At 50.7% G+C, this 60,948-nt stretch overlaps 2 protein-coding genes and 2 long non-coding RNA genes across 4 annotated transcripts in view; 1 reads left to right on the top strand and 3 right to left on the bottom strand.

The window, feature by feature from the left end:
• Positions 1–13,883: 13,883 nt before the first annotated feature.
• LOC138915740 (uncharacterized) lies at positions 13,884–15,994 on the bottom strand. The gene is made up of 2 exons (XR_011421921.1): positions 15,572–15,994; positions 13,884–14,396 (listed from the first exon to the last, which is right to left on the bottom strand). It is a non-coding gene; the product is annotated as an uncharacterized lncRNA (long non-coding RNA).
• Positions 15,995–19,114: 3,120 nt separating this feature from the next.
• PNMA8B (PNMA family member 8B) lies at positions 19,115–22,606 on the bottom strand. Its single transcript, XM_023651265.1, is given in 9 exon segments — positions 19,115–19,296; positions 20,931–20,999; positions 21,105–21,434; positions 21,437–21,469; positions 21,472–21,611; positions 21,613–21,779; positions 21,781–22,007; positions 22,010–22,165; positions 22,168–22,606. Coding segments are annotated over 9 exon segments (1,743 nt in total).
• A 13,038-nt stretch (positions 22,607–35,644) lies between these two features.
• Positions 35,645–40,266, bottom strand: LOC138916040 (uncharacterized). Its single transcript, XR_011422673.1, has 3 exons — positions 39,643–40,266; positions 36,998–38,876; positions 35,645–35,927 (listed from the first exon to the last, which is right to left on the bottom strand). It is a non-coding gene; the product is annotated as an uncharacterized lncRNA (long non-coding RNA).
• A 19,972-nt stretch (positions 40,267–60,238) lies between these two features.
• Positions 60,239–60,948, top strand: part of PNMA8A (PNMA family member 8A) — an 8,574-nt gene continuing 7,864 nt past the window's right edge. Inside the window, exon 1 of the mRNA XM_070223072.1 lies at positions 60,239–60,802. The gene's annotated coding sequence lies outside the window, so the exon portion shown is untranslated. The remainder of the gene's footprint in view (positions 60,803–60,948) is intronic.

Raw genomic sequence — 60,948 nt, 5'->3', positions numbered from 1 at the left:
GTCTTCCACTCAGTATAAAGGGGTGCTGGTCTGAGGCTACCTCGGCCAGACTCCCAGGACGTCCAGGCCCTGCACAGTCCCTGCCTCCAGCTCCATGGCCAGCGTCCTGCTCCTCCTTGGTATGGCGGTCCCAGCTCCAGCCTCCCCTGCCCACGGCTGGGCCCCAACTCTGAGCCTAAACCCATCTCTACCTCCAGCTCATCTCCAACTCCAATTCTACTCTAACTCGCCCAACTCGGCTCCATCCATCCTCCCAACTCCACCGCCCACCCCAAACCTAACCCCATTGCCAACCCAACCGCATCTCCAGCCCCTCCCCCATCTGAGCATCCTGTCCGTCTCTTTCTCCTCCATCCTCAGCCCGTCACCACCACTAACCCTGTTCTCAGATCCCCTCTGTCCTCAACATGCCCTTCCTCCATCCTCACCCTGCCCCAGACTTCAGGTCTCACTCCTTTCTCTTCTCTAGTAGGCTTCTGCCTCCTGTTTCCCCCATTCTCCGAGAGAATTCAGGTCTACTGCAAGAGCCAGGAGGAGCCGGGTAAGGAGCTGGTGGTTTTCAAGGGGTGACGGATGGACGGCAATGAGCTGAGCGGAGATCCTGGGGCAGCGGGCACTGAGTGAGGGATTTTCATAATCCGTTTACTGTGACTTGATGGGGGAAGAGATTTTGCTCTTTTCCCACTGTTTCTAGGCACTTGATACATGTCTGCTGGATTGTTTAGTGTATAAAACCCCTCCTTCTCCACGGCCACCTTCCTTGTAGCCTCTAGTTTCTCTCCCTGCGCTTCTCCATCAGAGCTGCCGCTGGTCCTCCTGATGGTCCCTTTCTCTCACCTTCTCACCTTCTCAAGCTCCGTCTTCCACTTTCCTCATCGGATGGAGCCACGTTTGGTCCTTGACCCCCTGATATTATTTTCTACCTCTTCCCTAGAGGAACTCATCTTCCTCCATGGCTTTGTAAAGCATAATCCTCAAATTGTTAAAAAGCATAGTTCTCATGCAAGTGGGGCATGAGCACATTTCAATTTTTTTTAAAGATTGGCACCTGCGCTAACATCTGTTGCCAATCTTTTTCTTTCTTTCTTCTCGCCAAAGCCCTGGGGTACGTAGTTGCATATCCTAGTTGTGGGTGCCTCTGGTTGTGGCATGTGGGATGCCGCCTCAACGTGACGTGATGAGCGGTGCCATGTCCGCGTCCAGGATCCCAACTAGTGAAACCCCGGGCTGCCAAAGCGGAGCGCGCGAACTTAACTGCTCGGCCCCGGGCCTGGCCCCCCACATTTCAAATTTTATTGAATTTGTTCATGAAGGACCGAGAAGGATGACAAGCTGATTCAGAGGGGATCTGAGAGAGTGAGACTATATGGCCTGTGGGAAATGATGGTGACATAAGATCGCTGAGTAAGATAGAGAAGTAGTTAATGTCCTACAGGGCAATTCATCTCTAACCTCTGGGGTTATCTTCTCTATTATACAAGGACAATTTGTAAATCTTATTAGTGTTCTACAGTTTAACCTTCCTTTACAGAGTTATAAAACACCTGGACCTGTATCAATTGTGAAGAGTAAGTTAAAAAAAGCTACATTTCCAGATGAAAAAAATCTACTTACTAGATAATTCTCTAGCATGACATTGAAAATCATCTTTTAATCTTATTTTCCAAGTTTTTGGTAATTTCTCTGCCTAGAGGTCCTGAGGTCATAAGTTATCTCTAAAGGTAATTACCAATAAAATAAAGGGCTAGTCTAAATCAGTTTTATATTCACATTGTTAATGGAAATATTGGAGGGACTGTTGTTACAGGAAATGGAAAACAAATTGGAGGTTAATTTATGCCATGCACTCCCAATTCCCATGGTCAATGGTGTTTGTATACTATTTACATTATTACACAGATTCAGTGGTGGCTGTTTCATGTGGTCTCTGAACTGTCAGCATATGATCTGTCCTGCTGGGCTGATCATTTACATGGATAAAAATAAGAAGTGTTACTTAGCACACATAAGCCTCGGTGTTGTATGGCTGACAAATCTAGAATCGTACGGGCTTCAACGCCGCCGAGACCAGCGAATTAGCTTTCTGTCTGGAGATCATGTAAAGAATTAGGGTTGTATGTCTGGACTGGACGCTCCTGGTCTGGAACTCTTTCTTTCACTGCCTACAATGGTGGGTGAATTCCTCCTTCCTCATATAAGATCCTTGAGATCTGCTGAAATTCCTGGCTCCACGTATTTCCTGCAAGGCTCGGGTCCTGTAAGCCACCAAATAGGGACTGGTCTGGTTTCCTGAGAGGGCTTTGTACGGTCCAGATGAATTTCTACATATCAGCCCTTGTGGATAAGGACAGGTTTGTCATAGCAAATTAAATGGGCTTAATTCTCAGACGTGACACTCCCGGTGTGGCCTTGGTTTGTGCAATTGATCTGTCCAATTATATCTTTGCAAAAAGAAGGGCTAATTCTTATTGCCCCTGTGTGACTAACATTGCCACGAAAGATGAAGCTATTTGTAATAATATCTGCCCCCAATACTAAGCAGGGGTGCACACAGGCCCAACTGACATCTCTCATATTTCCAGCAGAATAATTATAGACCTTACCAGAGGGAATATCTATAAATACGACTTGGTTATTTATTGGTGTATTATAACCAGAATTAGTCAAGTTCAAGATCCGTCCAATGTTTTCTGACAAGGAGCAGTTATGATTTTCCTAAGCTTTGTCCATCATAAAAGCATTCATTTGTATCCCAATTATTAGAATCATTATAATATTTAGAAATAAAAAGTTCCTCTGATGGTTTATTTACATGAAGGTTTGACAAGGTACTTTTCCAGAATTCTGAGGGGTCAGTTGGAAAAAGACTGTTGAAAGACTTTCATTCCAATTTTTACAAGTAAACTTGTTGAACTGAGAGCAGTGGGTCAAGAAGAAGAGAAAGGAACTTCCTCCTTTCATAAGATAGACATTTGAAAGAAAAATTCCCGATAATATTAAAAATAAACAACCACAAGTAGATTTCTTTCATCATGTCCTTTGTCACAGTTTCATCTCATCTTTTGTAAAAAAAAAAAAAAATCTGTTCTGTCAGAGGTCGGGTTAGCTGTCTTGAGAGAATTCTAGAAATCTTGGCTCCGCTCCTGGTTCAGTCTGACAGGTGTGTACTTGTGGCGACGAGGCCAGTTTACGTGGGAAACCAGTACCCAGGAGTCTGCTCCTTGAAGTGTCAAGAGTTCAGAGTACCAGGTAAAGTCTATTCATTGAGGCTCTGAGACTCTCCTCTGGAGAGACCCAATTTCTGGCCTGCGATTTCCAGCAGAACCTTCAGAAGGCAGAAGTCACCTATTGACGACAGGACTGAATAGGAATTTACCCTGGCGATTAATACTACCTGACTAGAATAAAGTAGAATGCTCTATTGGGACATACTATTAATTATTCCGAGAGGATGCAATCAAAGTTTCCCTGAGGGCGGCAACAGATTATGAATGCAGAGGACGTTAACAGACCTCCACCCTGTCAAAGTGGATGACCTCGGAGACATATGTATAAGAATAGCATTTAATCCACAAAATTAATCTAAGGAAGGCTGAACCCCTCTTCTTAATTTGATTGTGTTTTCTGCATCGTGGAGTCAAAAACCAACCAACTTCTTACATTAGTATTGCATCATTAAAAAATTTGAAGCGTGTCCAATATGTTTATGATTTCTAACATCTCTCCTGCTTGTACATTTCTTATGGTCAATTACAAGGTGAGAGAGCAAGGTTTTGGTGCTTTGGCCCCCTGGGAGGTGCCAAAAAATGATTTTGAATGTATAACCATCTTGACAGTTTTTTTATTTTTTCTGAATTTAGGATCTGATCTTGGGAAAGGAAATAGCAAAAAGAATTGTCAGAGATGCTGGTCACCTGATTCAGACGGGGACCTAATTGCCTAAGATACAGAAGTCCTAGTCATGTAGCTTTGCTACGCTATTAACCATAGAGACAATCAAGATATTTAAAACTAAATATGATAGAAGAGAACAATAAGGAAATTTAGCTCTTTGTAAGTGAGGACTGTCCATGGTTTAAAAAAAATAATTTAAGAACATGACAAAAGTCAGCTCAAAGGCACGAGAAGTTAAATTTTCTCAAACAAGAGAATTTTGGTAAGGCAAGGAACCTCTGCTAGCTGGACAAATATCTCAGAAGGTAAAGAACAACTTTTTACTACTTCCTGCTAAGAGCAGACAATACATCAGGATCATTCTGTCATTTTAAAAGAGAGAAAATCAATTTCTAGTTTTACTGTTTTTACCCATCATCCGTGTTGCGTGATGCAGTAAGGGGTTCACAAGACTGTTTTTCTTTTTTCTTTTTATCTTATGTATAGACCCACACTAAGAAACTGGCCAGCTGTTCAAAGAGTGTTCATTCTGTAACTCAATATTAGTTTGAGGTCCCAGGGTTAAATAAGGATCTTAGGTAGTATGTTTAAGCTGCCACTAGAGAACATTATAATCTTATTTTTGCTGAGTATATATTTTAAAATTGGCAGTTACTTTTCAGCATTTTAAAGTTGTGATTCATTGTCTTCTGGTTGGGAAATTAGCTGTGTTTGTTGTTGTTTTTTTAAAGATTGGCACCTGAGCTAACAACTGTTGCCAATCTTTTTTCTCTTTTTTTCCCTGCTTCTTCTCCCCAAATCCTCCCAGTACATGGTTGTATATTTTAGTTGTGGGTCCTTCTAGTTGTGGCATGTGGGATGCTGCCTCATTGTGGCCTGATGAATGGTGCCATGTCCGCGCCCAGGATCCAAACCGGTGAAACCCTGGGCCGTCGAAGCAGAGCATGCTAACTTAACCACCCAGCCACGGGGCTGGCCCCAGCTGTCAGTTTAACATTGTTCTTTTGAAGGTAATGTGCCTTTTTTATTTGTCTGCTTTTAAGATTTTTCTTTCTTTCTTTCTTTTTTTTGGTGAAGAAGATTGGCCGTGAGCTAACATCTGTGCCAATCTTCTTCTATTTTCTGTGTAAGACTCCTCTATATTATGGCTTATTCTGATTTTGTCTGTGTATTTGTCTCCTTCTTCAAAGCTTTGTAGACCTTTGGCTTTTTGTTGCTGGTGTGAGGGCATCTTTAATTATTTCTTGTAGGGGAGGTTTAGTGGTGATGAACTCCCTCTGCATTTGTTTATCTGGGAAAGCTTTTCTTTCTCCATCATATCTGAAGGATGTTTTTGCTGGATAGAGTATTCTTGTCTGAAAGTTTTTATCTTTCAGTATTTTGAATACCTCATTCCACTCTCTCCTAGCCTGTAGGGTTTCTGCTGAGAAATCCACTGAAAGCCTGATAGGGGTTCCTTTGTAGATTATTTTCTTCTGCCTTGCTGCCCTTCATACTTTTTCTTTGTCATCAACTTTTGCCAGTTTTACTATCATATACCTTGGGGAAGGTCTTTTTACATTGATGTAACTAGGAGTTCTATTAACTTCACATATTTGTAAATCTGGTTCCTTTCTCGTGTTTGGGAAGTTCACAGCTATTATTTCTTTGAACCAGCTCTCTGCTCCTTTCCTCCTCTCTTCTCCCTCTAGAATACCTATAATCCTTATGTTGCTTTTCCTAATGGAGTTGGATAGTTTTTGAAGACTTCCTTTGAAAAAAATCTCAGTTTTCCCTTCTCTGCCACCTGAAGCATTTCCATATTTCTATCCTCTAAATCATTAATTCTTTTCCCCATAACACCAGCTCTATTGTTAAAGATTCTAGATTATTTCTTATCTCATTGTGTTATCTCCTGTCCAGAATTTCTGTTTTTTTTTAACAGTTTCAATCTCTTTGGTGAAGTATTCCTTCTTCTACTTAATTTTATTCCTGAGCTCATTGAACTGTCTTTCTGAGTTTTTCTGTAAGTTGTTGAGTTTCTTTATGACAGCTGTTTCGAATTCTCTGTCATTTAGATCGTATATCTCTGTGACTTCAGGGTTGGTTTCTGGAGACTTGTCATTTTCCTTCTGCTCTGAATTGTTCCTGTGGTTTTTTCATGGTGTTCAATGAACTAATCCTTTGCCGGCGCATTTGTGGTTGTATCAGGTTGCAGATTCCACCTGCAACCACTGGGGCGGGGGAAGCAGGAGCTGTGTTTCTGATCCACTCCATCTGCTGGAAGTTGTGCAGGTGCCGTGGGTGCTCCTGCATCCGGGAGAGCATTCGTGCATGTGCCAGGCTGCCACCACCTCTGCCTATAGTCATGTCAGCTGCTATGCTTGGTGGTTGGGGCTTCTTCACGGGGTCTGAGCCAGGCCCACTTTGTGAGGCCACAGTGGCATGAGAGGCATGCCTGCAGGCCAGGAAAGCATTTGCACGCATGCTCAGGGCTGCCACCACCTCCTCTTACGGTCGAGCTGGGGTGTGTTCCCCCTGGTGAGGCCGCCGAGCACAATGTGAGCTCCTGTAGTCTGGGATAGTGTTCACCCGCAGTCTGGGCGGTCCCTGCCTCCTCTCGGAGTAGTGCTGGCTGACACATGGATCACAGGACCCTTGACCTGGCTCACTGCTTCTGGGGAGGGGTAGGGGAGTAATATTCCATTGTGTGGACCTGCCACATTTACTCAGCCATAAAAAGGAAGGATGTACTGATCCATGCCATAACACGGATGAACCTTGAAAACATTATGCAAAGTGAAAGAAGAAGCCGGACACAAAAGACCACATACTGTATGATTTATATGAAATATCCAGAAGCCAAATCCACAAAGAGGGGCCAGCCCAGTGGCACAGCGGTTAAGTTCGCACGTTCTGCTTCTCAGCGGCCCGGGGTTCACCGGTTCGGATCCCAGTTGTGGACATGGCACTGCTTGGCAAAAGCCATGCTGTGGTAGGCCTCCCATGTATAAAGTAGAGGAAGATGAGCACAGATGTTAGCTCAGGGCCAGCCTTCCTCAGCAAAAAAACAAAAAAAAAAAAAAAAAGAGGAGGATTGGTAGTAGTTAGCTCAGGGCTAATCTTCCTCAAAAAAAAAAAAAAAATCCACAGAGAGAGAAAGCAGATGAGTAGTTGCCAGGGGCTAGGGAGAGAGGGAGGAATAGAGAGTGACTGTTAATGGGTATGGAGTTTCTTTTTGGGGGGGATGAGAATGTTTTAGAACTGGATAGTGGTGCTGATTAAATAACATTGTAAATGCACTTAATGCTACTGAATTATACACTTAAAAATGGTTAAGATGGCAAGTTTTATATTATCTATACTTTACCACCATAAAAAACTCCTTTTAAAAAGTCCCCTAAACCACAAACTTCATAAGCACAGAGGCTGTCTTCCACGTCATTGAGGATGGCTGTGCTACCAAATGGTTTTACACAGCCTCAAAGGGGTCATCAGCCTTGCAGTCTGCAATATCTGTTTTTTTTTTTTTTTATTGCCTGCTGTCTGATTGTTAGGCCAATGTCAAATATTTTAGGTTTTTGTTACAGCAGTGCCTCACTTCCAGGTTGCCAATTTCTGTACCAGTTAGGGTAGCGGCTAAGTTATTAATATTAAAAGACCCCAGAATACAACGACTTGTGCTTCTGGATACGACAGAGTAGGTTATGGAAAGCCAACAGTGCTGCCAAGAATAATATGAAAAGCCAATTAAAAATGCTAAAAGCAACCATGTTTATCTCAAAGCGTTGGGGAGCTAGTGAGGCAACCAGGAGTCGAGAGAACAAAATCCCAGATAAGGAGAAACAGTACAGAGAGGGGAACTGAGCCAACATCCTGCAGTCCCCCTGCCTTCAGGGTATCTGATGCTCTTAGGTGTGAGGCGGGAGACTGAGGATCTGGGCTAAAGTGTTGGGCAGAGGAATCCTTCTAAGAGGCAGAGAAATCAGCAGAACTTGAGATACCTTAGGGCTGGAGAGACAAAATTAGAGACTCGAAGGACTAGGATCCTGGTGTGAAACAGCCTGATGGTTTTGCTTTTCAGACATTGCACAACTCTGAAGCTCCGTGTGGCAGAGTCTAAGAAGTTACCGAGAAGGCCTCTGAAAAGCAGAGTGGAGTTTTCAGCAGACTCATGATGCTAAGGAGACAAGGAGTAGGGTTCAAGAGCTGCCAGCGCTGGGGAGCCCCGGTTAATATCCCAAGTTCTAAGTTGGAAATCAATGAGCAGGCATGAACTAGACATACATGGAGCCTTCCAAAATGCAACCCAACCTAGATTGAGCCCAGTTTTTGACTGCATTAAGGTGATTTTCCCCATTCTATCTACAATAGAAGAGAAAGGGAAAACCCTCTCAGGAGGAAGGTTTTCCAGATCCTGTACAATTTTTCATACACAAGGTCTGGCATTTAACGACCAAGCACGCTAGAGGCAAGGCCAAATGACTGAAAAATCAAGAGAAAATACAGACAGTATAAACAGACCATGGATAATTCTGATATTGGAGTCAGTGGACAAGGATCTTAAATCACCATAATTAATAAGTTCAAGATAAAAGAGGCAAGATGCAGAAATTAGATGAAGGGATGGGTCATTTCACCAGAGAGAAGGCGGTTATAGAAGGGAAAAGTACCATAACTGAAATGAAGAACTTGGTAGATGCATTTAACGATAGACTAGACAGAGTAGAAGATAGGATCAGTAAACTGAAATTCAGACCACTAGAAAATTCCCAGACTGAAACTCACAGAAAACAAAGGATGGAAAATACAAAAGAGAGTTTAAGACAGTAAGAAAGTCTAACAGAACATTGCAGCTTAACTAAGATAACCATTTTTTCCCCTCACTCTCTGTCCAAAAGTATGTGGCCAGTTTGGGGTGGGTAGACACCTTTGCTTTATGAGGTCATTCAGGCTAGTAAATTGTCTTTGATATCTTCAACAGATGGCGTCTATATTTAGATATGCGCCTGTTGTAATAGTTCATCAGCCAGGAGAAGGAAAAAATGAGAAATCAGGGGTCAGCATCTTTATTTAAAAGGAGCTGAACAGAAGTTGTACATATCACCTGAGTTGATGAGCACATAGCCACACCGAATGAGGGACACTGGCAGGTGTTGTTCCTAACTGGGCCAACATGAGCATCTTATTACTCAGAGAGGAAGAGGAGAATGGATTTTAATGAATGGAAAGCAGTTTCTGCCACCAGTTTGGATAGCTACACAGAAGCTGGACTCACAGGGCTTTGGGGACCAAAGAAATAAGTGTGGATTTGAGCTGAGGAAGGAGGAACTGGGCGGGCCAGCAAAAGGGACTCACGATTGTCCAGACTAGGATCTTACCTCTTGGGTCTCACACTGACCGAGGCTTCTCACTTCCAGGCTTGGTGCTGGTGGTCAGATTCCAGCGATGGCGGGTCTGTGGGCTGGTGGCCCTTGACACCAGTGACTCTGACTTGAGCTGCTGTGGGTCGCACCTGGTCTTTCACAGACCCACCCAGCGGTGCTGCTCTGTGGCAAAAAGCTTCTTTGTCATCCACAAGGACCCAGAGAAGACTGAGGCCGAGGACTGCCAGAGCTACATCGGGCAGGACCACAGGTAACACCCATCATCCTCTTAAAGGTTGCCCCTCCTAACACCATCTCCCTTCTGGGTTCTGTGTTTCCTGCTTGATGCCAGCTTGGGCCTCTTGTCACCAAATGGCTAAAGAGGTGTTGGATAACAAGGCTTCGAAAGATTCTTTGGGCAGGGCACTGGGAAGATGTCAAAAAGACTATTGATGTCTGGAAATCTTTTATTTCTGCTTTCAGGTCACCCTGAAGAGCTTAGACCCAGAGGAGTAGGGCTGCTGCTCTCTCAGGCTTTGGTCCACCAAAAGCCCATCTCTGCTTCTCCTTGGGCATGTGACCGTCTGGCTGAAGACTACATTTCCCAGCCTCCTTTGAAGCTGGCTATGGACATGCGACTGGCTCTTCCCCAATGTCAAGCAAGCAGAAACTCTCTCTCATACTGTTTCAGCTGGTTTGATTTGGATTTCTGTTGCTTGCAACTGAGAATACCCTGATCAATGTAGGTTACACTTACTGATTGCATATGATTCATTTATTGAAAATTCCCTGCCGGGTGCTTTCATAGACTCTGAGGATACAGCAGCGAATGAAACAGGTGAAGGTCCCTGTCTTTTTGGAGTTTCTGATCTTTGTGCAAGATGGTGAACTATTAGGTGCTTTAAGGGTGAAATATCAAATTCTCATAGCAACTCTGAGAAGTGGGCATTATTTTGAAGCCCCGCTTTAAAGATGAGGACACTGAGGCTGCAATAACAAAGCTGGGGTTTGAACACAGGTCTGTGTGAGCCCAAAGGTGGAACTCTTGACCACCAGGCCATGCAGAATCAAGGAGCCCCAATGCAGAAGACACGTTCTTTTCAAATGCACATGGAACATTCTCCCGGATTGATCACATATTAAGCAAAACAAGTCTCAATAAACGTAAGAAGATCGAAATCATATCAAGCATCTTTTCTGACCACAATGGTATGAAACTAGAAATCCACTACAAGAAGAAAACTGGAGGGTCCCCCCCGTGGCGTACCAGTTAAGTTTATGCACTCCGCTTCGGCAGCCCGGGGTTCACCGGTTTGGATCTTGGGCGCAGACCTATGCATGACATATCGAGCCATGCTGTGGCAGGCGTCCCACGTATAACATGGAAGAAGATGGGCACAGATGTTAGCTCAGTGACAATCTTCCTCAGCAAAAAGAGGAGGATTGGCAGCAGATGTTGGCTCAGGGCTAATCTTCCTCAAAAAAAAAAAAAAAAAGAGAAAGAAAAAAAAAAGAAGAAAACTGGAAAAATCACAAATATGTGGAGATTAAACAAAATGCTACCGAATAACTTTGGGGTCAATGAAGAAATCAAAGGAGAAATAAACACCTGGAGACAAATGAAGATGAAAATACGATATACCAAAATCTATAGGATATGGCAAAACTGGTACTAAGAGGGAAGTTCAATTCTTGTTCAAATTCTCTTTCCAAGGACAGGCTTAAATGAACAGAGAACAGATGAGGTTGGTAATAGGAAAATTCGCTCGAGCCTCCTGGCTGCACCAGAAGACAAGATAGTGTTTTGAGAATGTTCTTAATCTGTCACTTTATTGAAGCCTATTCTTTTTTTCTGAGGAGGATTAGCCCTGAGCTAACATCCACCACCAATCCTCCTCTTTTTGCTGAGGAAGACTGGCCCTGAGCTAACATCCGTGCCCATCGTCCTCTACTTTATATGTGGGACGCCTGCCACAGCATGGCTTGATGAGTGGTGCATAGGTGCACACCTGGGACGTGAACTGGCGAACCCTGGGCCACCAAAGCAGAGCATGCAGACGTAACTGCCATGCCACAGGGCCCCCTTGAAGCTGATTCTTTAGACAGATTTTATGGTGCAAACTAGTAGCCCTCCCGCTGAAGCTTCAGGAGAGACGGGACATTCCTTTATCTCTCTTTCTTTAATGTTTAAAAAATTAGTTTTGCAGGGGCTGGCCCCGTGGCCGAGTGGTTAAGTTCGCGCGCTCCGCTGCAAGCGGCCCAGTGTTTCGTTGGTTCGAATCCTGGGCGCGGACATGGCACTGCTCATCAAACCACGCTGAGGCAGCGTCCCACATGCCACAACTAGAAGGACCCACAACGAAGAATATACAACTATGTACTGGGGGGCTTTGGGGAGAAAAAGGAAAAAAATAAAATCTTTAAAAAAAAAAATTAGTTTTGCAGTGGGAGTGAGTTCACCTCAGTCACTGATAATGTTGATTGACTGATCTAATAGCCACTACCAACCCCTTTCCCACTTACTACCTGATAGTCTTGAGGCTGAGAAAGCCAGCTCCTCTCTTTCCCAGACTCCCTTGCAGCTACAGGTAGGCTGTGACCCAGTTCCGGCCAATGAGTGTCTTGGGGGCTTTTGGGAAATATTTTTGCTACTGGGTAAAAGGGGAGAGGCCTGAGAGGAAAGGACTCTGTCACCACCCCCATTTCCCTGCTCTTTGCCTGTTGTGTGATGTCTGTTTGTGATGTCTGGAGCTTGACAGCCATCTCGTGAGCATGAGGCAACAAGCTAAAAGGCAAAAGCCAACAAGTGGAGGAATAGAAAGATTCTGGGTTCTTCATAAGATACTTGACCTCCTAATTAAACCCAGAAGCCTCTTTCCTCCAAAATTTTAATTAAGAAGCTAAGAAATATCCGTATTGTTTATGTCTGCTGTCAGTTTGGTTTTCTGTAACTTGTAGCCAAAACATCCATGCTCCTTCCCAGATTACACAGGAGCAGGGCTCCCAAGTGTTCACAGAAGGCAGGGAGCTGATGTGAAGGAGAGAAGTGGGCTGGACAGAGATTCTGGCAATTGGGGGATTTGTGCCCCATAGAAGGGGGAGCCAGGACTCATCTCATCAAAAATGCAGGCTTGGCACTGGGCATCTCTTGATTTTCAAGTGCTATCAGTGAATTCAAAACTTAAGAACACTCTACCGCAAAGAAAACTCATCTGTGGGCCCTTTCTGGCCCACGTAGCTGCAGTGTGCAGCTCCTCACTGGGGTTTCCTCTGTGTCCCCAGCAACCAGAAAACCTCATGACTCGAGCCTCTCTGGACCCGACTCGATTTGAGAAAGAAACTCTCACACTGAGAAGTCTTTCTCCCTACTGCCCTGGAGGGACACATTGAGTCCTAGTGCAAAGAACAAGCATATGAACTCAGCAGCTGCCACTTCTACAGAACTCACTAACGCCAGGCTCTGCTCTCTGCTTCAAGACAAAGCTGCCATAACCGTATTTTAATTTTACTTCCAAAAACTTCCAATTTTCTCCATAAAAAAGGAGAAAAGGCACACAGATTCATTTCTTGTTTTTCTCTTTTGCTGAGGAAGATTCATCCTGAGCTAACATCTGCTGCTGATCTTCCTCTTTTTGTATGTGAGTCACCACCACAGCATGGCCACTGACAGATGAGTGGTGTAGGTCCATGCTCAGGAGCTGAACCTGGGCCACTGAAGCAGAGCATGCTGAAGTTAACCACTAGGCCACCAGTGCTGGCCTGAATTCATTGCTTAAACTCCAGGAGATTCTTCCTGCTTCTTGGACAAGGTGAGTTAATTAGAACAGGATTAGTGATGCTGTAGTTAGGGAGTTAAATATTTCCAGCATGAGCAATGAATCCTATTTCCTATTTAAAAAAAATGCAATGATTAAATACAATTTCCTACCGCAGATATTCGAAACAAGCTTTGCAAGAACCATGGCCTCAGGCTGAAGAGGTACATTCCAGAAGGGATCAAGACAGAACCAGTGGGGTTAAAGTGGCCTCTTATAGGCAAGCTTCTCATTCATTCATTCATTCATTCATTTAAGTAAAATTTATTTTCTCCTCTGTGCCAGACACAGTTCTAGGCACTGGAGATACAGGGATGAACACATCAGAACACTGTTTGTCCCTGTTTCTATGGGCCTTACTTTCTGGAAACCTAACCAGAACCTTCCTCCACCTGCCATGTGTCCATAGTCTCTCCAGTCCAGAGTTTCCCATTGTTATGGGCTGATTCACATCCCCTCCAAATTCACATACCAGAGTCCTCACCCCTAGTACCTCAGAACGTCACTGTATTTGGAGATAGAGTGTTTTAGAGAGGCAGTTAAGATAACATGAGGTCATTAGGGTTAGGGCCCTAATCCAGTATGACGGGTATCCTTGTAAAAAGAGGAAATTAGGACACAGACACGCACAGAGGGAAGACCTTGTGAAGATGCAGGGAGAAGACGGCCATCTGTAAGGCAAGGAGAGAGGCCTCAGAAGAAACCATTCTGCCGACACCTTGATCTCAGACTCCCAGCCTTTGGAATTATGAGAAAACAAATCTCTGTCATTTCAGCCAACCAGTTGGTGGTACTCTGAACCAACTTAAAAAAGCAAATTTGCTTGTTATTTTATCTCAAAATGAGTTTATTTGTGATATAGCCAAACGAACTGTAATTCAGGAGCCGCATGCTATGACAAACCACAGGCAAATCCAGAAAACAAAGCAGGGGGGCTGCTTTTATAGAGAAAAAGGGGGAGTAGGGAGGGGACGGGGCTGTTCTAAAGGAAAGTCCACTGGGGGAAAGTAACAGTTCAGGGCGGAAAAATCTTCTCATTGGCTGAGCTGTGGCATTTCTCACTGGCTGAGCTCTGGCATTTCTCATTGGCTGAGCTGCGGCATTTCTCATTGGCTGAGCTGTGGCGTTTCTCATTGGCTGAGCTGTGGCGTTTCTCATTGGCTGAGCTGCGGCATTTCTCATTGGCTGAGCTGTGGCATTTCTCATTGGCTGAGCTGCAGCATTTCTCATTGGCTGAGCTGTGGTGTTTCTCATTGGCTGGGCAGTTGCTGGGTGAGGAGAGAAATCTTCCTTCAGTAGTAAAGCAGTTTCACTTCCTGTCTGAGATGCAAGCGCCCTCTTCCTGTTTGGTGTAATTGATCGGTGTGAGATAGCTCTAACCAACGCAGAACCTAAGTCCTTGAGACTTATTTAAAAAGAATTTCCACAAGCAGATGAGGGATTCATCACCATGCACGTGCACCCAAGTTTTCTGTTGCCTGTTCTGCGAATGGGAAGGACGTGCATCCTATACTCTTGGGAATTCCTCCTTTGGACAGTTCCCAAAGGGCTTCTAGATATCCAGCTTTCTTGGAGGCATAGCAAGCCCAAATCACAAATACGTATCTGATTCCCTCAGCCATTAGATCTAAATCTTCTGACACAAGAGATCCGTTTTGGGTGGGGTTCTTTACCCTCTATCAAATATTCCAGTGTGTTTCAGGGTGCAAACTCTTAGTGCCTCCCTTTCCCATCTCTAAAACAGGGGTAATATTGATGTCTACTTCACAGTTGACGTAATAATAGCACCTCATGGTTACTATGTTCTAGGTGCCATTTGTTTCAGTTTTCTCTCGCTGCATAACAAACGACCCCAGAATGTGATGGTTTAAGCAATCACTATTTTATTATCGGTTAGATTCTAGGGGCTGACTGGCCTCAGCAGGAACGTTTTTCTCCTTCATGGGATGTTGGCTGGGGCTGTCATCTTTAATTCGTCACACTACCCTAGTAATTTTACACGCGTGAACTCCATCAATCCTCAAACGATCTCACCATGTCGCCATCATTATTACATCATTTTAAAGACCAGGTTGGGAGACACAGGGTGGTCTCCTGTCACAGCAGCCCTGCTGTTCTGTCATCGTCCAGCAGAGGGCACCACACACCCAGTCGTCGCCCCAGGGGACGTCGCCCACCTCCGGTTCCTAACATCCTCCCAGCCAGGGCTTAAGCTTACCACGTGCCCCGGGCTGTGCTGAACGCTCTGATGAACGATCACACCTGAACTTCACAATAACGTCCCAAAGTTGAGTTTTACAGAGGAGGACCATTGAGGCTCAGGGAGGTCAGGGCCAAGGTGGCACCCACAGCCAGTGGTGGCGTGGCACTCGGTTGAGGACAGTCTGATCCCAAACGTTGACCAGTGCACGGTCTTTGGGGGAGACAAGACCTCATAAGCCACATGGGAAGAGGTTTTGCCTTTGCTGTGTGGGTGGTCTGCCTTCCCATTCACCCCTCATATAAGGAGGTACTGACCTGACTGTCGCCGTGTAGCAGGAGGTGCCTCCCGCAGGGGACGTGCCCCCATCCCAGAGACATCAAGGCGGCCTGTGACTTGCCTTGGTCCACGTTGTGTGAAGGGACACGCTGAGTGCCCTGTGCGAGCAGAAACTGTGACAGCTGCTTGGAGGTTTGGCCACCGTCCTGCCACCACCAGAAGAACACACCCAAACGGGGGCTGCCCCTTTGGCTTCTAGACTGAGGAAGAGCCGCACCCACTGCACTGACGTGTCATAACACGCGTGAGAAATAAACCTTTGTTGTGGCTCCCAGTGACACCGACAGTCACAGCTCTCCAGGTGGGCAGCGAGTGGGGATCCGGAAGCTGCCCCACACCCCACCGTGTCTCAGCAGGTGGCAAGCCACTCGTCGCTCACCCAGTCTGCAAGTCAGCGAGGGAGGCGCTCGAGTTGATAAACCAGAGCGGACTCAGAGCTGTTTCTATAGCAACCGCATTCACCCACTTTCGCGGCAGCGGGCTTTCCGGAAGGGCGGGGAGAGGAGGCTGCACCCAGAGGGATGGGAATTGCTGGGCTTAAGGGGTAAGGCTTTGAAACCCAGTAGATTCGGGTTCAAATCCCACACTCAGCTATTCTGTGATGTTGGGGAAGCCTTTAAACTTCCCTGAACCTCAATAAAACGGGGATCGCAGTCGCTCTGTTGTAGGGGTGCTGCACGGGTTCCAGGAGATCAGGCGTGGGACGCGCTGGTGTGGCCCATTCTGCAGCCTATGCGTCGTTAGGAACGGTTCCCCTGGTGACAGCCGGTGCCAACCTGCCAGCCGTGGGAGGAGGCATCTTAGAAAAGCATTCCCAGCTCTCTGTAGGGTCACGCCCAGCCGATGCCCCATGGAGAAGAGATGAGCCATCTTGTCGAGCGCTGCCCCAATTACATTTGTGTACAAAATAAATGTTGATTTAAGGCACTCAGTTTTGGGGTGTTTTGTTATACAGCAATGGATGGCCAGAATGTGTATGAAATACTGTTTACTGCTGACCCACAAAGTTACCCCCTGCCCCTCTTTCTTCCTAACAGAACCTGGATTTTGTTCAGGTATCAGACAGAGCTTCCTTGATCTTAAGCAGCCCCACCCTTGGTTCAGAGGGTATCCGTGTGACCCAGTACTGGCCAAAGAGACATAAAAGGAGATCTGCTGGGGGCTTCTGGGAAAAACGTTCCCACCCTTCAGGAGGAGAAATTTCCTGTTTTCTCCTTTCCCCTGCTTCCCTGTCTTTGAACGTGGTGTGTGAACGTGATGTCTGGAGCTGCTGCAGCCAGCTTGTGACTATGAGGAGAGGCCAGGAAAAAGGCAGACTCTGAAATGGACATTGTTGTGCTGCTAAATCAACCCCAGAAACTCCCACTGCTTGACTTCTTCCTGTGTTTAGGCCACTATTAGCTGGATCTTCTGTGACTTGTTTCTGAAAATCTTCCCAATGATGCACTGGGTTTCTTTTTTGCCCTGTAATGAATGTCTGCTGTAATTTCACTGTCTCACTGTCCCCTGGATCTAGACAGGATAGAAACTATAGACTCCTGTGCAGCCAGAAGGTGCTGTTCAGAAAAGAAGGAATTTGCCCTTGGGTCCATTACATACATTTTACCTCTTAGCCTCCAGCCAAATCCTTACACGTGTGAGCGTGTAATTCTCCACACGGGGGTGGAGAATGGAGAAAATCCACTATCATGTTGCCTACGCATGGGTGGTTTTAATTTTTATGAGTTTGGCAGACACTGAGCCAGGAGGTGATAAAGATCTCTGCGGTGGTTTTACAACGTGTCTACAAATTGTCTGATGCTCTCCCTTCAAGAGGTGGAGCTTCCCTCTATTTCCCTTGAGTGAGGTCTGGACTTAGACGCACTTCTTTTTTTTTTTTTTTTTTTTTTTTGAGGAAGATTAGCCCTGAGCTAACTTCTGCCAATCCTCCTCTTCTTGCTGAGGAAGACTGGCCCTGAGCTAACATAAGTGCCCATCTTCTTCTACTTTATATGTGGGACGCCTACCACAGCGTGGCTTGATGAGCGGTGCCATGTCTACACCCGGGATGCGAACCGGCGACCCCGGGGCCGCTGAAGCAGAACGTGTGAACTTAACTGCTGTGCCACCAGGCCAGCCCCAGACTCACTTCTAACAAATGGAATATGGCAGAAGGGGCAGTGTGTGATTTCTGAGACTAGGTCATATAAGGCATCGTGGCCCCCTTGCTCGCTCGCTCTCTCTGCGATCACTCACTCTTGGGGGAAGCCGGCTGCCGTGTTGTGAGGACACTCAAGCAGCCATGTGGGGAGGCCCACGTGGTGACCACCTGAGGCCTCCAGCCAACAGCCATTGGAATCAGCCATCTCGGAAACATGCCCTCCGCCCCTGACAAGTCTTCAGATGACAGCAGCCCCAGCTGACATCAGGCTGTGACCTTAAGAGAGACCTGGAGCCAGAACCACTCAGCTAAGCTGCTCCCCAATTCCTGACCCTCAGAAACTGTGAGATAATAACTGTTTGTTGGTGTTTTGTTTTGTTTTGCTTTGTTTTGAGGAATATTAGCCCTGAGCTAACATCCGCCACCAATCCTCCTCTTTTTGCTGAGGAAGCCTGGCCCTGAGCTAACATCTGTGCCCATCTTCCTCTACTTTATATGTGGGACGCCTACCACAGCATGGCTTGACAAGCGGTGCCATGTCTGCACCCGGGATCCGAACCGGCGAACCCCAGGCCCCCGAGAAGCGGAACGTGCGCACTTAACCACTGCGCCACTGGGCTGGTCCCTGTTTCCTGTTTTAAGCTGCTGGGTTTCAGGGCAGTTTCCAACCTAGCCATGCGTGATGCATTCACACTCATTAGGGTGTCCCGCCCCAGTTCCTGGGCAATATGCTCTGTTACTTTTGTGTCTCGGGAGCAAAAGTTAAGTCGATTATCCTCCTTGGGGATAGACAATCTGCCATCCTCAGTCCTTTAGCTCGTGTCATTATTTTCCCCTTGATCTCTAATCACCCCCAAAGATTTCCCACCTGCCCTTCATGAGACCGTCAGCAACTGGACGCCCAGCTGGAGTCAGTGGTGGCTGGAGAAGCTGCAAATCCAACCCACGACCATGACGTTGACCAGACCCCTCAGAGAAACGTGATTCCGAGTCCCAGGGCCAGAGCTGGGGACGATGGAGTTTTACACAATGTTGGACGGACTTTCTTTTGCTCCTCAAACATGATTGGGCTGAGCCTGGGATGTCGCTGAGGGATGGGAAAGGAAGAGGTGCATGACTGGAGTAAACAGAAATGTTTCCTGTCCCGCCACCCCCCTCACCTGCCCCAGTTCAGGCGACTCGATTAGTTACTTACATACCCGAGTGTCAGCGTGCACACCTCCGAGCCGAGGAGGCCCATGTCCACCGGGATCTCTCGTGGCTCCTTCTGCTAACTCTGCTTCTTCTGGGGAAGATGGCTGGAGGCAGAAGCGACATTAAAATATTGAAAACCAGTATGCCCGGGACCCGACCGTGGGAGGAGTGCGGGCTGAAATGCCCGTTAGAGCAGGGAACAGGGATCCAGGCGGTCCATCCGTCTTGACTGCGGGGTATTCCTGGTCCCAAATTGCAAAGACACTGCTGCTCTGGGCCTGAGAGGGCTCGGCTGGGCCGAGGCTTGCGCTGGGGAGATGATGCTGGGGTGGGGGCTGAGGGCCCGGGTGGGGGGCACGGACACTGAAGCTGTAAAGGACACCAGGTGTGACTCAGTGACAGGGCCGTCCCACGGTGTCCCGGATGAACGTCAGCCATGACAGGTGGGGCATCTGTGGCCCACTCTCGGACACTCCCCTCCCCCACTGCCCAGAGAGACCAGGCTGGATGCTTAATTTGCTTTACTGAAGGCCCCAGGTGACACTTGTGCACAGGCCAGGAGCCTACATCACGGGGGGAAGTCACACGCTGGTCCTCCCCACCCTGGGGCAGCTCCGGAGGCCCGTCGGCCCCAGGGAGGAGGCGGCATCCTCCTCAGCCCAGGTCCACCCTGGCCTGCTCCCAGGAGCTCGTCCCTGTCCCAGGGAGGTCCCCGAAGCCGGGAAGGGGCCCCTCCGAGCACGGCCTGCAGCAGCTCCCATGTCTGCTCTGCACCCGAGTCCCAAGGGGGGGCCTGGACATCCAGTGGGGCCATCAGGACACGCCCAGGCCCTGGGCCTTCCTTAGATGTGCAGGGCGGCCCTCCTGGCACAATGGGCCGTCACCTTCGGGATGGGGACTTGGACGCAGACACACAGCCCCAGGACGAGAGGACTTGGGGGGCGTCCAGATGAGGTGGCTGTTTGGGGAAAACATCGAGTTCGGCGGAGAGGGCCCATGCCCACGACCCCACCCGGACATGGACAGGACACAGAAGCGTCCGCACTGGGGCCAGTGGGTGCTGAGCCCCCACCCACTGACAGCGCCGGGACAGGTTACCAGGGTGGTGGACTCGAGGGCTGGGCTGTGGGTCCCTCCAGGGACATTTCTTGTCCTCTAAAGACAGACCTGGGCAGCCCCCACACTGCCTGCAGCAGCCCTGCCCTCAGGGCCCCCTCTGGCGTTTGGCTCACCCAGAGGGTGAACCGGGGACCCTTATGGTCTTAAGTCAGGGGCCGCAAGGCCAGCGCGGAAGGGCTGGTCAGCCCATGGTCAGGGGACAGCTGGTGGGACGACCGAGGGGAGCCACAGGCCTGCGTGCGGGAGGGGCGCTGCCCGGCCCTGCAGAGAGAAGCCAGAACTCTGGGTGTGAACTGCCCCGAGTTGAAAATCTTGGCAAATCACTGGGATTTTTGGAAAACACTGCCATCTGAGTGGCAGCTTAAGCCAGTGGACACCAGCAGGTGGCCTTGGCCTGAGGAGCTGGCTCATTAGCACCAGCTGCACCTGAGGAGAGCTCGGCAGCCTCGTCCTCCCCTTTCTCCTCCCCCTCCCTGCTCCTGGTGCCCGGTCCCCCTCTACCCCTCCTCCACCTCTCCTCTCCCCTCCCCTCGGAGGAGCAGCCCCCTCTCCCTCACAGACTTGTCTTTCTGGAATCATCTCCTCCCCCAGGAAGGCAGGTGCAGCCTTCAGAGCTCAGCGACACTCCAACATCCCCTGCAGGGCCAGGTGGCCGAGCCTCCATCACAGACCCCAGGGCCCGTCAGATTGGGGTGGGGGGCAGTGACCTACAGACGCTGGCCAGAAGCACGTGTGTGGAACGATGAAGGGGAGGGGATATGGAGAACCAGGAAGAACTCACTGGCCCCGCTGGCCTCCCAGGCGCCCGACGTCCATGGACACTCTCCCCCTTGTGCTAACCCGGGGCCCAAAGCCCAGCTGTCTGGGGACCCTGAGACACTGACCCATCACTGGGGCTGCTGCCTCCGGGGGACGAGTTTTTCGCTCCTTCTTCCATCGGGACCGCGCGCCACCTGCAGTGGAGGGACCCCAAGGTGAGGTGAGCCCAGCGGAGGGCGCAGCGGTGCACGGAGCACGGATAAGCGGGAGGCTCCCTGGAGGGCTGGCGGAGGGATTACCCAGGAGGCGCAGGGGTTGGCTGCCTCCGTGTCCCCAGCGGCACTGGGGAAGCGGCCTCCTGCCCCCACGAGACTTCTTCCTCTCAAAGGCCTTCTCAGGCTCAGCTGAGGTGGAAATACCTTCCAGAAGCTTCCCGCCGCCCTCGGCCTTCCTCAGGACCATGGCATCCACCCGGCAGCCTGCCTCCTCTGCCTGCACGTGGGTTCCCGAAGCCTCCTTGGCCATGACGGAGGAGCCCTTGGGAAGGGCATCATCTTTTTGGTCTTTCTGGTCGCTCAAGCCCAGTGACTCTGCTGCAGGAGCGACTTTCAACGTCTCCTCCCGGTTTTGGAGTCTGACGCGCTCCTCTCGGCCACCATGGCCAGAACGCGGGGTTCTCCATCCCCCCTCTGCGTCTTGGTTGTTGCGTTCCTGGACCCGCCTTGGATGCATCGCTGCCCTTGGGCATCTCATCAGATCCGTCCCTCGTGGCCAAGAGAGCCACCATGTCGGGGTGCAGCCGCCGGCCTCTGTGTCAATCTCACCAAATCTGGGGGCCCTTTCTCCATCTCCTCCTTCTTGGCTCTGTCCGTCACCATCACCAGGGCCAAGAGCTCCGGGGGACCCTCTGCCTTGTCCCTGTTGCCCTGGAGGGCCCACTGCTTCTTAACTTCTTGTTGCTTTTGGCTGTCTGAACATCGGGGACAGCACATTGTCATTGTCATCTGCGCCCGAGTCCTCCTCCTCCACCTCTGCCATCTCGATGGCCCGGCTCTCGATGGAAGAGTCCTTGGAATTGCTCTTTGCAGAGGTAAACGCCCGCCCTGCTCTGCCGCTCTTCTTGCCCTTCGGGGTCAACCTCTTGCCTCTGGCTCTGTTTCTGCAGCCCCGATGGCCCCTCCCAGCCTTGCCGGCTGCACCAGGAGGGAGCCAGCTTTCCAGGCCGCCTGCTCCGACCCTGGGGCCTCAGTCGCCGAAGTACGAGGGATGGACGTGTCCCCAGTGTCCCCAGCCACTGTGGCCTGAGTGGGCCTTTCGTCCAGCAGCAGGCATTCCATCTGTCTCAGGATTGTCCTCTGCAGTCCTTGCACAGAACCTTCCAGACACCGGCCTGGCCCAGGATCTCCCTGGGGATGGCGGCGCGATTAACGTCCTCCACGGGCTCCACCAGGGCGGCCTCGGCCTCCTCGTTCCTCACGGCCCGCGTGTTCCGCAGCCTGCACGCGCCCAGGGCCGGGAAGGCCGGCTGCAGGACAGCCTCACTGGCAGCCTGCCCCCTTGGGATGCCGGTGACCAGCGGGGCCCTGTGCACGTCCCCGTCCAGCCCCCGGCACCAGGCCCACAAAAGGCTCACGGCCACAGGGCCGCCGGTCGCGGGGCAGGAGGGGGACAGAGGCGGACCTGGGCTGCATCGCGTGGTGCCAATCCCCCCCTGGAGCAGCGCCCAGGGCTCAGAGTTCAGGTGAAGGTGGCGAGGCCAGGACTCGGGGCTCCACACTCCCGCTGCTTCCAGCTGGCTCATGCAGCCGCCCTTCCCCAGGTCCCATTCCCAGGGCTGTCGGGGATCCCGCAGGGGGGGCGTACGTGTCAGGTCCAGGATGCCACCGGCCTGGCTCTGAGGCCATCGGGATGGAGCTCTCTAGGAGCAGTGGCTCCCTCCCCAGAGCTGCTGGGGATCCCCAAGTCACTGCTCCCCCTCCCGCTGGGGCCAAATGAGAGCGCCCCCCTCCCCTTCACCCTCGGGGTCTCTCTGCGCCAACGTCAGAGTAGGCAGCAGCTTTGGCTCCTGGGCACGGGCATCCCTCCCCCCTCATTGGCTACTCTGTTTCCATGGCAACCATTGTTGCCAGGGGCTCAGCATTTGTTTTAATGCAAATGGGAATGCGCACCTGTGGGTTCCCGGGCTCTCTCCTGACTCAGGGAGGAGGCAGGCCTCCTGCAGCACTAGGTCTCGCTCATTTGCAGGGGCCCAGGCTGCACTCCAGGAGGGACCAGGGGTTACTCCAGGTCCAGGGCGAGTCTAACCTTTAGGGCCAGGGAAGGGGGTCTGGAGTGAAGCTGAGGCTGGGCGGGGGTGCAAGCGGCAGGTCCATGTCTGGGCAGGGCTGAGGGGACTAGGAGGCCGGGTGAGATGGAGGCGGAGTGGGGATGGTGCAGCGGGCCAGGCCTGGTGCAGGGGCACGACCCCTATGTGGGTCCCATAGACCTTTGGGTGGCCGCTGCTAGCGGGACCGCGGTGGCACTGAGTGGGCAGGTCTGCCCACGGGAGGGGCTTCGGGCTTCCAGAGGAGCCCCTGGGACACGGCAAAGATCATACCATAGTGACCCCCAGGAGGCCACTTTAATGACATCTCAGTAACTGCCCCCTGGACACCCAGCGCTGCCACAGTATGTTCCAGGGCTGCACCTCATGATGCCTCTGGAGCTGGCCCCTTTGTGTCCCAGGCCTGCCCCTCCCCTCCTCTCCTCTTCCCTCCCCCTTGTGATCTGGGCGCACTGTGATGGTGACTCGGGCTCTGGGATGAGCCCCAGGTGATGACCTTTGTTCATCCCCTCCTTCTGTCTGGGCGAAATATCAGAGAAAATCAGCGGTTTCCTCCTCCGCACCCACCTGGCGGCTGAGCTGCTGGTCTGCGCAAGCGCGGGTCTGCCCTGCCAACGCGGCGACTGAGAACTCGCCTGCCAATCGGTTGGCTCTGGGGCCGGTGAGACCAGCTTTACTGGTGCCCTGTTGGCAAGAGACTCGGGGCCCCAGGAGTGAGGCAAGAAGCCTCAGGAACCTATGGCAAGTGATGAGAAATCAAGGAGACCCTTTCCCTGCCCCCCCCGCGCCCTGCCCCAGCCCTTGGAGCCAGAGGTACTGTCTGGCAGAGTGCTGAGAAGCCAGAGGTACCGCCTGGCAGGGCACCCTTCCCTTGGAGGGGGCTTGGAGAATGCTTTGGGGGGTAGATTACACAGGGCCCTTTGGATTCCACTTGCAGAAACCCCAGTTACCCTGGTATGAGCAGCAAAGGGAATTCATTGGCTCACGTTAATAGAAAGTTCAGGTATGGCTTGGCTTCAGGCATGGCTGGTTCCAGGACCCCTTCATTCATCTATTCAGTTAAGGACCCAGGGCTGACTCCCATTGGATCATCTGAGTCATGTGCCTGCTTGTGCACCAATCACAGTGACTGCAGAGGAAATGAGTGCTCTGATTGGCCAGGCTCAGAGGGGTGAGGGTTAGTGATTCTCACCGGAACCACCTGGAATGAGGTGGGGGAGGGGGTTCCCCAAAGAGAGAGGGAGGTGAATCACTCAGAAAAGGGGGGGACACTGGGCTGGAAAGCAGGTTCTGTCCCCAGGGGATGAAGGGCAGTAGTGAGACACTGCACTCGGATCGGGGAGGGACTCCCTTCTCGGCTGCGCAGCATCCCTGGATCCCTGGGGTGGGGGGGAGAATTCACCCGGTGTGATGCCCACTTGCTTAGCTTCATTCCTTCGTTGGGTGTTTCGCTAGCGTCTGTGGTGGGCCCGGCCTATGCAGTCTCTGGGGACATAGCGAGGCCTGAGGCGGCCCCACCTCCTGGACCCGCAGCCTCAGTGACCGGAAGTGGGTGCTGGGAGGGAAGGGCCCGGGGTCTCCGGGGAGGGGGGTTGGAAGGGCTGGAGCTGATTCTGGATCAGGGCGGGCTTCCCAAAGGACGTGACGTCGATCTGCATCAGGAGGGAGGAGGTGACCCTCTCTGGGGTAGGGAAAGGGAAGAGGCACTTTTGAGGCAGTTCCTGTGCAAAGACCCCGTGGCTGGATGGATGACCAGATATCTGAAGTGCTGAGGGTCATAGGGAGTGGCTGGGGGGGGGGGGGGGCGGGGGAAGTGGCAGGGCCAGGCCCACCGGGACTTGTGGGTTGGTGACACAAGGATGTGACCAAGGAGGTGAAGGCTGTGGGGTCGCCAAGGCCAGAGATGGAAGCTTCTCTGCAGTTTAGGCACTGTGTGACACTGGGAAAGTTAAACAACCTCTCTGAGCCTCATTTTCCTCTTATACAAGCTGCCCGCAGAGTTGCTGCGTTGAGTCCGGCACGTGGAGGTTGTCGCGCAGGTCCTGGGGCGCGGCGGGGCTTTAAGGAGCGGGTTTTCACGTTAAACATCCTCCTTATTGTCATAATTTGTCGTGGGCGGGGCAGGCTGAGGGCCGCATAGGGATTTGCTGGGTCAGGGCGCCCTCTGGTGGGCACCGGGAGCCACAGCCCAGGGAAGAAAGATTGGAGCCGAGGTTTAAATTTTAAAGAGAGCCTTCCTTCCTTCCTCTCTCCCTATCCCCCGCCCCCGCCTTTCCTTCCTTTCTTCCTTCCACACACATCTTCCCAGGACCTGCTCCCGCCCCGCTGGGGACCCAGCGATGACCAAGACAGCCCAGGCCCTGCGCTCCTGGGGTTCATAGCCCCCGGGGTGGGTGGGATGCAAGAACCCCTCCTGAGTAGCACTTAACTCGGGAGCCAGTTGCTTTGGGCTGGAGAGACGCCTGGGAGGCGGGCAGACCACCGCGTGCAGGGCCTGGAGGGCCGCGGTGAGGAGCCCGTGCTTTCTCCGAGGGCACTGGGGAGCCACAGACAGGCTTAGAGTAGGGGAGAGGCGGGGTCAAGTTTGTGATGTCTTATGGAGGACGAATGGGAAGGGCGAGAGTGGGACTGGATGAGGGAGGCCGGGGTGGGGCAGGCTTGGGGGAGAGCAGGAGGGGGGGGCGCCAGGGCGCACCTCCTCGTTTGAAGGGGGGAGGCCCCCTCCCGCCCATCAAGGTGGTCCCCAGTTTTGCAGTCTGATGGGGGCTCCCGGTCACACACCTCCAGGCCCCCAGCCCCGTGTCCACATGCAGAGGTCCCCATGGCGGCTGCGCCCCTTCGGCCCGGGGGTGGGGTCGGGGGCGGTGTCCGGGCTCCCTGTCCCTCAGGGCGGGTTCAGGTTGGCCCTGGTGGGCCGGAGGGAGAATCTGGCGACCACAAGGGGGGGCTTTGCCCCTCCATGGTCAGAATGACCTCCTGGGTCCCCCAGGGAGGTGAGAGTGGGTGAGGAGTGGGGGGCGCTGGGTCCCTGGGCGCGTGTCTGGGGGTCTCCCTGTGCGGTCGGTGTTTTGTTCCGGTGCCTGGAGATGAGGATGTGGGCGTTTCTCTGTGGGGCGGAGGGGGGTGTAGTGTGTGTGCTTTGTGAGGGTCTGTGTGGGTGGAGGTGGGGCGAGTCTCCGGGTGGGTGTGAACCTGTGTGTGTGCGCATGTGTCAGTGATAGAGGGACTCCGTGTGTGTCAATGTCAGTCTCTGTGTGTGAGCACGTGTGTGTGTGATGGGAGTCTCTGTGTGGATAAATGTGTGTGAGTGTGTGCGAGTGTCTTGTGCGCGTGTGGGTTTCTGTGTCGTCTGTGTGTGTGTGTCCGGGTGTGTGATTGTGACACGGGCTGACACGAGCCTGAAGCCACACCTTGAACCTCCATCACCAGCCCCCGCAGTCCCGGAGGTGAAACAGATCTGATCCCCGCGGAGCCCGGCTCGGCTCCCCCCCCCCCAAGTCCCTGCCCCTCCCGGGGATGCATCAGGAACGGCGGGGAGGGAGGAGGGGGGATCCCGGCGGCGCGCGAGGACCGAGGAGGGAGCGTGGGCCCCACGGGCTGCAGCCCCCGCGGTCCCCACCAGGGGGCGCTCCGGGGACGGCTGGTTAGAGCCTCGCGTTGGGTCGATGGCGCTTCCCGAGCTCGCAGGTGCGCCGGGTGCGGCCGGATTCAGCTCCGAAGTGGGGAGTGGGGGACACAACAGTGACAGCAAGAGCGACTATAACTATTATTTATACATCTCTTCTTACTTACCACACGTGCAATCATTGTTTTAACGCAAGTTTAGGCGCTCTTCTTGTGAACATTTTACAGACGGGGAAACTGAGTCAGGGTCACACAGCGCTGGAATCGGACCCCAGGCGGTCCAGCGTGACTCGAATCACGTCCATGTGACCCCAGAGTCTGTGACTGGCCCCCCTCTTTGCTGTCTCCCCAAAGTCTGGGCAAGAGGAAAGCCAGATGTGGAGGAGCGCGGGCCAGGCTGAGCTGGGGCAGATCAGGAGGGGTCTGAGGCGCCTGGATGGGCACAGTGCACCGTTCTGGGGCCCGCAGTGGTCTGTCCACAACGTCCTCTCGCCGCAATCACGGTCTGGGGGTGGGGGCGGGTCTGGAAGCGACGGCCGCTGATTAATAACCTGAGTCAGACCGCAGCGCTGCGGGGCTCGCTGGGCGCCGGGCCCCCTCTAAGCGCGAGCGCGCCGCAGCCTCGCCCACCGTCCCGAAGACGCCGAGAGAACACGATCCCCATTTTCAGGTGCGTAAATGGAGACACAGCGAGGTCAGTAACCAGCCCGAGGTCTTAAGGGGCAGCGAAGGGGCGGGGGGGGAGGTTGGGGGAGAGGGTGGCAGTGCGCCCAGGCAGCTCCACTCCAAACACCCCTCTCCCCACCGCACCGTGTCTGCATCTCTTGTCAACACCTTCCCCCCAGCCATCTCCCCTAGGGGACCGAAAATGTCCCCAACCAGAGAGCCAGGCAGGCTCCCTCCCCTCTATGTTTGCATTCTGTCGTTTTTTCTTTTTTGATGGGGCGGCTGGCCGGGTTCAGATAAATGCTGATTTGGAGTCAAAACCCCGGTTTTCTGAGGCTACCGCCTTGAAAATCCTGCTGAGTGTGACCCACAATCCCAGAGGCATCCACGGGCTGAATCTGCGGACTGGGCCCTGCAGGCACCATTTAGGTCCTCCTTGCTTTAAAAATAGTGGTCATTCTTGCTGCCATCTCTGAGTCACCAAAGTGTCCACCCACCTCTGAGCCCTCAGCGGATGCTCACGCTGCGGTCCGGAGGGCGGAGATGGTCGTGTCCACACTGGTGCGGGGACAGACTCAGACTCCGGGTCTCTTCTCTGCTAGTCGCCGCCAGAGGGTGCACTGTGCGAACCGTCTCCAAAATGTCACGATCCGTTCTTCCCCTCCCTGCGTGCGCCTGTGCTGCTCCCATCAGGAGGTGAAGTCTGTTTTCCCTCTGCTGCAATCTGGATTGGCCTTATGACTTGGTTTGACCGATAGAATTCAGCGCAAATGGCGTTGTGCAGGTTCCAGGTGTAGCCCTTAAGAGACAGGCAGCTTCCTCTTCCTTCCTTTTAGAAGCCAGTTCCCATCGAACTGAGAGGTTCCCACAAGAAGTCCTACTCCCCTGATACCGCCATGAAGTGAGGAAGCCCAAGCCAGCCACGTGGCCAGGCTGTGTGAGGAAAGAGATGCGAGGCAGTCCCCAGCCATTGTAACCATCTCATGTGAGGTGCCAGCCATAAGTGCAGGAATTATGGAAATTAAGAAAAGCAAGCTTAACTAAATTGGAGTCAGGAAGGCCTGTAGGAGGAGCTCTTGCCCCCATCACACATGGTCACTTACACCAAACGGGAAGAGGCGCACTTGCATCTTGGACAGGAAGTAAAACTACTTTGCTACTGAAGGAAGATTTCTCTCCCCACCTGCAACAGCTCAGCCAATGAGAAACGCCACAGCCCAGCCAATGAGAAACGCCACAGCCCAGCCAATGAGAAACATCACAGCTCAGCCAATGAGAAACGCCACACCTCAGCCAATGAGAAACACTGCAGCTCAGCCAATGAGAAACACTGCAGCTCAGCCAATGAGAAGCTGTTGCTGCCCTGAAATGCTACTTTCCCCTAATGGACTTACATTTAAAACAGCCCCGCCTGTCTCCCCATTTTTTTCTACAAAGGCAGCTCCCCTCTTTTGTTTTCTGGATTTGCCTATGGTTCCCATAGAATGCACACCCTGCATTGCGATTCTTTTGGCTGTTCCCAAATAAACTCATTTTGAGATAAAATGGGCAAATTTGCTTTTTAATTTGACAGAACTATCTGGACATTTCTTGTCCAGTGGAGGCCCATGAAGCAGCAGAGCCACCCGGCTCAACCCAGCACAGGCTGCAGAATCAACAGGAATAATACACTATCATTGTTTTAAGCCACAAAGTTTTGGGGGCAAAACTTCCATGAGGGCAGGAATTTTTGTCTTTGTCCCTATGCCCCAAGTACTAGAACAGGGCGTGGCACGCAGTAAGTGTTCAGTAAACATTTGTTGCTCAGCCCAGTCTCCTCTCCTTACTATTTAGTACAGGACACATGGGTCCAGCTCCCTTCCTCTGGGAACCCCATCTCATTTTTCTTTCTCCTGAAAGCCCCAGCACATGGTTGTATATCCTAGTTGTAAGTCATACTGGTTCTTCTATGTGGGATGCCGCCTCAGCGTGGCTTGATGAGCCATCTGTAGGTCTGCGCCCAGGATCCGAACTGGTGAACCTCAGGTGGCTGAAGAGGAGTGCACAAACGTAACCACTCCGCCACAGGCCAGCCCCCCGCATCTCATCTTTTAAAACAGTTTTACTTTGCATTTCCCCCCAACACTTTGTTATGAAAACTTTCAAACATAGAGCAAAATGGAAAGATTTTACAGTGAATACTCATATGTCCACCTTCTTGATTCTGCCATTCACATTTTATTATACTTGCTTTATCACATGTCTAGCTCACATATCCATCCCTCCATCAAGCCGTGTTATTTTTTAAGCATTTCAAAGTACGTTGCAGACACCTACCTACTTCCCTCATTGGCTGAGCTGCAGCATTTCTCATTGGCTGAGCTGTGGCCTTTCTCATTGGCTGAGCTGTGGCGTTTCTCATTGGCTGAGCTGTGGCCTTTCTCACTGGCTGAGCTGTGGCGTTTCTCATTGGCTGAGCTGCGGTGTTTCTCATTGGCTGAGCTGCAGTGTTTCTCATTGGCTGAGCTGCGGCATTTCTCATTGGCTGAGCTGCGGTGTTTCTCATTGGCTGAGCTGCAGTGTTTCTCATTGGCTGAGCTGCAGTGTTTCTCATTGGCTGAGCTGTGGCGTTTCTCATTGGCTGAGCTGCGGTGTTTCTCATTGGCTGAGCTGCAGTGTTTCTCATTGGCTGAGCTGTGGCGTTTCTCATTGGCTGAGCTGTTGCTGGGTGGGGAGAGAAATCTTCCTTCAGTAGTAAAGTAGTTTCACTTCCAGTCCAAGATGCGAGCTTGTGTCTTCCTGTTTGGTGTAACTGACCATGTGTGATAAGGCGTGAGAGCTCCCCCTACAGGCCTTCCTGACTCCAATTTAGTTAGGGTTTCTTTGATTAATTTCCACACCTTGTTAAAACCAAATGCCTATCAAGATACAGAACTTACCGTCTTCCTGGAAAGTTCCCTCGTGTTCCTTTCCAGCCAATCCCCAACCCCCGAGGCAAGTGCTGCCCAGGTTTTTTCCCACCATATAGTTTTACCTGTCCTAGGACCTCGTGTCAATGGAACCGTAAGGATGTCCTCTTTTGTCTCATGTTTCTTTCACTCATGCAGCTGATCTCGAAGTCAAACCAGAGTCTTTTTTCCAAGGAAAGGGTTTTCTTGGCTTCAGCCATCTCTTGATTATTTCCTTCCTTCTAAGGCCAGTATCTTGAGGTCTATTTATGGAAATGATTTTAAAAACTGAAGACATTTTTATGTGGCCCCCTGGGATTCCCTGGTCTTTGGAGGGGACGGGCAAGGCTTCCCCTTCCTTGTCCTAAAACACGCCATGCCTGGCCCCGGGAGACGTGGGTCTCGAGCTGCTTCCTCCTATGACAGGGCTCTTACACCTTGGGACCTTGATGCTGTCCCTTCTGAGCTCCCGGCCTTCAGACAGATCAGAACTGTCACCCCTCCCACAGCATCTTGTATGTTTCCTCCTTGGCGCATGTCACAACTTAATTACTGAATGCTTCCTTCACTTTTTAAAGAAAATTTAAAAAATTAGTAACTAAGAAAATTACAAAGCAACGAATGGTTGTTGGAACAAGTAAAGCAATAAAGGCTACATAGAGAAAAAATCCATATTGTCTTCATCCACGTCTCTTTCCCTCTCCCTACCTGGGAACACGGTGGTGATGGTTTGGAGTGTATCCTTCTATACTTTTTTCTAAGATTTGCAAATACACATGTACATTGGCGTCATTCATTCATGCATGCATGCATCATTAATTTAAAAGGCAATGGCTCTGCTGAAGAGCTTGGGCATTGGGTCAAGTCTGCTTTAGTTTCCATTCCAGCTCTGCCAGTCCTGGCTGTGTGACCTTGGGCAAGTTAATTAGGCTCTCTGTGAATCATTTTCTCACCTGTAAAGTGGCAATGATAATAATAGGTTCTGCCTTGTAGGGTTTTGGTGAGCAGTGATGAGAATCCCAGGGTGGCCTGGTCCCTCTCCCTGGGGGCCTGGCTTAAGTCACCCCAGGCCTGTCCACCTCCATCTGTAGGGATCTGGTTAAATAAAGGTATGAGCCCACCAGTGGAGTTTGAAGCAATTGTGAAAAAGATTGAGGCAGGTTTAAATGTCCTGATATGGAATCATCTCAAAGATGAGCTGTTACAGGAAAATTTCAGGGAGCAGAATGGTGTGTAAAGACATTGAGGGAGGAGGTGCCCATGATCCCCTGCTCAGGGTTTCAGCCTCTGCGTCCCCCACTTCTCCCTGGGCTTTCTCCCCCAGGTTCTCCCCCTGTCCCATAAGGGGCTTCTCCACTGAGGGCCCCCTGAGGCTGCCTTTAATTCCAGTGTGTGTCCTTTGCCCCAGAAAACTATCCACTTAAAATGCAACTTTTCCATCTCCCCATTCTTCCTCTCTCTTTCCTCCTCCTCTTCCTCCTCCTTCTTCCTTGCTTTCATGTCCCTAAACAGTGTTTCAACACCCCCACCCCCATATGTTAACTTCACATCCACAATTTCTCATTATAGGAGTTGAAATAAGCTTTCACTTTCTTTTGTTAATAGCAGGTTAACATTTTTTAAGCATTTTCTGAGATGGCACATGATGAGGCTTGACGGAGGTTGCAATAAATATCTCACTATCCGTTTTGATGTGAACGGACCCGCGCTACCCTGACTGTCCTGCGGCTCACTTTCTTCCCCCTCAACAGTAGAATGTGGCCCCTTGCCAGGCAGCTCCCTGGGAGCAGCTCACTGTTTTTAATCGGCACACGACAGCCCGCAGAAAGGCTGTGAAGTAGTTTATTTACTCTTCTCACCACCGTAAATTAAACAATTATTTGCGGGTTAGTAGCTGATCCCTGCAATGCTGGCTGGGCACTGGTCTGACTTGGTCACAGCTGTATCCCAAGAGGCAGTGGCTGTCTCTGCCTGGTGAATGAATGAATGGATGGATGGATGAAAGAATGAATGAGTGTTTAGGAGGGATGGTGCTGCTGAAAGTCTGCCCGGCACATCTGTTAGAATCGGGTTTGGGGAAAAAAAAAAAGATGAACTCAGAAACAAAAGAGCAGAATGGTGGTTACCAGGGGCTGGGGGCTGTGAAGATGGGGAGATGCTGGTCAAAGGGTACTAGCTTTCGGTTACAAGATGACTAAGCTCTGGGGAGCTAAGGTACCACGAGGTGACTCTAGTTAACAATACTGTGTTGTGTACTTGAAATTTGCTAAGAGAGTAGACCTGAATCTTTCTCAACACACACACACACACAGCCTCAGATTTCTCATCTGGAAAATAGAGACAATAAGGGTGACTTTACGTGGTTGGAGTGAAGAATTAATGAAGGATGTATTGAAGGGTTTTATATCCAGTGTCTGGCAAGGAATGAGCTCTCAGCATAGCGTGTGATGTTAAGATTCCTTTCTTCCTGGGGCCAGTCCAGTGGCGCAGAGGTTAAGTACACACATTCAGCTTCCACGGCCCAGGGTTTGCTGGTTTGGATCCCGGGTGCGGGCATGGCACCGCTTGGCAAGCCATGCTGTGGTAGGCGTCCCACATATAAAGTAGAGGAAGATGGGCATGGATGTTAACTCAGGGCCAGTTTTCCTCAGCAAAAAGAGGAGGATTGGCAGCAGATGTTAGCTCAAGGCTGATCTTCCTCAAAAAAAACAAAAAAAAGATTCCTTTCTTCCTTCATTTGCTCAACAAAATATTTCTTGAGCACCATATGCTTCTCTTTACGATAAAAAAGTATTCATGTTGACTGGAGTCTTGATTACTGAAGCTACAAGAGGAGCTAAAATGCCCTCAGGAATTGCAACCGTGAAAGAATTGTGAGATTTAAAAAGTCCGCAATTCACCCCCATGTTCATCACAGAATATTCACAATAGCCAAGACGTGGAAGCAACCCAAGTGCCCATCAGTGGGTGAATGGGTAGAGAAGATGTGGTATGTATATAAAATGGAATACTACTCGACCATAAAAAAGGCAAAATCATCCCATTTGTGGCAGCGTGGATGGACCTGGGGGTATTATGCTAAGCAAAATAAGGCAAAGAAAGACAAACACTACATGATTTCACTCATATGTGGAAGACAAACAAACACATAGATAAGGAGAACAGATTGGTGGTTACCAGAGGGGAAGGGGGGAGGGTGAAAGGGGTAAAGAGGCGCATATGCATAGTGAGGGATGGAAGCTAGACTACTGGTGGTGAGCACGAGGCAGTCTATACAGAAACTGATGCATAATAATGTACACCTGAAATGACACAATGTTATAAACCAAAGTGACCTAACAAAACAATTTTTTAAAAAGTCCACAATTGTGGTGGTAAAAGCAGACACGACAGTGGGAAATTGGGCAAAAACAACAAACAGGCAATTTACACAAGGGGGTTCTGAAAGAACTAACAAGGAAATGTGCAAACTTGTTTGCAGTCTGAGAACGACCAGCTACTTGGCACTCACTAGACGGGCAAATCGCAGAAGGCTGGATGGTGTCCAGTGTCGGGGGCACAGGAATCCTCAGGCACTAATGGTGGGAGTGTGGACAGGAACTTGCAGGACTTGAGGGAGCCAGGAGAACGCAGACCCTCCCTTCCAGCAATCCTGCTCCTGGAATGGATGCCAAGGACAGTCTCAGCACCACGGGAGGATGCGCGCAAGGAGGTGTGTTGGGGGGAGGAGGAGATGGGGTTGGGTGTCTGCTGCTGACTTCTGCTGCATAACAAAGCACCCCAAACTTAGCGGCATAAAACAACACCATTTCATTGGGCTCATGGATTATGTGGGGCGGCAGCTATGAAAGGGTACAGCAGGAACGGCTTCTCTCGGTCACAATGTCTGGGGCCTTAGCTGGGGTGATTCCAGCGGGTAAGGTGTGGAGTCATTGGAGCTTCATCCTCAGATGTCTGGTGCCTGATCTGGGATGACTTGAAGACGCCGCTTAGCTGGGGCTGTTGACTTGAGCGCCTCCTTGTGGGCTGTCCATGTGAGTTGGGCTTCCTCACAGCATGGCAGCTACGTTTCAAGCAGGAATGTCCTGGGAGGGAAGGTTTCAAGAGCAATTATTCCCAGAGGACTGGGGAAAAGCCTTTTACAACTGACCTTGGAAGACCTGTTGCCTCATTTCTGCCCTACCTGCTGAGGCAGCCGCAAGCTCGCCCAGATTCAGAATCCAGAAAGGGGGATGCTGACCCGCCTCCAGCGGGGTCAGAGAACCTGTGTTTTCCAGCTGTCGTGGGATTCTCTCCCGGGAGGCATGAGCAGGAAAAAGGTAAAACGTGATGAATGCCCATCTTGCAGCCCCACCCAGCAGGTCTCCAGACAAGATATATAACTGAGGTCACTCTGAGACAAGTAACCACCGAGTGTTAAAAAAAAGGAGAAACAGGGGCCGGCTCCGTGGCGGAGTGGTTAAGTTCCCGCGCTCCGCTGTGGCGGCCCAGGGTTCGGATCCTGGGCGCAGACATGGCACTGCTCATCAGGCCACGTTGAGGCGGCGTCCCACATCCCACAACTAGAAGGACCTGCAACTAAGATATACAACTATGTACGTGGGGGGGCGGGTTTGGGAAATAAAGCAGGGAAAAAAAAAAAAGATTGGCAACAGTTGTTAACCTAGGTGCCAATCTTTAAAAAAATAAAAAACATAAATAAATAAAGGAGAAACAGAACTATGTAGCTACTACAAACCAAATCATGCCAATTTAGCATAGATGCCCCCAACAGCAAGGCATATTTTGCAAGAACACACAAAACAACAGGGCAGACATGAACAAATGCGAATCGAAAAGAGTTGCCCAGGGTGGGGGGAGAAACGAGGGAAAAAAGGCATTTTAAAGACGCAGAGGCAGGCGAAGTCAACAGCTCCTTGGGTATAAATGTCCTGAAAGGCACGCCAGCCAGCACAACCCAGACGCAGTGGAGTTAAATGAATTCTGCGTCGAGGATGTGCTCACGTGGTTTCCTTGGCAACGATGCTGGAGAAGCTGAAGAGAGGGGAGCAGATAGACAGCAGAGGGGGGACAGCCAGGAGGGCACTTCACTCCCAAATTCAATTATACCCACTGGAGAGAAACACGCCCCCTCCAAAAAAATCTTTTTCTTATTTGGGGGCCCCTGGGAACATTGCGTTCTATCTATAACACAGCGGTTCTCGAACTATTTTGATCTCAGGACCTCTTAAATTATTAAAAATGATCAAGGACCCCTGAAGAACTGCTGTTTACGTGAGCTCTATCCGTCGATATTTACCGTGTTAGGAATTTCAACAGAGAAATCAAAAGAATGTTTCTTTATGAATTCTTTTAAGAATAGCGTTCACAAACATACATTACATGTTCAGGTAAATGACATCTTTAAAAAGAACGCTGTATTTTCCGATAGAAAAACAAATTTGTGAGAAGAATGGCATCGTTTTATGTTTTTGCAAATCTCTTTCGTGTCTGACACAACAGAAGATGGCTGGATTCTCGTATCTGCTTCTGCATTCCGTCAGTGGCAATATCACACGCCCTAGAGCTTCTGGAACGTTCCACTGGGTATTTGTGAGAGAATGAGAGTAAAAAAGGCAAATAATATGTTAGTGTTATTATGAAAATGGGTTTGATGTCACGGATCCCCTGAAATGTCCTTGGGGACCCCTGGGGGTCCGTGGACCACACTTTGGGAACCCCTGCTCCAGTTGTGCCGTTACCAGTCAAGAAACAGGCTCACTTTTTTCCCCTCAAACAGAGGGAGGGGAAGAAGAATTTTGCAAAACATTTGATACACTCTTTTCTTCCAGCTGTTTCCACGGGAACCTCGGAGGCAGTGGCTAGGCCAGTCATGGGTCACATCTCCATCCAAGAGGGACCCACGATTCCAGGCCAAATACTCAAAGAGGGACTATGCAGGACATATGGGGTCCCCACCGCCCTGCCTGGCTGGTGCCCCTTTGATCCGCTCACAGGCCTCAGAGTTCAAGGCCCCAATATGGATCCCCAATAGGGATCCTCCGCCCTGGAGTTTCTGCCATGCCTCAGGGACCCTCAGCTTCTTGGATGCCACGCTCTTCTTCTGGAAGTTTCTGAGTCTCTAACTCTCTACTCGGCTTCCGGAACCACATTCCCCACCCACTCTGCCCCACTCCCACCCCAGCAGGAGAGAAATGACCGGGGGGCTACCTCTGGGGGACAGAGTGGCCAGAAAATGGGATAAAGACGACAGATCGTTGCACCTGCTTTTCAAGAATAAACGTGGGCTTAAGAGGAGGAGAAGCTGGATGAAATTACGCAGGAAGGGTGGCGGGGGCTCTAGAATAAAGGCTGGTAGAGTCAGTGGTGCTTAAAACCACGTTTAAAAAGATGCTCTGTGTTTGCGTGTAAAACAGAGTTAGATCCTGGGTTCGGATCATTGTAAACTGACTCTTCGCGGACCTGAATGCCTGGTGGGAGAGCCAAGGGTCGTGGGAGACGTGGAACAGTTCATAGCTCAGGACAGTTCCTGAACTTCCCAGACGCGAGGCACCCCTGGATCGGCCCCTGAGCGCCTGGGGTGCCCAGATCCTGTATGCAGACCACTCCCCATGTTTGCAAACCGCCCCCAACAGGAGCTCCAGAAACACACCTCAGACAGAGGGACTTGCCCCTGGGGGCATAGGTACCGCGTGCTCTCCTGAGGTGTCCCCTCCATAGTCTGCAGGCCCGTGTGTCACGCTGTCCTGTCCCCTGGAGAGAATGAAACCTTAGTCCCAGCGACACTCAGGGTCCCAACTCTCACACGCATCACCTCTTGAGTCCTTAGCACCTCATGATAAAGTGGGGACACTGAGGCAGGAAGGGACAAAGTGACTTGCCTGGCTGGTGGCTGCAGGTTAGAGAACAGGGCTGCCAGTAACACTTTTGTGGGAAGTCGAAAAAGGCTCCTGCTTTGAACTGACTATTATAAAAAAAGGGCCCTTCAGCTCCTCAGGTGGTTAAACATTGAGCTGCCCTATGACCCAGCGATTCCTCTCCCAGGCATCTCCCAAGAGAAATAAAAACATATGTCCACACAGAAACCTGTTTGTCGCTGTCCCCAGCAGCATTGCTCACGCCAGCCAAAATATGGAAACCACCCAAATGTCCATCAGCTGACGGGTGGATCACCCGAATGTGCTGTAGCCACACAAGGGAATATCATTCAGCAACGAAAAGAGGGGAAGCGCGACACACGTTACAACACGGATGAACTTTGAAAACATCATGTCAAGGGAAGGAAGCCAGACACAAACAACTCACCGTATACTGTGTGATTCCATTTATGTAAAATGTTCGGAATAGGCAAATCCGTAGAGACAGAAAGCAGGTCAGGGGTTGCCAGAGGCTGGGGGCTGGGGGTGGGGTTGGAGGCTGATGGCTAAGAGAAGTGGCGTTTCTCTGCGGATTGATGAAATGTTCTAAAGTTGGTTGTGGCAATAGTTGCATGCCCTGTGAATCTTCTAAAGCCATTGAGTCGTCCACTCAAAGGGCTGAATTATACGGTGCATGAATCGTCACTTTCACGAGTACCTCACTGTGGTCACCCACATAAGTTTCTCTTTCATTATTGGGTTTTCCAATCTCGCAGGGTTATAAACAACACAGGAATAAATACGCTTGTGCTGAAATGTCCACACACACACACACACACACACACACATCCTGAGGAGCTGGAGCCCGAGGACCGGGTGTCGAGGAAACCCCGCGACGAGAGGGCACACACGGCCACCAGGGCCCAGGGTCAGGCCGGCGCCCCCCGCCCCGTCCGGCGCCAGCAAACCTCGAGGGGGAGGCCGGGGTCGCGGTAGGCGGGGTGTCACTCCCGAGAAGAAGGTCCAGGACGAGGCGGCGGGACACAAGAAAAAGAAGGGACGTGCGCGCGCGGAGGCCCACGCCAAGGCCAATAAGGCCAGCGAGCAGCTGCCCACTGGCTCCAAGGCGGCCTGTGGGAAGAAGGGTCGTCGGGGCAGGAGGCCGCCGCCCCAGTGCCACCAGGGGACGTAGAGACAGCGAGCCCTGAGCCCCCTGGGCGCTCCCGCCACCCGCCCTCCAGGGGGGCGCCTCCCGCTTATCCGCGACGCCCACTGCTTGGCTCGCCTGCAACTTCCAGTCCCTCTACTGCAGGTGGCGCGCGGTCCCGATGGAAGAAGGAGCGAGAAACGCGCCCCCCAGACGCAGCAGCCCCACTGATGGGTCAGTGTCTCAGGGTCCCCAGCGGGCTGGGCTTTGGGCCCTGGGTTAGCACAAGGGGGAGTGTGTCCATGGACGTCGGGCGCCTGGGAGGCCAGCGGGGCCAGTGAGTTCTTCCTGGTTCTCCATATCCCCTCCCCTTCATCGTTCCAGACACGTGCTTCCGGCCAGCGTCTGTAGGTCACTGCCCCCCACCCCAATCTGACGGGCCCTGGGGTCTGTGATGGAGGCTCGGCCACCTGGCCCTGCAGGGGATGTTGGAGTGTCGCTGAGCTCTGAAGGCTGCACTTGCTTTCCTGGAGGAGGAGATGATTCCAGAAAGACAAGCCTGAGAGGGAGAGGGGGCTGCTCCTCCGAGGGGATGGGAGAGGAGAGGTGGAGGAGGGGTAGAGGGGGACCGGGCACCAGGAGCAGGGAGGGGGAGGAGAAAGGGGAGGACGAGGCTGCCCGGCTCTCCTCAGGTGCAGCTGGTGCTAGTGAGCCAGCTCCTCAGGCCAAGGCCACCTGCTGGTGTCCACTGGCTCAAGCTGCCACTCAGATGGCAGTGTTTTCCAAAAATCCGAGTGATCTGCCAACATTTTCAACTCGGGGCAGTTCACACCCAGAGTTCTGGCTTCTCTCTGCAGGGCCGGGCAGCGCCCCTCCCGCACGCAGGCCTGTGGTCCCCTCGGTCGTCCCACCAGCTGTCCCCCCACCATGGGCTGACCAGCCCCTCAGCGCTGGCCTTGCGGCCCCTGACTTAAGACTGTGAGGTTCCCCGGTTCACCCTCTGGGTGAGCCAAACGCCAGAGAGGGCCCTAGGGCAGGGCTGGTGCAGGCAGTGTGGGGGCTGCCCGGGTCTGTCTTTAGAGGACAGGAAATATCCCTGGAGGGACCCGCAGCCCAGCCCTCGAGTCCACCACCCCAGTAACCAGGCCCAGCGCTGTCAGTTGGGGGGTGGGGGGGTGTCAGCACCCACTGGCCCCAGTGCGGACGCTTCTGTGTCCTGTCCATGTCCGGGTGGGGCCGTGGGCATGGGCCCTCTCCACCAAACTCAATGTTTTCCCCAAACAGCCACCTCACCTGGACGCCCCCCAAGTCCTCTCTTCTTGGGGCGGTGTGTCTGCGTCCAAGTCCCCATCCAGGAGGTGATGGCCCATTGTCCAGGAGGGCCGCCCTGCACGTCTCAGGAAGGCCCGGGGCCTGGGCGTGTCCTGATGGCCCCACTGGATGTCCAGGTGCCCCCTTGGGACTCGGGTGCAGAGCAGACGTGGGAGCTGCTGCAGGCCGTGCTTGGAGGGGCCCCTTCCCTGCTGCAGAGACCTCCCTTGGACAGGGACGAGCTCCCGTGGAGCAGGCCGGGGTGGGCCTGGGCTGGGGAGGACGCCCCCTCCTTCCTGGGGCTGATGGGCCTCCGGAGCCTCCCGGGGTGGGGAGGGCCTGCGTGTGACTTCTCCCCGTTGATGTAGGGTCCTGGCCTGTGCACGAGTGTCACCTGGGGCCTTCAGTAAAGCAAATTAAGCATCCAGCCTCATCTCTCTGGGCAGTGGGGGAGGGGAGTGTCCGAGAGTGGGCCACAGATGCCCCACCTGTCATGGCTGACGTTCATCCGGGACACCGTGGGACGGCCCTGTCACTGAGTCACACCTGGTGTCCTTTACTGCTTCAGTGTCTGTGCCCCCCACATGGCCCATGACCTGACTCCACCCACAGATTCTCCACCCTCCAGCCCCCTGCCTCCTCCCCCAGCTCCAACCTCAGCTGGCTCCCACCCCGTGGCATCTCCCCAGGTCCCAGCCCTCCACTGTCGTTGGGTCCCTGCTGCCAGACCCCCTCCCCTGGCCTCCCCACCTGCACTTTCTGGAGCCCCAGCCCTGATCCCGGCCCCAGCCTACATCCCTCTTCACAACCTGGGTCCTGTCTGCCCCATTCACTACCCACCCAAGCAGACCTCAGCAGGCGCCAGAGTGATCGCCCCTCACCCCTGCCCAGCTCCCCAGCCTCCACCCCTCCCTCGGTGCCTGCCTCCTCCCCGCCCCACCCCGGTGCATGGCTCCAGGGCTGCCAGAGGGGTCCTCTTAGAACTCATATCTGATGTCCGATCCTGTCACTCTCCTCCCCAACCCTTTAAAGTTTTCCTCTGTCCCCACAGGTCGAAGCCGGAGTCCTTATAATGGTCAGAGCTGCTCTGTCCAATAGGGTCACCACTGGCCACAAGTGGCAGTTTAAATTTAAAGGCAATTTTTGATTGAACATCCATTTCCTCCGTCGTACCAGCCGCATTACAGGTGCTCAAGAGCCACAAGTGGCCAGTGGCTGCCCTACCGTCCACTGTGAGTATGGGACGTTTCCATCCTCACAGAAAGTCCTCTTGGACAGCACTGGTCTGCTCACTCTGTCCCCATGTTCCCTCTGCCTCATTGCCCACCACTCCCACATGGCTCCAGCCACCAGCTCTCCTTGCTGTTCAGGGAACACATGGGGCATATTCCTGTCTCAGGGCCTTTGCACTTGCTGTTCCCACTGCCCAGAGGGCCCTTCCCCAGGATATTTGCATGGGTCTGTTCTTGGCTTCCTGCAGGTCTTTGTTCAAATGTCACATTCCCAGGGAGGGCTCCCCTGACTCCACTATTAATCATGTCACCCTTCCCGCACGTCCCCGCTTTATTCTCAGCGCTCTGATCGCCACCCGACGTGGTCCGCTTCTGCTTCTGAACAGCGCACCGACGGTACGTGTCAGGGGGCTTGACCAAGGGAACTGGGGACGCGGGGATGGCAGGCAAAGGGCAGAGAGAGCAGGGCGGGGCCCCAAAGACGCTGAACGCAGCCGCTGCTCCCCGCGAGGTGTCGCTGCCCGAGCCCCGCCCGCTGCGCCGCGGTTCCCGGACGGCGACCTGCCTGAGGGGGACCCAGGAGCCACCTGCAGACGGCGCCCCCGCGCGGTTCCAGCTCCCACGGCGCCTGCGAGGCGGCGGCAGCGGAGGAGGCATGGGGCTGCGGCCGGGGCGGAGGGTCCCACCCGGGGCTGGGGGGGTGGGGGGTGCTGGTGAGCAAGGGGTGGGGGCGCAGGGCCGCTCCCAGCTCCAGGGAGTGTGGGCCCTCCTGTCCCCCCCGCGGCCCCGCGCCAGCACAGTGTCTACACACGCTGGCTGCCCAGTGTCTAGTTGTTGAATGACTGGCGGACGGAATGAGCCGCGCGTGGGGGCGAAGCAGACCAGATGCGCCGCGCAGGAAGGTGCCAGAACGCTCGCCCTGGTGGGAGCGCGCCGCGGGGGGCTGGGGGAGCGTCTCGGTCCGAGCCGCGTGGAAGGGGGCGCGCGGAGCCCACGGGGTCCTTGGAGGCGGGCTGATCCCCGCGGGGTCCCCGGGGCCGGAGGGGGCGCGGCCGCCTCTGCGGAGACGAGGCCGCGTCAGGGGAAGAGGCCGAGGGAGGCGGCGGCGGAGGAAGGGGCCGGGCCCGGGGCAGGGGCGGCCGCGGAGGGAGCGGGACAGACGTGTGCAGACCCCGGGGCGCCATCCGGGGGACGGACGGAAGCTTCCAGAAAAGCGCAGGACACGCGCCTTCTCCGTGATGCTTCGGGGAATCCGGCAGGGCGGCCAGGAGGCCGGGGCGGGGGAGGGTGTGTCGTCGCCTCCCGTTTAAGGTCGTTCGGGGAAGCTGCACTGAGAAGTGACATTTATGCAAAGACCAAGGAGGCGAGGGGTGGGGGGGGGGGGGCGAGGCCGGCGGATGCCCCACGGAAGGGCGTTGCGGGAGGCGGGAACAGCCGCTGCGAACTCCAGGAGGCAGGGGCGTGGTTGCAGGGGTTTAGTCACGTGTCTTCACGGCCCCTCCAGGGCCCGGCTTTGGGGCAGGAGGACCGGGTACGGGGTGGGGGTGGGCTAGAGGAGACGGTGTCTCTGAAACACCCCATGACTTCACGGGAGTGGCTGTCTGGATTCCACGTGACTGGAGTTTAAAATATGAGCCAGGCTTGAACTGAGCGCGCAGGGGCCACTGCGGTCGGGGTGGGGGTCGTGGAGGGCAGACAGGCATCGCGTGTCCCCCCATCCCCAGATCTCGAGGATGACCTTCTCCCGGCTCCTCGGAGCTCAAACGGAGACGGGGGCTCCCCGAGACTCCCGGGGATGTGACCAGGTGCTAGAAAGACCCAGAGGGAGAAGTCAGGGTTCCGGGGACGGAAAATGACACCTCTTCCCCTCCCTCTGGTGCCCGCAGGGCCCTGTCCCTCACACCGGACGCCCCGCCCCCTGCTTCTAGACTGGCGGAGGTGGTAACTCAAGCGGGTCGCCTCTCCCGACTTGCCCACCTGGTGGCGCTCCGCGGCCGCTGGTTAAATCGCCCCCACGTGGCTCCGAGGGCGCGCGGTCCCCACCGCCAGGCGCTCCGGGCCTATGGTCCACACCGCGCGGGCGAGCGCGCTTCCCGAGCGCTCCGGGTGCACCGGGCGCTGGCCCAGCGCCTCCAAGCTCCAGGGCTCCGCCCGGCCTTGGAACCCAGGCTGTGGAAGGAGGACTGTCCTGCGGGGCAGTGGATCCTAAAGTCAGGTCTGGAGACCAGCTGCCTCAGCGTCTCCCGGGAACTTCTTAGGCATGCACGTTCTCAGGCCCACCCCAGATCCTGCAGATCGGAAACTCCGGGGTGGGGCCCAGCAATCTGTGTGTAAAAAGGCCTTCCGGGTGGTTCTGATGCACGACCAGCTGGAGAAACCCTGCTGTGGGGTCTGATTCTCTCCCGGACCCCGCGTGTAGCCGTTCTCCGTCCGGGTGCACACTGGAATCACCCGAGAAGGTGTAGGACTGCGGATGCCCCGGCCGTACCCTCTACTGTTCCGTAGGAATCTCCGGGAGGGCAGGCTGGGCGGGGGTGTTGGGAGCTCCCAGGTCATCCACAAGGCAGCCAGGACAGGGAACCGCTGCCCTGGGGACCCAATCAGGGCTGGGAAGTCTGGTATAGAATTGGCCGCCACTCATACAGAACAGGAATGAGACGAGATAACTCTGTTGGCACTGATTTGAGCACTAACACATTATGTCTTCATCAGTCCTCTCAGCAATCCTGGGAGGAAAGCTCTGTTATGATCCCCTTTTCAGATGAGTAAGTGGAGGCACAGAGAGGTTAAGTAACCAGCCCAAGGTCACACAGCTTGTAAGTGGCAGTGTGAGGGGGGAGCCGGGCTCCAAGGCCCTCCCCCAAGATCCCTCCTCACCTTATCCTCCCAGTGGTTTCCTCCTTTCCTGTCACCCCACGGTGGGGCCTGGGATGGGGGACCCGGAAAGCCCCCACGTGTCCTGGGGTGGCGGCTCCCCCCTCCACATTTGTGTTGTGCTGTTTTTCTCCTTGGTGATGGTGAGGGGTGGCTGGACAGGTTTAGAGAAAGGCTGTTTTGGAGTCAAAACTCTGTTTTAGGGCACTTCCTTCCTGAAAATCCTGGCACATTTGAAACCAAGACCCCGGGGGCACCCAGGGGCTGCATTTGGGGACCGGGACCTGCAGGCACCATATGAAACCCCCCTGGATTTAAAATAATATTGAAAGCCCTGGTACCGTCTCAGGTCACCCAAGGGACCTCCCACCTCCTGGGCCTCGCTGGATGCTCATGCTGGGGATGCTGAGGCTGGGAGGGCAGAGAAGGTCGTGCCCACTCAAGGGAGGGACAAACTGAGACACAGTAGGGGATAAATTTCTCCAAAACCTCAGGGCTACTCAGAGAGGGTGTGAGGATAAAAACCTGTGTGTGAGTTAAGTGAGTGTGTGGGTGTGTTTGCACACGTAGGCGGGTGGGTGAATCTGTGTGTGTATATGTGAGTGTCCCAGTGTGTGTCTCAGCCATTAGGTGTATGTCGTGCATGTGTCCCTGTGAATGTGTGTATGTGAGCGTGTGTGAGTGGGTGTGTATGTCTTGTGTGCGTGAATGTATTGGCCTGTGTTTGTATGGGGGCTCGTATATGCGTGTGTCTGTCCGGGCTTGTGAGGGTTGGTGCCTGATGTTTACATAGTTTGTGAGTTTGTGAATGAGTCTTTGTGTGTAGGTGTGTGTCTGCACATCTGTGACTGTATGTGTGTGTGTGTGGTTGTGAGTGTGTGTGTGAGGGAGGAAGAGAATGAGCAGTCTCCTCAGGGAGAACGGTTTCAAGATTGACAGAGGTGGGCTCATGTGACCAAGGGACAGAAAGACACACTCAGCTGACTCTGAGCAGGGTTTACTGGAAGATTCCACAGCATGTGCTCCTCGCTGAGTCCCTGGGGCAGGGCCCCCTCCCCGCGCTCTGACCTCCTCCCAGTGCCTCTCAGCATCTCTGCTTCTCCCATATCCTCCCACCTTGTAGGTTCCCAGATGGGTGGGGCCTCCTTAGTCTGTGGCCAGCAGCACCCACCCCCCGATCCTGGTACCCAAGTCTTCTCTGCAGACAGCTCCAGAGACGTCCCTCCGCAGTGAAGGGTTAACTCAGTGGGCCTGGGCCCTTGCAACTCCAGAAAAAAAAAAAAAGAAGGACTGGCCTCCTGGGAGGTGACTTCTCAGCCGTTAGAATGTCCTGCCTGATAAGAGTGTCTTGGTTCATCTGGGACCTTGGGCCAGCCAGATAGTCTACGCAAACAACATGATTTATGTGAACACCTGTTTCTGTTCGCCTGGGGCCTTGGGCCACACAGCATCAGTTTGACCTTGAGAGGGGCTGAAGGCTGAGCAACTAAGGTCAGCCACGTGGGGACTTCGTGCCTGCGGGGCCGACCCCCAATAAAAACCCTGGACACCAAGGCTTGGGGGAGCTCTCCAGGATGCCTCTAACCCCCTAGAAAAAACAGAATTACCTCTGCTTTTTAAAAGCGTCTCTTAGTTCATTAAAAAATAAAGATGTGTTAAAACATTTTGAACACGCCACTAAATGGTGGCATCATTTGATCAGGTACATTTAACAAACGAAGGCTCGAATACACACGATGCAGACAGTAACAGCATCACGGCTGTGCATGAGACAAGTAGTGGGCTCAGAAAAGAGCGAGGATTTCTTGTGAGCTGAAGGCTTGCCCAGGCCTCAGGATTCGAGCATCAGGATGGCGCACCTGCAAGGGCAGGACATCAGAAACACTGCAAATGCCCGTTATAGGAGAGCAGCGGAACTAACAATGGAGCAACAGCACCACGGGGTCTTATGCAGCCGCGAACAGATGGACTGGAGAGTTTCCGTGCGGTCCTTTTGAGTAAACACAGTGAAAGGCAAGAAAAGTTGTATGTAATATGGTCTCCTTTTTTTGTCAAAAAATAGAATACCCCAAATAACCTCTGTATCTGTGTATGTGTCCCCATCAGGCTTTACTGAACAAAGAGAAAATGTGGCAGGCTGTGGGAGGCTATCGGAGCAGAGCCAAATCTTAATTCCATGACTTGTGAACTGTGTGACTTCAGATACCCTCTCTGGGCCTCAGTTTCCTCATGTGTAAAATGGAGATAATAGATTTGCCTTGCAGGGTGACTGGTGTCAACTTAAAAAGCAAATCTGCCTGCTATTTTACCTCAGAATGAGTTTATTCAGGAATAGCCAAAAGAATTGCAATTCTGAACGTGGATACCACGGCAAACCACAGGCAAACCCAGAGAAGAAAGGAGGGGAACTGCCTTTATAGAGAAAAAGGGGGAGGGGGAGGCGATGTTATAAAGGAAAGTCCATTGGGGGAAAGTGACAGTTCAGGGTGGCAACGGCTTCTCATTGGCTGGGCTGTGGCGTTTCTCATTGGCTGAGCTGTGGTGTTTCTCATTGGCTGAGCTGAAGTGTTTCTCATTGGCTGAGCTGTGGTGTTTCTCATTGGCTGGGCTGTGGCATTTCTCATTGGCTGAGATGTGGCATTTCTCATTGGCTGAGCTGCAGTGTTTCTCATTGGCTGAGCTGTGGTGTTTCTCATTGGCTGGGCTGTGGCATTTCTCATTGGCTGAGATGTGGCATTTCTCATTGGCTGAGCTGCAGTGTTTCTCATTGGCTGAGCTGCGGCATTTCTCATTGGCTGGGCTATTGCTGGTGGGGAGAGAATCTTCCTTCAGTAGCAAAGTAGTTTTACTTCTCGTCCAAGATTCAGCTTCTGTCTCTTCCCATTTGGTGTAATTGGCCATGCGTGAGAACTCCCCCTACAGGCCTTCCAGACTCCAATTAATTTCCATACTGGGATACATGCAAAGGGCTTCTAACAGGTCCTGGCACACAGTAGACGCACAGTAGGTGTACAAGGAATGGGTAGTTAATCTGGTTATGTAGGGAGAGGGGGTTTATGTGAGATGGAGGGTGGGGTTGGGGGTGGATCCAAACCACACAGACTATAAAAGATCACCACCCATGTGATCATGTTTACCCCATCAAGTAAGGTTATATGTGCGTATAAAGAAATGAAGTGGAAATACTTTTTAAAAGGAAAATTGTAATATGAACCTTCTTTTCGAGCTGTCAGTCTCTCTGAGTCTGCTTCCGAACCTTCCAGAAAAGGCTTTGCTGCTTCAGGTTGGGGTAGGGGGTGGAATAGTGTCCTTCAAACACCCAGGTCCACCCGGAACCTCGAAGGACGATGTTATTTGGAAATAGGGTCTTTGCAGATGTAATTAGTTAAGGATCTCTAGAGGAAACCATCTGGATTTAGGGGGGGCCCCGAATCCGGCATGGAGAAAGGAGAGGGACATATGGACACAGAGACACAGAGAGAAGGAGGCCACGTGAAGACGGAGGCAGAGACTGAAGTGATGGAGCCACAAGTCAAGGAATGCCTGGGGCCACCAGAAGCTGGAGTGCCGGTCACAGCCAATCACAGAAAGGGACTCTGGCCACCTGTCATAACAGCCAGTGCAAAGGCCCTGAGGCAGGAATGAACTTGATGCATTTTAAGGAAATCAAGGAGGCCAGTGGGGCTGGTATCATAACATGGTTTTATTTTTTTTATTTATTTATTTATTTTTTATTTTATTATTTTTTTTTATTAATGTTATGATAGATTACAAGCTTGTGAGATTTCAGTTGTACATTTTTGTTAGTCATGTTGTGGGTACACCACTTCCCCCTTCGTACCCTCCCCCCACCCCCCCTTTTCCCTGGTAACCACCGATCAGATCTCCTTCTCAATATACTAATTTCCACCTATGAGTGGAGTCATATAGAGATCGTCTTTCTCTGACTGACTTATTTCGCTTAACATAATGCCCTCGAGGTCCATCCACGTTGTTGTGAATGGGCCAATTTCGTCTTTTTTTATGGCTGAGTAGTATTCCATTGTGTATATATACCACATCTTCTTTATCCAGTCATCAGTTTCTGGGCATGTAGGCTGGTTCCACGTCTTGGCTATTGTAAATAATGCTGCGATGAACATAGGGGTGCAACGGACTCTTGAGATATCTTCATAACATGGTTTTAATATTCATTTCCCTGATGATGAATGATGTTGAGGACCTTTTCACGGGCTTTGAATGAATACATATATTTGTAATCTCACCTTAGTTCATTATTATAAAAAATAAGGAAACAGATATGAGACTGTTGCATCTTCAAATCGAAACATTTTCCTTAGCAATTTTAATAGCTAACCTTTACAGAGAGCCAACGAAGCGCCTCATTTTGTGGGGACTCTGTTCTAAACACTTTATATGTGTTAGCTCATGGCTTCGTTACAACATGCTGATGTTGATAATTACAGCGCACATTTGTTGAGCACTTATGATGGGCCGTTCTAGGAGCTTTCCTCGAATTAACTCCTCTAATCCTCACTTCCTTATGAGTTGAGTGTCTATCTTATAATTCCCATTTTACAGATGAGGAATCTGAGGCACAGCGAAGTTAATGACTTGTCCAAAGTCACATGTCCAGGAGGTGTTGACACTCAGAGAGTCTGACTACAGAGATGATGCTCTTAATTACTATGCTTCGCTGCCTTCAAAACTATGGATGGATACCTGGACAGATGACAGAACAAAGGATATTATTAGGGACTGGCCCGGTGGCATAGCGGTTAAGTTCGTGTGCTCCTCTTTGGCACCCGGGGTTCGCGGGTTCAGATCCCGGGTGTGGAGCTCTGCATGCTCATCAAGCCATGCTGTGGTGGCGTCCCACATGCAAAATAGAGGAAGAGTGGCAGAGATGTTAGCTTAGGGACCATTTTCCTCAGCAAAAAAAAAAAAAAAAGACATTATTAAATGAAAATGAAAAAGTGTACAACAGCACACACTGTACCCCTTGCAACAATGGCATATGTGTCACCAGGGAGACAGCAGACACTCAGGTGCCACCCAGACCTGCTGCATCAGGATATACCTTTGAACAAAGTACCTCTGTGAGCTGGATGCATGTTACTATTTGAGTTATCAAAAAAAGAGGAAATTGGTGTGTGGTTGAACAAAAGATCTAGTTTTCATTGTGCTCCTGTAAAGAGAAAGAAGAGCACGGTGGTCGAGAGTCTCATTTCTGGAGGCCTCGCCTGGGTTCAAGTCCCAACCCTCTCCACCCAGCCACCACGGGCTGTGTGACCTGCGCTGTGTCACTCAGCTCCGTGGGCCTCAGCTTCCACATCTGAAGATGGGGCGACGCTGGAAGGACGCCTCCCTCGCAGGGCTGCTGTGAGGTGTCCAGGAGGCGTTAGGCACAAAGGACTTAGAACAGTACCCAGCACCGAGCAGGGTCTGCATCCGCGTAGCTGCCCCTTCCATGTGCCCCTTACGTTTCGTAATCACGTGCAAACAGTACTCAGAAAGTAAAACCTCTGTCATAAAGAGGCTCACTCTCTTTCTGAGGTTTGAACATTGACGTCTTTTAGATCGCCGGCCCCACATCTGGGAAAGCAGATGGAAAAGTCCGCCCGCCCCGCCCTTGGCGCCCGCGGGAAGGTCGAGCCTCGCTCGCCCCCAGCCCCGGCCCACAGCCAGTGGAAAGGCCCAAACACTCCATTTTTGCTCAAGCCACCAGCACTGGCTTGCCCCAGCCCTGGGCTCCCCAGAAAAACCCCAGCATTTGAGTGACAAACCTTTTGATACCCTCTTGGTGCATGTGACGTCATCCTCTCCGCACCCCTAATGATTTGGGATGAGCAGTTGATCCGCCCGACCCCAAAACCACCTTACTGCTAAGAACGTGTGCTCATCCGGGAATCCAGTCCTGTTTACGAGACCGGAGACTCACAAACTGTGGGATGTCACAGTCGGGGGGAGCTAACCAAGAGCCAAGGCAGTGGTTCTCGGACTGTGTTCCCGGAGCAGCAGCAGCCTGGGTCCCCTCCCCAGACAGTACTGACTCAGAACCTCAGATAAAGGAGGGCGGTTCTTTCTATTTTTTCCAATTATTTTATTGCGGTCATAATGGTTTATAACACTGTGTAATTTCAGGTGTACATTATTATATATCAGTTTCTGTATAGACTGCATCGTGCTGATCACCAGTAGTCTAGTTTTCATCCGTCATCATACATATGAGCCTCTTTACCCCTTTCACCCTCCCCCCCAACCCCTTTCCCTCTGGTTCTTCCCCGCTAATCTGTTCTCTTTGTCCATGTGTTTGTTTATCTTCCACATATGAGTGAAATCGTAGGGTGTTTGTCTTTCTCTGTCTGGCTTATTTTTCTTAACATAATACCCTCAAGGTCCAGCCATGTTGTTGCAAATGGGACGATTTGTCCTTTTTTCTGGCTGAGTAGTATTCCATTATATATACACCACATCTTCTTTATCCATTCATCAGTCGATGGGCACTTGGGTTGCTTCCACATTTTGGCTACTGTGAATAATGCTGCAATGAACACAGGGGTGCATGGGTCTCTTTGAATTGCTGATTTCAAGTTCTTTGGATAAATATCCCGTAGTGGGACAGCTGGATCATATGGTATTTCTATTTTTAATATTTTGAGGAATCTCCATACTGTTTTCCATAGTGGCTGCACCTGTTTGCATTCCCACCAGCAGTGTGTGAGGGTCCCCTTTTCTCCACAAGGGATGGTGGTTCTTAACCTTGGCTATGCATTGGAGTTCTCTGGGGAGTGTTAAAAAACCGGGGCGCCCTGGCCCCACCCCCAGAGAGTTGGAAGCTGTTGGCCTGGGGTGGGGCGTAGGCATCAATAATTTTGAAGCTCTCCAGGTGATTCTAATGTGCAGCCAGGGTTGTGAACCATTTCTACTCCTATCCTTCCGTTCCATGGGCAAGTCTCTGAGGCCAGAGTGGGTCCCAGGGCCAGCTGGTGACAGACAGGGAGGAGAACCCAGGGGTCCTGATGCCCCCCAAAGCTTCTTTTCATTATGTATGGCAGCTCCGGGCCCTGTTAGAATAATAATAAAAGATAATAAATAGTAATAATTATATATTAATATATAATTAATTAATATATAATTAATTATTATATGTTATATATTATATATACTATAAACCTAATATATACAGATTATATATAATCTATCTACATTTATATATAATCTGTATTATATATTACATAAATATAATATATTAAATATCAAATATATTATAACATATATTAAAATATATTATATAATTATATTTTAAAATATATATTTAAAATATATAAAAATACATTTTAAAATTATATTATATAATTATAATATAATAAATAATTATATAATATATCATAATAAATATAATATATATTATAAATGTATAATATGAATATATTATAAATATAACAAGATATATATTTAATAATTAATTAATCAATTAATTAATATAAACAATATAATATAAATAATTGATATAAATAATATATTTAATTACTATATAATATAATATATAATAAATAAAACAAAATAATAAAATAAAATAAAAATAATAAATAATAGTGTAAAATAATAATAACTATTATTAACATTGTGCAATTTCAGATGTACCTTATTATATATGAGGTATTATTATTATATATCAATAATATATATTATATATCAATAATTATATATCAGCTGTTATTATTATATATCAATAATAATAATAATTATTGTATATTATGGGAGGCCTGACATGGCTTACTTTAAAGGCTTCTATATTCTTTGGATTAAAACCAGTATTCTAACTTTAATAAGGAAAATGTCCTACAGTAAAATGTTAAAATGGTGTATACGTGGCAAAATGATGGGTAATTTTCCACATTTATCAAAGTTCTTCCATAGTCATCGTACGTTACTCTTATGGTCAGATAGAGAATGCCTCTGTCAATGGCACTGGGGACAAAAACCCCCAAAACAAGCAGACTAAGTAGAGAGGGACGGACATGGAGCATTTTAATGGAAATGCTAACTCTAGCCAGGAAAAATAAAAAGCAAGATGTACAAATGACTCATTTTTCCCTTCAGCTTCTAAGCTAAAAACCTCCCCGGTGTGTGAGTGGGTGGCCCCGGAGGGTGGCCTTGCTCCTGGTAAACCTGATTTCAGCTGGAATGAACCCCCCTCTCCAGGCCAGATGCGTCTCCTCGTTAGGCTGATTGTCTGTCCTCACGTCCTGCAGATCCCGTTTCGGGCTTAAACATATGCAATTTTTGTTCCTTCCACGTGATATCTTCCAAGTCCAGAAGAGAATATGATCTTTCTCCATAACAAACGGTAAAGAGACTCTTCATTCTGTTTCTTAAATTTGCTTCACCAGTTGTTTTTCTGCCACGTTGCCATCAAGTCGATATTTATAACTTTTGTCAAAATAAACATACATTTAGAATTCAAGGAACTCAAAGACAATAATACGCATCTTCTTTTAGAAAAATAAATGAAATTGTTCACTCTCTTTCTTTTTTCTTTGGTTCTGGGCTGCAGACAGAAAACAGAATTAGTCACCAGCCAAAACTCTTCTGACCATGTGCCCTTTCCCACACATCAGGAAGAAATACGATCGGCCTCCAAAACATAAACAGGAGATGCCTCACCTGACTTCTTTGTGCATTTAGTTTATGAGTCTTTTAAAAAAATTTGCGCTTCCACCACTGGGTTCAGATTTTCATCTGTGGAACATTCTAGAAAAATAGGTATAACATTGATTTCACTGCTGTACCCTGACTGTGGGACTATTTTTAAAAAGCATTTAAAAAAATTGTAAAATTATGTAACATGCATACAGAAATGTGCCCCAAACACAAATGGCCAGTTTAACAGATAATTATATAGCAAACTTCACGTTACTAGGACCCGCCAAGAAATTGTCGGTGCCCAGAAGCCCCTCATGTGTCCTCATTCTCTCCTCTCTCCCTCAGGGTAAATAATATCCTGTTTTGTGATAAACTTTCTTGCTTTTCTATAGATCTGCGTGTTTGTTACCACAGTATGCATCTCTCAACGCTGTAGATGGGACTGTTTTTGAATTTCATATTAGCACAATCTTACTATATGGGTTATTTTGCTGTGTGGCTGTTTTTTAGGAAAAATAAATGAAGCAAAGAAAAAGAACGTGGGGCCCCTCGGTTTCCTGGCCCCAGTTCCTCACTTGGATGTCATTCCCCGGCTGCAGAGAGTAGAGACGCTGCTGGATTTTTTGTCAGGAGGAAATCCAGGGCCTGCAGCTGGCGGCTGTAACCCGAGCCCCGGCTCAGAGGCCAGCACGCCCTTCTCCCTCCACAAAATCCCGAGGTTTTGTCGGTGATTTCCAGAGAGGGAGAGAGAAAGAGCTGCGAATGGCCCCCCGGGGGGAGGACGGAGCACGAAGCTGTATTTTCGATTCCTGCTCTGTGCAGTGAAAATGGACAAGCCAGACAGTGTGTCTTTTTAAGAGCATCATCGTTTCAAGCAACTGGGGAGGTCATATCTGAATCCCGGCAACTGAGAGATCTACGGGGCACCACCAACCAGGTCTTCTCAGCTCTCGCTTGAAATAGCAAAAACTCAGAAACAACCCACATAGCCATCCACTGGGCAGTGGCTAATTAACCTAGGGCAGTGGCTGCCACACATCACGGGGTGTGATCCATGGTCAGAAATACATTTTGCTGTGACCAAGAAGACACACGCGCACACACACACACACACAGGAAAGCCTCATGAAACATATTATAATGTGAGACGAATTCAGATATTTTGCATTCTGTTGTTTTCCTTGGGAAAAATTGTGAAAGACCTTGCAATGCATCCAAAGGATGCCTGGTGTCCTTGCTGGAAAATTAGTATTGTCCAGCACACCCTTCTAGGTTTTCTGATTTTTCTGGGGTCCCTGAGGCTTTAAGCTCTTTCCATCTCTGCAGATTGCAGATAACACAGCTGTGCCAGTGATCCTCATCCACAGATGTGGAAGCAAATTTTATCTGGTGAAGATGTGATGGATTTCCCTCTCCCACTGGGGGAGAAGTCAGTTTTCCATATTCTGTGTGAAAAGAAATTCATTCTGGCCATCCTAATGTGTGTCTGCCCTTTGGATCTTTCCTTTGAACTGGTTGGACTCTTACTGAGTTACTGGATAACTTAAATAAAATGTTTGACACGTGTCCATTTTATACTTGTATCAGAGTCATGATTTTACCTATAAAAACACAGTAACAAAGTTCTCCATGCAATGTGGATTTGTGGGAGAGTTTTTTGTTTTTTTTAAAGGGTTTTCTTTCTTTCTTTTTTTTTTTTTGGTGAGGAAGATTGGCCCCGAGTGAACATCTGCTGCCAATCTTCCTCCTTTTTTTTTTCTCCTCCCCAAAGCCCCAGTACATAATCGTGTATCCTAGTTGTAGGCCATTCCAGTTCCTCTATGTAGGACGCTGCCACAGCATGGCTTGATGATCGGTGCTAGGTCCACACCCAGGATGCGAATCAGCAAATCCCGGCTGCAAAGCAGAGTGCACGAACTTAACCACCCTGCCACGGGGTGGCCCCTGCAGGATAATTTTACTTTCCTCTTTTCATTATTTTCTCAATTCTTCATCATAGGTCTGTGTTGCTCTTTTTTTGGTATTCCGTATTCAGATACAAATGCTTACTCGTTCCTGCTACCCCCCATCCCCCCCAAATCAGGAAAAGACCAAAATAAGTGTGTGCTGGGAAAAATCGTTCATCTCCTTCATGTCCCCATCTTGGATAACAACAGCGATGAAAATTGACGTGTGCTGAGTGTGTTCCACGTGCCCAGCCTCATGATTCACATGCATTGTCTCCCGAACATCCCCAACACCCCATTTTACAGATAGAGAAACTGAGGCTCAGAGAGACGGAGTGACTTGCTCAAGGTTTCACAGCTCTGGGGACACGGAGTCGGGATATGAACCGAGCCTGACTCGCGCTGCTTTAACCATCACCTGAAACCTCTTCCCCTCTGGCACGAATGTCTTTGGAAAGTTCATGGCAAATCTATCCAATAAAAATACTCCCTGAGTCCTTTCTCGGTGTCTGACACCAGGGTGACCACTGACAGCCCCGCCCTGCCCTCCTGGGGTTCACAATCCCGTGGGGGAGATGGACCTGTCTCCACTGGGCAGGGCTGGGACGAAGGAGCCTGTAGGGGGCGCTAGATCCAACTTGGGGGGGTGTCAGGGAGGTCTTCCTGGAGGAGGAGGTGAATAAACTGAGGCCTGAAGGACAAGGAGGTGCAACCCAGGTCAAGAGTGACCAAGGCTTTGCAGAGAGAAGCCCAGGGGCCTGGGAGAGTCCGGAAAGCTTACAGTGAGTGGAGGAGTCCAGGTTAAACAGTGAAGGCAAATTCCAGAGCCTCGCAGACCCACGCTTAGAGAATCACAGCTTTCAGGACCAGCCCTGAGGTGCGGTCTCCAGCTGGCAGGTAACGGAATGGCGGAGGGTCTCTGATGTCAGTCTCCTCCAGGCCCAGCCCTGCTCAGGGAGCTCTGTGGATCTTCGTCCTTCCTGGTCTCCTCTGCCCATTGCAGCGCCAGTGCCACCAGGCTGGCCTTATCCTCTTTCTTTGGAATCCAAGTTCCCATTCCGAGCACAGGAAGCCAGACAGCCTCCTTGCTGTTCCTCCAACATCTCACAGTCTCCAGCCTCAGGGCCTTTGCATGTGCTGTTTCCTCTACCTGGAAAGCTTTTACTCCACACGTTTGCAAGGCTCCTTCCTTACTTCATTCAGGTCTCCATTTAAATGTCACCTCCTCAGATGACACCTCCTCCTCAAATAAATGTTATATTTTATTTATTTACTTATTTATGGCACCTGAGCTAACACCTGTTGCCAATCCTTTTTTTCCCCCTCTTCTCCCCAAAGCCCCCCCGGTACATAGTTGTAGCTTCTAGTTGTGAGTGCCTCTGGTTGTGGCATGTGGGATGCTGCCTCAGCACGGCTTGATATGCGGTGCCATGTCCGTGCCCAGGATCCAAACCAGCAAAACCCTGGGCTGCCGAAGCGGAGCGCGCAAACCTAACCACTCGGCCACAGGGCCGGCCCCATTATGGTCCCCTTATTTGTTGTTTATCTCCTCCACCAGAGGCCATGGATTTTCTCTGTTCTGTCCACTGCTGTATCCACAGTGCTAGAACCATACTTTAATAATAATAATAACGACCATAATTTTATATTATATTAATACATTAATATACTAATGATGACAGTCATGATAATATGGTCACGCACTGCATGAAAACGTTTCAGTCAGCAACAGACTGAATATATGACGGCAGTCCCATAGATAGTACCATAGAGCCTAGGCGTGTAGGAGGCTGTACCATCTCGGTTCGTGTAACTGTTGCCGGGGAGAAAGAAATTTTCCTCTACCCTTCTAGGTTCTTCTGGCTGGTCAAAGAATTAAATTGACATGACACAGATTAACAGGACAAAGACAAACAAAAGTTTGATAACATGTGTACATGGGAGAAACCCAGGAAGACTGAGTCACTTGCCAAAATAGCGGAGGCCACCCCCTTAAATACTACCCTCAGCTAAAGACAAAGGAGGATGTGGGGACTCGGGGGAATCAGGAATTTCAAAGGGAAGGAAGGCAATTCCCAGGGAGGTGAAAAGGAGCAGACGTTTGGAAAACAAGCGTTTGGCCACAGAAACAGAAGAAGACGGAGGGGAGCCCAACAAACGGGCTTTTCCAGGCTCCTCCTTGTCTGCCCCCTCGTTCATATTATGCTAAGGGGATGGCTCTATTCCCGAGACAGGCTTTTTTTTTTTTATCTGAATTCCTTTAGGCAGTTAAGGGGGAGGTAACAAGAAAAACTTTCTGCGTCTTTTGTTTCTTAAAAATAATCAGCCTAGGGGCTGGCCCCGTGGCCGAGTGGTTAAGTTCGCGCACTCCTCTGCAGGCGGCCCAGTGTTTCGTTGGTTCGAATCCTGGGCGCGGACATGGCACTGCTCATCAAACCACGCTGAGGCAGCGTCCCACATGCCACAACTAGAAGGACCCACAACGAAGAATATACAACTATGTACCGGGGGGCTTTGGGGAGAAAAAGGAAATAATAAAATCTTTAAAAAATAATAATAATAATCAGCCTAAAATAATCGTCACATTAAAGAGCACATTTTGACATGACAAATTTTGTTCCCCATCCATACGCTCGATGATGTTCGCACAACGACGAAATCGCCTAACGACGCGTTTCTCAGAACCTATCCCTGTCATTAAGTGACGCACGACGGTAATAATAATTATTACAAGAGCCCTCAGGCATATTCGAGCTGTCAGCCCGCTCCCTGAGGTCACCCCCCTAACTCTGGGCCCCCATTCCCAGCATGCACTGCAGCCAGGCCAACATGGGTTCATTCTCCTGGAAGATGGCTCATTGGCTCTCACTGTCTGGTGGTTCTTTTAGCTGGACCACCAGGGAGAGAGAATTCAAGAAATCCACTGGAAAAGCTTGCCAGGCTGAAAAATAAATTTTTGTGGTAAGGCCTGATGCCGGCAATGGAGTTTTAAAAAAAAAAATCTGTGTGTGGGGGGGAGTTTGGGGGCTGATGAAGAAGGGGGCTCGAGCTGTGAACACTCCAACTTTGATCTGACCAGGGGACCTAAGCTGAGAGACAGGAGCAGGAGAGAGGTCAGAACGGAAAGGTGCCTAGGAAGGGCCACCTGCACAATTCATGGCCACCTGGAGCGACTGGCCTCCTTGACTGTCACTGGGCAGAGGAGGAGGCGAGTGTCTCGTGTGGGTCTCACGCTTCACCTTCTACACTCGTGAATAGGGCTCCTTCGCTCTGGCTTCCTTCCCAGCCCTCCAGACAGAGGCCACCTTCTTTCTTTCTTTCTTCTTCTTTTTTTAAAACAGAGTGTCTCACCCTCTGGCTTTAGAGTTGCAGTGGTTGTCCAAGTGGCTCACTCCATTTCCAAGCCAGGACAGTCAACAGACACAGTCACTTATTCATTCAACAAACAACTATGGTTCTTCTTCTTCTTTTTTTTTTTAAGATTGGCACCTGAGCTAACATCTGTTGCCAATCTTCCTTTTTTCCCCTCTTCTTCTTCTTCTCTCCAAAGCCCCCCAGTATATAGTTGTAGATCCTAGTTGTGGGTCATTCTGGTTGTGGCATGTGGGATGCTGCCTCAGCATGGCCCGATGAGTGGTGCCGTGTCCACCCCCAGGATCCAATACAGTGAAACTCTGGGCCACCAAAGCAGAGTGCATGAACTTAACCACTCGGCCATGGGGCCGGTCCCCAACAAACAATTATTAAGTGCCCTCTGCGGTGAACACTGTCTAGGTTTTGGGGGTAGGATGGACAATCCAGAGAAGATGCCTACCCTTGGGGGCCTTCAACTGTCACGGAGAATGCAAATTTTAGACAGTGTAAGGCCATCTTTATATCACTTTGTTCGGGGGTTGCTCGTTACGCAGCGAGTGCTAACTGATACCCTAACAAACCAATGGGGCATGACCGTGATTTTCGCTAGTGTGTGTGAGGGGGAAACGACTTTAAACAGGTGGAGTCTGGGAAGGCTGCTTAGAGGAGGTGACATCTGCACCAAGGCCTGAATGACAGGGAGGGAACCACGTGAAGGGAACAGGGAGCAGCAAGTGCAAACATTGTCAGGTGAGAATCATGGGAGACCACGGCGAAGACAGCCCTAAACGAACAGGGAAATGCTTCCATTCTCGAGCTGGGGGTGGGGCGGGTGGGGAGGCTGGCACGCAGGCGTTCATTCTATTATTCTTGATACCTTTTTCATGTATCTAAGTATTTAGTAAGGATGGTTTTCTAAAATTATGAGCATAATTATTTACATACAGAACACAGTATATATTCATTTGGTTAAATATTTCCATAAAATAAGGAGGGACGTGAGGCCTCTTTCTTCCTAGTTAACATAAATTTTACCTTTTAAAAGTTATAGCATGGGATACATTTTTATGAGAACAATTAGGATTAAAACAATAAAATCCTGTGGGGATGCATTTTACTTTTTCTGTGAACCGCATTAGCAAAAAAAGAAAAACAAGGGGGCCAGCCTGGTGGCATAGTGGTTAAGTTTGGGCTCTGCTCCAGCAGCCCAGGGTTCACTGGTTCGGATCCTGGGTGTGGACATGGCACCGCTCATCAAGCCATGCTGTGGTGGCATCCCACATAGAAGAACTAGAAGGACCTACAACTAGAATATATAATTATGTACTGGCACTTGGGGAGAAAAAAAAAAGAGGAAGATTGGCAACAAATGTTAGCTCAGTGCCAATCTTCCCCACCAAAAAAAAAACAAAAACAAAAGCGTACCTTAAAAAAAAAATACCAAAGACAGAAGGTGTCTTCTTTCTTTCCTTTTTAAAAATTTTCATTATGGACATTTTAAAATGTATAAAACAGTAGAGAGAATAGTATAATGACCTCCAGCTATAACAACGATCAACTCGTGACCAATCTTGTTTCAGCTGTCCCCATTACCCTCCTTTTTTTTTTTTTTTTTCTGAAGTATTTTAACAGTAATTTTTTTAAGGAAAAAAAAGAGAAATTATGGCTCTTTGAAAACAGTCTATGTATTTTTAAATGATTATATGAGGTGGAGAAATGTTTGTGCGGACTCCTAGCAGGTGTTGAGGTTGGCAATCTTGGGGTTAGAGTGGTGGTGGGGGGAAGAGACGGGGGGGTGAGGAGGAGGGAGACAGGACTCTCAGCAAATACAAACTTAAGAAACCGGGGCCGGCCCGGTGGCACAGCGGTTAAGTTCGCACGTCCTGCTTCTCGGCGGCCTGGGGTTCGCCGGTTCGGATCCCGGGTGCGGACATGGCACGCTATGCTGTGGTAGGCGTCCCGTGTATAAAGTAGAGGAAGATGGGCATGGATGTTAGCTCAGGGCCAGTCTTCCTCAGCAAAAAGAGGAGGATTGGCAGCAGTTAGCTCAGGGCTAATCTTCCTCAAAAAAAGAAAGGAAGGAAGGAAGGAAAGAAAGAAAGAAAGAAAGAAAGAAAGAAAGAAGCTGTGGAGCTAGAAGGAGCTCTCACAGCACAAACCGGATAGAACACGCCAGATGAGTCACAGAACCACCACGGTGGGTTATGACAACTTACTCTGGAGGGGAAATTTGGGTGGGAGCCCAGAGTCCCCGGGACCTCCTCTGTGTTCAGTATTTATGGAAACTCTGTGGGTTCTCATTTAAAAATACAGGAAGACAAAATAAAAACCCAAAGGTGAAACGGAGAGAACGAGGATGGGAAGGTAACCCTCAGCCCGAAGCGCAGAGATGGGTGGAAGGGTTGGGGCTGCACTTTGCGTTGCCATGGAAACCACAGTGCCATTCGTTGACATGGAAACCACAGCTAGGACTCCTATCAAGGGCGCTTCAAAACTATTTTTAGATCCGCTGGCAATTAGGGTGGCTCCTTGATGGGAGAGTGGGCAGGCAGCTGACTCCACTTACACACACATGGACACACACATACATCAACACACATACATGTGTATACACATGCACACATACCTAGATACACACACATAATTGTACATTTATAAATACATACTTATATTTATATATTTCTTTTTATATATAAACAAATTAAAATTTCTTTTGTCTCTCTTAAATATTTATTTATCTCAAGCATTTTGGAATGTTTCATTAACTCATAGTCAACGGCTTCTCTCACTGAACCCTGACTGATACGCTCATAGGCATTCTTGCAACAAATGGTCAACTCCACAGGCATGGGTTGTCCAAACCCTGCACGTTCCAAAGTCACGAGTGGCCTTTAACTGACTCCCAGGTAACCTGTAAGCCCTTGGAGAATCCTGTGCTAACCACGTGATGGATGGTGGGGGCCGAGGGCCACAGCATCGGGTTGACCTCTGGAGGGGCTGGAGGCTGCGCAAGTAAGGTCAGCCACACAGGTGTTTTCATGCCTACGTGATGGACCTAGAATAACAATCCTGCTCACTAAGGCTCAGGTGAGTTTCCATGGTTGGCAATTTTCTGAATGTGTTGTCATATATTGTTGCTGGGAGGATTAATTGCTGTCCACGTGACTCCACTGGCAGGGGACAACTGGAAGCTTGTGCCTGGTCTGGGCTCTCCCTGTGCACCTTTTCCCTTT

Source organism: Equus caballus, chromosome 10, assembly GCF_041296265.1.
Source record: "Equus caballus isolate H_3958 breed thoroughbred chromosome 10, TB-T2T, whole genome shotgun sequence".
NCBI classification, from domain to species: domain Eukaryota; kingdom Metazoa; phylum Chordata; class Mammalia; order Perissodactyla; family Equidae; genus Equus; species Equus caballus.
This window is presented reverse-complemented; position numbering and strand designations above follow the sequence as displayed.